This window comes from Spermophilus citellus, assembly GCF_964194105.1.
Source record: "Spermophilus citellus genome assembly, chromosome: 15".
In the NCBI taxonomy this organism is placed as follows: domain Eukaryota; kingdom Metazoa; phylum Chordata; class Mammalia; order Rodentia; family Sciuridae; genus Spermophilus; species Spermophilus citellus.
The window spans coordinates 18,812,803-18,884,339 of record NC_138195.1 but is presented as its reverse complement, the minus strand read 5'-3'; the positions used below and the strand labels follow the sequence as shown (position 1 = coordinate 18,884,339).

General features: G+C 46.9%; 3 protein-coding genes across 3 annotated transcripts; all 3 read left to right on the top strand.

Moving 5' to 3' along the window:
• Positions 1-23,273: 23,273 nt before the first annotated feature.
• Positions 23,274-37,793, top strand: GDF10 (growth differentiation factor 10). Its single transcript, XM_081268198.1, has 3 exons — positions 23,274-23,952; positions 33,884-34,812; positions 36,829-37,793. Exons 1-3 carry the CDS (start codon positions 23,481-23,483, stop codon positions 37,018-37,020), a joined length of 1,593 nt encoding a protein of 530 aa, XP_081124324.1. The 5' UTR covers positions 23,274-23,480; the 3' UTR covers positions 37,021-37,793.
• Positions 37,794-47,237: 9,444 nt separating this feature from the next.
• Positions 47,238-51,414, top strand: GDF2 (growth differentiation factor 2; the record flags this gene model as incomplete). Its single annotated transcript, XM_081267663.1, has 2 exons — positions 47,238-47,583; positions 50,471-51,414. The coding sequence occupies 2 exons, from the start codon at positions 47,238-47,240 to the stop codon at positions 51,412-51,414; spliced, it is 1,290 nt and encodes a 429-aa protein (XP_081123789.1).
• An 8,705-nt stretch (positions 51,415-60,119) lies between these two features.
• Positions 60,120-69,707, top strand: RBP3 (retinol binding protein 3; the record flags this gene model as incomplete). The annotated part of the gene is made up of 4 exons (XM_081267240.1): positions 60,120-63,173; positions 65,255-65,445; positions 67,249-67,391; positions 68,849-69,707. 4 exons carry the CDS (start codon positions 60,120-60,122, stop codon positions 69,169-69,171), a joined length of 3,711 nt encoding a protein of 1,236 aa, XP_081123366.1. The 3' UTR covers positions 69,172-69,707.
• Between the last annotated feature and the right edge of the window lie 1,830 nt (positions 69,708-71,537).

Sequence of the window (71,537 nt, the reverse complement as noted above, 5' to 3'; positions counted from 1 at the left end):
TACTCAACTTGTGTCTCTGTTTAAGTGGGATTTCCCAGGGAAAACCTCTTGAGAAATACATGAGAAATACATGAGAAAAGGAAAATGTATAGGAAAGAAGTTTTACAGAGCAGACCCAATAATACAATTTACTCTTTTTCCTCAGGCACCACTAGTCTCTGCTGAGGATTCTGATTACAGAAACATGAACGGGGATTCCACTAAATGCATAAATCTGAGAGCATTGCTTTGTAGGGATCAACTACCCAACTTGCTTGGGATTTGCTTGTTTTCTGAATTCAGTTGTTATGGAACTAGGGCTTTGAAGAAAAGTGGAGCATTCAGAAGATCGTTAAGGTTAAGTTATACTGATCTACTTCATAGTCTTGTGAGGAGAACCTAAATTGTCTGCAGGGATTTTCATCCATTTCAAGTCCAGGATCTCAGACTCATGCATGAAGGGTCAATGCTTGACCTTGGAGAAACGTGGCCTCATGGCAGCTAGAGCTGCACTGTCCTATTGACTGTTGGTTCCTCCTCTAGATCAGCCTTGCTGCAGCTGACCATAGGCTAGACCAGAAGGGGTTCAGAGATCTTACGAATGCCCAGGAAATTTCTTCCAAGTGTATTTCAGCCATGGTCTTCGCAGTCTATCTTCTTAGGCAGCAGGAAGACTCACTGGTGAGATGGGGAGGCACAAGGACATGTACCAGCCTCTTCCTCTTTGTACTGGTCAACTCTTGTGACTTGTCACTTCTTCCTGCCCCACTGCTACCCATGAGCAGACAGACAAAGGACCCCCACCAACAGTTTCAGTAAGCCTGGGCCTCAGAGGTTTCCTTCTCATGCCAGATTTATGATGGAGGTCAGAAAGCCTTCCTGAAATGGGCATTTCACCATATCATTCCACCTCAAACCTCTGCCACCTTTGAATTCTCAGGCGGTGGGGTTTGTGAAGAACATACATGACTTTTTAAAAAAAGATATAAAATATTAGCTTTATTTGTATTCATTTTGAATAGGAGATAGAATCTGAAATGAAAAAACGTCTGAAATTTATGTAATTTTTCACCAAAACAATATTATTTCTTTTTTCTTTTGTTCGAGTTAGTTATATATGACAGCAGAAGGTATTTCAACTCATTGTACACAAATGGAGAACAATTTCTCATTTCTCTGGCTGTACACGGTGTAGAGTTACACTGTTTGTGCAATCATACATGTACATAGGGTAATAATGCCCATCTCATTTAACCATTCTTTCTACCCCCACACCCCCTCCCTTCCCCTAAGTCCCTCTGCCCAATCCAAAGTTCCTCCATTCTTTCCTAACTTCCCCATTAGCATCCACATATCAGAGAAATCATTTGGCCTTTGTTTTTTGGGGATTGGCTTATTTCTCTTAGCATGATATTCTCAACTTCATCTATGTACTGCAAATGCCATAATTTTGTTCTTCTTCAAAGCTGAGTAATATTCCATTATGTATATATCCCACATGTTCTTTATTCATTCATCTGTTGAAGGGCATCTAGATTGGTTCCATAGTTTAGCTATTGTGAATTGAGCTGCTATAAACATGAATGTGGATGTGTCACTGAGTATGCTGATTTTGAGTCCTTTGGGTATTATCTGAGGAGTGGGAAACCTGAGTCAAATGGTGGTTCATTCCAAGTTTTCTAAGTAATCTCCATATCGCTTTCCAGAGCAGTTGTTTCAATTTGCAGTCCCACTAGCAGTGTATGAGTGTACCTTTTCCTCACATTCTCACCAACATTTGTTGCTTGTATTCTTTTTTTAACATCTCCATTGGCAAGAGCTAGTTGCTTGGCCTTAATCAAAGGCAAGCAAGGCTAGACTGGAGTATTAACGCTTGGGAACGGGAGCATCAACCATAGCCCTCTTCCTTTTTACATGGAAGGCTCTATCATCCTTACCTTGGTTTTCCCAGTTTCCCGTGGATTCCACATGGACACCCAGGCTCCACCCAAACCTATTCAAGATAAACACTTGAATGTTTATCTTGAATGTTTATCTTTACCCTCACTGAGGCCCTCTCATCACTTGCTTGTAGCCATCTTTTCTCTTCATTCCATGGTTCTAATGTAGTTCAAGCCCTTGACACTTCCTGCCTAAGACACTATAATGGCTTCTCTCTCACCCCTGCCTTGGCCAACCCTGCTCTGAATCTTCATAGAAAATCTCTCTTAACATACGCCTGACCATGCCACTCCAAGACCTTGCAATTTCTTGTGATCCTCAACACCAGGCCACAAGTTTAGTCACACCTCCTTGGGCCCCTCCAATCCCCCTCCCCCAGCCACTCCTCCTGCCTCTGTCCTGACAGCCCAGCGGCCATCCCTTCAGAGCTTCCCGCAATTCCTAACACATTCCTGAATTTCCTACTTCCAGGACTTGGTATTCTCTTCGCTGCTGTCTGCTGGGTACACAGGCTATCTGCCCATTTCTGTGATCCCAGAACTATGCAGGCTGCCAGGAGCAGAACTCAGCATCACTCCCTCTGTGCAGGTGTCCCTGATGAAGTTGACCGTATAATTGATCATCCAGACCAGGGCATTTCTGAGAATGACTGAGGTCACTAGGCATGCCTGGGGATGTGCTGGGCACATCTTCTGTCTACCTTCCCAGGATAGCTGATCCCTCTAGACTATGCACCCTGCTGTGGCCCCCTCTTTACCTAACAACTACCTGGCTCAGGTGACCAGGAGCTTCTAAGAGTGGTGCAGCCTCTGCACAACCACACTACCCATCAAAGTGAAATGCACACTCCTCATCAAAGCTAAGGGGACCCCAGCAGGGCCTAACCCTGCTGCTTCATTTGCCTCTTCTCTCCCTCCTTGGGTCTGGCCTGTAGCCTGCACAGCAAATATTCCCAACCCTCTCCTTCATTGCCTTATCATACCTCCTGTCCCCTCAATCCCTTGAAGACAGGCCCCAACTACACTGCCACTCTCATGCTCTCCCAGTTGGCCCTGCCCTCTGCCTTCCCTTGAGCCCAGGCTATTGCCAGAAATCATATGTTACTCTGTCTACCTAAGAGTTTATTGTCACCTCCCCCACTAGAATACAAGCTATGCAGCAGTTTAGGACACTACAGCTGGTACCCTGAGCTTTCAGAACTTCGAGCTGACCCTGGTGGGGATTGGAGGAGAACCCCCAGGGTCCCCCAGACCAGTCTACTCCCTGGGCTTGGAACCAATGGAAACAGGTATCCAGGGAAGCAAGGTTTATCCAGGACAGGCTCTTCCCCCTGTTCTGTGGTTGGCCTTAGAGAATGTCCCCGGGGTGGCCTCACCAGCCTCTGCTCTTGGGCACGCCCAGCCAGGAGCACAGAGGCTGCGCTCCCGCGTGCCTCCTCAGACGCAGATCTGCCTGGCTGCACCATAAAACCTAACTAGGCACATAAAATCTGCCTGCCAGCCTGCCAGGTGCCTCTGCAGGCTCCAGAGAGACGCTGATCAGCCCCCAAGACAGCAAAGGTCTGGGACACGATGGCACCAAGGCTGCCCAGGGTCCTGGATGCCTGGCCTCTTCACATAAAGAGGAGTCGCAGCCAGGCTGTGGGTGGGCAACTTGAAGGATGCCATCTGGCTGTCTTCTCATGCCGAGAAGGAAGAGACCGGGCATCCCTGAGAGTGAGTCCAGGAATGATTTTAACCCTCTCGAGGTTGTGGGAGGCCGTGCTACTTACAGACACCACACTTGAGGAGCCAACCATTGTTCACAGTCACACAGTCAGAGCTATGCTGGTCCTCTACCCCTTACTGTCGGATGGGGACGGCCATTCTGCCAGCTCTCCTCCATAGATCAGTGTCCAGAGAACTTCTCCAGGTCTGTGGGCAACGAGACCCCTTCCCAGTGAGATCAGAAGGCCCCTCTCCCCTGAATCCAAGTTCTGGTTAGGTTGGTGGGTTCCAGGAAAGGGAAGGATGATAAGGCTAGACCCCAGGTTCTGCTCCGTACATCACTTTGTTCAACAACCTGCCTGCAGCTAGGACCCTGGTCCTCAGCCTCTGCCCATGGATAATCTCTTGGCTCCTCTGAGCTGTCCTGCAAAGCTTGTTTCAGTAACCAGCAGACATTATAGCCTCTTTCTTCTACCCTCATTCCTGCAAAAGTCACGGTTATCCCCATTTCTCTGCCATTGTTTCTCTGCATCCTTTGCCTGGAACACTTGTCTTCCCCTTTCCCTGGGCTGCTTCTTTCTAGCTCAGTCACCACCTCCAGGAAGCTCACCTGGACCTTAAACCCAGTGGGAAATGTACTACTGCTCCTTGGCCCACTTCACCCCTCTAGCCTCCTCTTGTGCCCGGCCCTCATCCCTCTGGCTCTCAGTCCCCAGATGCTGCCAGACACTGTGAAATATCTGTGTTCTAACACCTAGTGACAAAAGAGAAATCCAAACTGTGACTTCAGAATGATCTGCTGTGTGACAATAAAACTCACAGAGAAAGGACAGAGAGAATTGAACCTGTAAATGATCAGTTTAGGAGGTACATAAATAGGGTATGTTTTTTTTCCTCTATTTTTTGTGAATTCTTCAGTGAGTTTTAAATATATTTGTAATAAAGAAGAAAATACAATTCTCTTTCAACAAAGCCAAAATGCCTGTGGTTTGACTTGCTATGAGGCTGCTAATATAATATGATGGGTTCCAAGCACCTACAGGCAGCAGAAACTGCATTGTGCACAAGAGTAATGAGCAGTAAACATTACACTGCACGAAGGAATGCATATTCATCATGTTGGATAAATCATGTTTGAAATAGGCCATTGAATACATGCCAGGGTACTAGATTGGGTGACAACAAATGCTTATGAGGAAGACAATCAGTTTCTGGCTCCTAAGAGCATAGCAACTACTTTTCTAGGGCTGGAACCATCCCATGCACAGTGTTTATTTGATTACTTTGAATGTGAGGCAAGGGCATCCCTGGGTGATTTGGCTCTAGAAGAATTGACCATGAGCCTTCCTTTGAGAGCAAGTGGCTTGAACTATGTCAGTCACCTTGGCGCTGGTAGGCAAATGCCAAAATGTATCCTGGGGGGACATGCTGCAATTGCTGGAGGCACTGCAGTCATAGGAAGCCAGAAGGTCTACAGATGGAGTGTGCCAGAGTTTAAAGGTGGAGAGGACCCCCCAAAGGCCTATGTGTTAAAGGCCTGGTCCCCATATGGTGGGAGATGGTGGAATCTTTAGGAGGTGACGCCCAGTGGCAAGTCCTTGGATCATTAGGGACATGCCCTAGAAAGGGATTGAGCTTTTTTCTCCTCCCCTGAGCCATTATTACATGGGCTATTTGCTCTGCCACACATTCCTGCTATAGCTTCCCAGAGCCCTTTCTAAAGGCCCAAAGCAATGGGGACGCCTAATCTTAGACTGGAAACTCTAGAAATATGAAATAAACAACCCTTTTCTCTTTGTAAGTTAAATGCCTCAGGATTTTCATTGTATTCACATGAAGCTGACTAACACAGAGTCCTTCCTAGGGAGAGGGGTGAGTCAGCTCCCATTGCCTCTCTGTTGGGTGTGGGATTCTCCCTGTTGCAGGTTCCAAACCTTCTTGAAGGAGCCTCTCCCTGCTGAAAGCCCCCCAGTCCTTGTCCACAGAGGATGATTACCTGCAACCTGGCATCTTGTTTCTCTCTCTGCCTGTCTCTTGGTTTCAATGAGCACCCTCCATGTCCAACCCCTTGAGCCATTGACTCTTCCCTGGATACAGCTAAATGTCAGGGACAAGCTTAAATGGTGTTGTCATGATAAAAGATAATTAGTAATTAAGACCAAGGCTTTCTAAAGTGCTGTGGGGAGATTGCAAGAGGATTTCTCACACCTGCTAAAGGTCAAACCATAGAATTCTCCCAGAGACTTGATGAACAATTGAAGTCTGTATCTGTTGGCCTTCAACTTGCTCAGCTGGGAATGCCCTAAGTAACCAATCCAAACAGGTTTGCAATTTAGGATTCTGTCCAGCCAATGAACAGCCTCTGAGAACAACTACTCTGAAGTCCCCTGCTATAAAGATCTTTCCCCCACTTTCCTACCTGCCTTCTGGGAATTATCCAAGGCTGCCCTGATTTAGTGCACCTGAATTGCAATCATGAGTCTTTATTTTTCAGATAAATGCTATTTCCTTTGACCTTTGTGTCAGTAGTCATCTTTTTAAAAAATCAATGTCAGGAGGAGTAGCCCCTGACATCCAGAGAAGTAAAGAGGGGTGTGGAAGGATCTTGGATAGGCAGAAGTCAGTGTGTGTGTGTGTGTGTGTGTGTGTGTGTGTGTGTGTGTGTGTCTGGCAGTGCTATAGGAGGGGAAGGGGACAGAAGGACACACAGGCTTGAGTAAATAGCACATAAATCCAGGGGAGCCAGGGCCCAGGTCGGGTCAGCAGCAGGATGTGGTCACAATACTCCCAGCTGGTTCTGTCTTCAACTGAGAGGAACCAGAGAAGGCAGAAGTCAAGACTGGTGTACAGAAGGATGCTTGAGTGTGGGTCTGGCCTCTGGGGTCTTGATGTAGCTGGCTGAGAGCTGCCCTCCATGTGACATCCAGAGAAACCTTGGAGCAAGAAATGGAACTGTGTGAGAATATGGCCTCTGTGAAGGTCCATGGCGGGAGAGGAATGACCAGCCATGATGGTCTGGGGTCACTTATGGTGGTGTCCATGTGTTTCCTTGGGTGTGCATGTTCAGTACTGTCACCAGGAAAGTCCAGGTGGATCAAGATGATTGGTCACCCTGGCCCCTCAATGAGCAAGATGAAGTCTATGCTATCTCAGTTGTGTGCTCTTCACAGCCAGCCTGTGAGTGAGTTCATTATTGTCTGCATTTGATGAAAGAGGAAATGGAGTTTGCCAAGTTCTTGCCCCCAATTCCAGGATAAAGCTGGACCCAGATGGACTGGTCCTGGTGATGAGCTGGACATTAGGCAGCCAGGAAGGAGACAGCACTAAGATAGTGGCTGAGGAGTCCAGAGTCTCTAAAGGAGCAGGGGACTCTGCCACAGCCTGAATCCACAGCCTGCTTAGGCCCACAGAGAATTCTGGGCTTCCTCAGGTGAACTGGGTCCACAGGAGGGGAAGGCGAAGGGGGCTTCCATCAGAGACAGAAGATGAAGATCACAGCCTAGTTTTAGTCCTGATAGGATGTGAGCCGGTCTATGCTTCCCAGAGTCTGGATATTGAGTGCAGGGTGTGAGACTTAGGAGAAGGGTCATGGGATAGGGGAAAATGCTCACAAGAAACCAAGCAGGTCCCGGGGTGGAGGTGCAATATTGTGAGTCCCTCTAGACTGAAGAATATCTGTTAGGAGACTCATGCTGCAGCCTGGAATGTGTTTAGAAAGATGTGGAGTGAGTTTAGTCTTAAATTTGTAGGTAGAAAACAACTAATGATGGAACATCTGAAGGGGAAATATATATATAGAGAGAGAGATAGATAGAGAGAGAGAGAGAGAGAGAGAGAGAGAGAGAGAGAGAGAGATTTGTTTCTAAATCATGCCACAGTAGTAAAGACTGATTTCACAAAATGTATGAAATGTAGAATATAATTGACATTGATTATCTTACCTGATCCAAACAGCTCACCCTTCATCAAATAGCTCATCCCTCCACCACCGTTCATATAACCCCTCTCAACCTCCCTTCGCCAGGCCAGAGTCCTCCAGTATTCTCAAAGGGGACTGACAGGGAACCATACCTTTCTTCATGGATATGACTATGGTGGAGAGAGTCCAGGGCCACAGAACCTGCAATGTCTCCACTCTTAATCTCTCCACTATTCTGTCATAGGGGAGAATGATGCTGATTCTCAAGGCAGAGAGACAACATCAAAGGCAGGGGTTTGTGAACTACAGCTCACAAGTCAAATCCCATCCAACACCTCTTTTGTAAATAAAGTTTAACTGGCACAGAGCCATGCCCACTCGTTTATATATTGTTGGTGGTTGCTTTCACAGGCAGAGATGAAACCACATGGCCCACAAACTCTCGGATATGTACCATCTTGTCCACTAGGAGAAAAAAATGCTGCTCCTTGGTCAAGATAGCAACCTGAACATTGATAAAGTTAGCTTACACAGACAACCTTTAATATCTGCAGTGGATTGGCTCTAGAATCCCTTGAAGATACCAAAATCTGAAGATGCTCCCTCTTATAAAAAAATGGCTTAGTATTTGCAAGTAACCTATACATGTCCTCCTATATTTACATTAACAGATTACTTAAAACACTGAAAGCATTGAAAATGCTATGGAAATAATTGTCACATTATATTGTGTAGAAGATAACAACCAGAAAAAATGTTCTTTACAGGCACAAATTTTTTTTTCAAATTTTTTCAAAACACCATTGTTTGAAGCCATGGTTACAGAACCCATGAGTATGGAGGACTGACTGTACATCTTCCTCATTTTTTATAATAGCCAAGTACTAATTTTATGATCAGTTAACATTCAAGCTATTTTCATTTCAAAGAGAAAGGAAGGGAAGGAGAGGGAAAGAGAAGGAGGGAAGAAGGTAACTCTGGTGTGAAACTCCCCCAGTCATGTGGCCAGTGAATGCTTCATTCTCAATTCTCAACTGTTCTACCTTGACTTTGGTTCTTATCATCACAGATGTCTGCATAAAGCATGGAAGATCAGCAAATTCTTCTAGAATGAGAGAAAACTATCGATGGACTCCAAGCTTAGCATTCCTGGACTCTTACTTTTCCTCTCTGACTCATGATCAGGGTTCAGAGGAGAGGCCAGGGGAAAGAAGGGGACAGAGGAGCCCTAAGTCCTCAAGGAGCATCAGCCCCAGGCACCAGAGTTCCTTCTCTACCCTCACCGTCCTGGAACCCATCCCCTCTACTTCCTGGGCACCTGCCACAGGACAGGTTCTCTGCAGCCACTCTCAGAGCCCTCAGTGTACAGAAACAGGCTACCTGCAGGAGCTGCCCACCCAAAGCCATCTGGGATACGTCTACTCTTAGGATGAAGAAAAGGGCTTTGGAGGTATGAGGGGTTCTGGAAGGCTTCCTGGGTGAGATGGAACTTGACTTTGGGAGTGAAGGTGGGGAAGGTTGATGGGTGGGTGTGTGGGGTAGGAGGACATTTTAGTCTGAGAGAATAGCCTATGAGAGAGGGTGTGGGGGAGGGGGTTGCAGTGGGCAGGGGTAACTTGTGAGGGTCTTATATGAACATTACACCAAGAGCAAAGGGAGCAAGCAATGACTGATAAACAGGAGAGTGGCAGGGCAAACTCTGTCATCAGAACAGCCAGTTGTCCTGATAGGAAAAGGCTCATGGGCAGGATGAGTGTATGGAGGAGATATTTAGGAAACCAGCTTTACAGAACTGGAAGCTCATTGGAAATGTGCTGAAGTGAAAGAGGAGCAATGAACCTCAAGCTTCAAGTCTAAGCCTGGTGGCATCATCAGAAGAGACACAGGTGTGGAGGGAATTGTATAAAGTCAATGGAAGCAGGTTTGACATCCAGGAGCTGATGGGGAATATTGGCCTCTGATCTGGGCCAAGGTCTGGGTACAGAATTGGGGAATAAATGGAGACATCTCAAAAGAATAGTTGAGGAATAAGTGGAGAGACTTGAGTTTAGAAACTAGCAAGAAACAAAGGCTCAAAGAACTGAATCTGCCCACAGTCTGCGCAGGAATTTTGAAGCAGCTGCTGTCTGGATGAAGCCTGAGGTAACTGCCATTCCAGCCAACACCTTGACTCAGCCTTAAGAAAAACCTTGAACTAAATCACAGCTGTACCACTGACCCATAGAACCCAAGATAATAAATGTGTACAGATACTGCTGTACTTACAGTGGGGTTGTATAAGTGACTTATTTCCTAAGTTGGAAATATCATAGTCCAACATGCATTTATTACACCTAAACTACTGAACATCAAATCTTGGTAGTGCAGCACACTGTCATCTGTTTTCCCTTAGAATCACCTGGCTGACTGGGACTATAGCTTTGCTGATGATGCCCAGCATCAAGGAGAGTTTTTAACTGCATGTGGATAGCTCAGGACAATAGTAAAATTCAAATTTGGAAGCATTCTTTCTACTGAACATGTCTCACTTTTACAACATTGTAAAGTTGAAAACTCATAAGTTAGACTGTCATAACTCAGGGGCCATCTATTTTGTGTTAAGCCAACTGTAAGATTTCAGGTGATTTGTTACATAGCAATGCATAAGACACCTCCCCGTCCCACAGCCCTCTCCTTTTCCTTCTGTTCTTTCTGAGAACAGCAAGACAGTAGGAAGGTGAGGGACATCTCTGAGGGATGTGTGGGTGGAGCAGGTAGAGTCCAGGAGGAACGAGCCTATGGTGGTCAGCACACTGACCCAGAGCAGGGGCATCCCAGGGTCAGGACTGCCAGTTGGCCTGGGGGAGATCCTTCCCTGCTGGTTAGAAGTGAGGTGGCATGGTGGAGAGTGAGGGTGACCAGAGACTGGGGAAGAAAGGACAGACAGAGTGCCCAAGTGGGAGGTAAAGAATAAAGGTACCATCCAAAAGCTCATGAGTGAGACATTGCAAGAAAGTTCAGAAGTGAAATGATTGGGTTATGATAGTATTAATGTAATCAGTGAATTAATCCCATTATGGGGATTAACTGAGTGGTAAATATTAGCAGGTAGGGTATGGCTGGAGGAGATGGGTCCCTGGGGGTATGCCTTTGGGGTAGCTATTTTGTCCTTATTGAGCAGTGCCCCCTTTCCTCTCTCCCCCCACCCACCCCATTCCTTTCTCTCTCTCTCTCTCTCTCTCTCTCTCTCTCTCTCTCTCTCTCTCTCTCTCTCTTTCTCTCTCTCTCTCTCCTTCCTGGTACCATGTCCCCAGCTGCATTCCTCTGCCACACACTTCTGCCATAATGTTCTGCCTAATTTCAGGCCCCAAGGAATGGAGTTGGCCATCTACGGACAGAGACCACTGAAGTCATAAGTCTAAAATAAAGTTTTCCTCCTCTGTTTTGTTCTTGTTGGATCTTTTGGTCATAGCAGAGAAAAAGCTGATTAAAACTGGCAGTGAAGAGAGGTGCTGTGTCCTAGAGCAGAAGGTAGAAGAAGTGACAGGTATATTCTAACCGTAGCTCAGACCTTGGGGGCAGATGGCAGAGTGAGCAGGCAGTTGGAGACAGAAAAGAGAGAAGAGACTGTGATGTTGTCATGCTTTGGCTCTTGAACGTCTCCCAAAGACCCATATGTTAAAGGTTTGGCCCCTGGGTGGCGCTATTGGGAGGTGGTGGAACCTTTAAGTGTCTAATAGGTCTCCAGGTCACTGGTGGTGTGTCCTCATAGGGAAAAATGGGACCTCAACTCTTCCTCCTCTCTTTTTCACCTCCTTTTGTTGAGGAGAGCAGTTTTGCTTTACCATGCATTCCCACCAGGATGTGCTACCTCACTGCAGCCCTAACAGCCACAGGCCAAAGGATCCCAAACCCAAACTTCCAAAACTGTGAGCTGAAGCAAAACTTTTGACTTTGTAAGTTGATTATCTCAGATATTTGTCACTGTAACAGAAAGTTTACTAACACAGATGTCTTCCAGGGAATGAAGCCACCAGTGTGGCTAAAAAGGCCGGGCTCAGAGGAACCTCCAGAAATGCTCTGTTCCCCTGTCCCTTAGTGATCAAGGGTAATACTCAGGCATTCCTCGTCTGCACATGTGATGTAAAGGTGCAGTTTAAAGTCTACTGCAGATGCTACCCTCCCCTTTCCTCGCTTCACAGATCCCCTGCTGGAAGATGCCTCATCAATATGAACTCAGCGTGTTCACTAGTCCCACCAGTATCCATCATGCTCTGGGTTAGTATCTCCTGCTGCAGAACAAATTTCCACAAATTTGGCAGCTTTAAAAAACATGGATTATTATCCCACAGGTCCTACAGGACTGCAGCCTGGGGCCTCCAGGCAGCCCACAAGCAGCTGTAGGAGGTGAATGGATGCTCATGGTCCTGGAGCTCAAGGTTCTTCCCCTTCTAAGCTCTGCATGACTTTAGGACAGAGGTTGCTGCTTTCCTTCTGTTTATTGGCCTACTCCACGCCCCTGGGCTCCCTTTGGTTTCCTGCTTTGTAGTCCCTCATGGCCCCCTCACAACACTCTGGCTCACATCTCTAAGGCCAGGGATCAGAGCCTTTCTTCATGCCTACATCTTCTAAGGGCTTTCCTTGAATTAAGTCAGACCATCCAGGATAATCTCCCTTTTGACTGACTCAGAATCAACTGATTTGGGCCTTCATTAAATATGTAAAAGCCTGTCAGCTTTGAATGTGACTTAAGCTACTCACAGGAGTGACATGCATCATATTCAAAGGTCCTGCCCCCACTCAGAAGGTGGGGTTAGAAAGGGTATTCACACTGGGGGCAGAATTATGGGGGTCTATTTTAGAATTCTGCCCACCCTACCTACTCCCCATGCCTTCGTCCACCTGGATGCTGCAGTTAGAACAGGGAGTAAGAAAGACCCAGCAGCCTCAGGCCCTCACTGGCTAGCTGCAGAATCAGACACAAACAGAGATCAACCCACATGGTAGGACACCTTTAATAAGAATAAATAACTGTTACTCTGCTGAATGCAAGGCAGGGGCTTTCACAAGGAAAGGAGTCTTGGGGCTCATTTTTGCAGGTGGCTGAGGCAGAAGGGGGACTTTCCAGGTTGAAGAAATCATTAAGATAGGTATTTCCCACATTACCATCCTTCAGTTAATTACCTTCATGGCACCTGCCATGAAAGTAATATTTAGTTAGTACTTTTCTGTTGTTGTTGTTAAACCAACTCGTTCTGTTTTACTTAAATTTATTTTAAACAGAACTTCTGCATCTCAAGTATAAATCAGAAAACCAGCATTCCTTGTTATAAATAGAAGTTAACCACAAAAATAAATAAAAGAAACACGGGCTCATGAATATCATATGAAACTGCAGCCTGCTCTTTGTTAAAAAGGAGAATTTGTGAGCATGGAAGATTTTAAGGGAATGCCAAGGAAAACTGATATTTTTCATAGAAAGACTGAAAGATAATTAAGAAGTGAGTAGTTGTCATGTAGTGTCATGTAGCAAAGCCACATTAGCCCTGGTTACTGGCTGCTTATGCTGTTGAGCCATTCAGTAGCTCCCACTCCTGCCACCATTGCTCTATGCACATACCCAGAGTGGCTGACAATAGAGATTGGCAGATGTCAACTGACAGAGCCCAGAGGACTATCTCATGGGCAGCCACACAGGGACCAGGCTCAGAGGTGGGAAATTGAGTGAGGCAGGTTTATAGGACAGGCAAACTTGGACAGTGTCTATCGGCATGAGGGAAGCAGTCTAGACAGGAGGGGCATTGAACATGATATGGTTACAATAGGGGCTGGGGCTGCTCCCACAGGGGTGTCTTCAGAGCTGGGATGGCCCCTCAGATCTGTCCCATATTGAGATAAGGGATCCCAGGCCTTTGAACTGACACATGGACCTGCCATGGGACATAAATGGCCCTGGGAAAGAGAGTTATGGCTGTGGGTGGGGTGCCCCCTTCAGGCAGCTGAGGACAATTCCTGGGGAGGGTCCCAGCTGGGAGTTGTCAGCAGGAAGCAGTGGTGTGGAAGGAATGAGGGAATGGGGGCCTCATTAAAGGAGGCAGCTGGGCAGCAGAACACCATGTGGTCCACCTTCTCTGTAGCTCGGATCCACTTGCTTCTTATAATCATCCCAGTCCTTCTGGGAACAGCTCCCCCAGGATTCTGCCTGGTATCTTTTCCTGGAGAAATCGACAAGAGGAAGGTGATAAGGGTAAATACAATCCCCAGAGCTGGGCTTGGGACAATGGATTCTCATCATCTCCCTCTTTTGTCACCATTTTAGAGTCTTCTCTATCTCAGCTAGTGCCTCCACTGATGGGGTGGCTGAGACTCTTACTCCTGGGGGGTCATGGTGTCCTGTTCCAACTGTGTCCCCTGCCCTTGTGTATTAGCCATCAGAATTGGGTGAAGAGATCTGGTGGTGAAGGCTCCCAAGGCAAGAACAGCAAACTTACCCTGAATATATGTAGACTCCAGTCAAGATGAATCCCTGCCCCTTCTGGAGTAGGAAGAACCCATTAAATCATTATTCCAGTAAGTAACTCATGTGCTCAGTCTGAAGTGGGATCAAGTCAGGGGCTCAGTTTTGGTACACCTGGCTAGTTGGCTGAATATGAAGAAGTGGCAAAGCCACATTAGCCCTGGTTACTGGCTGCTTATGCTGTTGAGCCATTCAGTAGCTCCCACTCCTGCCACCATTGCTCTATGCACATACCCAGAGTGGCTGACAATAGAGATTGGCAGATGTCAACTGATAGAGCCCTTCTATCTCCTTGGTTCTTGAGTTCCTTGGTGGTACTTTCTTGTGGATATTGAGATGTAGTATAATGACAGTCTCATTTCCTGCCTGTTCATACATGTCTGTCAGCATTACTTGTTCCCAGGCCTCTCTATCCCAAGTATTTCATTTTTTTTCTTCCAGGCTCCCAATCAATTAACCAACCCATTTGCAACTGCTCACAAATATGTCTATACTTAATTCCTATCATTTTTTTTCAATGCAAAATAGGATGCCCAGGTGTTCACCCTTCCTGATGCTCTGGTCCATAGGAAAGATTTCCCCTGTCTTTCAAGGCCATCCCTGACTGAGGGTGCAGTACAGCAGAGGTCCATTTTTGGTTTGCAACCATAAACTACCCATCCATGATCCAAGTGCATACATTGTCCTTCTCCATCAGTTGACCATAAGGGAACACTGAATGACCTGGGTTTGCAATGGAAGAGTGGTACAGGTGTACAGAGGTGGGTGGCATGGAGGTATGTACTACTTGCTCATGCAGCTTCTTGGCATCCCCTGACCCTGTTCATGCCCAGCCTAGATGAATCACTTATATCTTTAATGAATTATTGCTGGAGCCACTCAAGCATATGATGTGCCGGGTCTAAGAGAACACAGCTCATGACAGGCACATTTGGACCTGATGTCCCATGGTGAGTCTATCTCTAATGTGCTCAGTAGCAAATTAGGAGCTACTTTTCAAGTGGCATGAAGTCTTCGGCTGCAAATGACAGGGTTTTGCTTCTGTTGGGTCTTGCCATAAATTATACATGATACCCTCGTCCACAGATACCACAGGGTCTGACAGTTTCAGGATCCAAGTACCAGGGCTGTTTGTTCTTCATTCTGGACAAGTTAAAAGTCCTTCCCTGTTCTGGATCCCACTCCATGCCAGCAACATTCTATAATACTCTGGGTCAGGATAGTGTCCCCAAGGGTATAATTTGTAGTCTCCAGAAACCAATCAGCCAACTAGGAGTCGTATTTTCTTCTTAGGGATGGTAAGTGCAAGGTAAAATAATGTATCTTCTACATTGGAGGGATGCCTCAATGTGCTCAGAACACTAGTCATCTAGTTGCCTTGATTAATTATTGATTGTACTGATCTGGCACTCTTCAAGACCTTCATGGAATTCCTCTACCACCCTCTGAAGTAAAGTAGCTTACTTACTAAATTCTCCAAAGCTCTTTCCACTTCTTGGTGATTCAGTCTGATTAACCCATACTGATGTAACAGTGGTAAAACCATGTCTATTTTTTTCTACCAGGAGAAAGGTGTTAGTGTTAACATGGCCCAAGGGAAAGAAATTAATTTACCAATAAATACATACTGTTACCTGCTCCATAAGAACAAAAGTTGCTTCTAAGTCCTCCTGAATGGGATGAAAAATAATACATTGATCAAGTCAAAGACTGCATACCATGTGCCTGAGGCCATGTTCATCTGCTAAAGCCAAGATGCCACATCTGGCAGAGTTGCTGCAATTAGGATTATTGACCCTAAGTTTTATTGAATTTGCAGTCATCCACTGTCATTCTCTAGCACCTGTCTGGTTTCTGTAGGATCCAGACTTGTGAATGAGAGTATCATGGGGACCATGGCAACTACACTCTTTATGTTTTGAAGAATGGTATTAAGCCCTTGGGACATAACATTGATTTTGATTTATTAATCAGGCTAGAACAATGGGGAGGAAATCGTTTCAGATGTTTCTTCTTGGTCTTCCATACTATGGTAATTCTTACCCCACAATTTTCAACTTGCTTTCTCTACTTACCCTGCAGGTCAAGGAACCAAAGCAAAGTTCTGGCAGCTACCAGGGATGTTCATTCCAATGGTCCATTTGAGGTTTGGAGAAATGTTTATAGAGAGGTTCATGAGCCCAGCAGGCTGGGGGTCTGAAGCAGAACCCATTTATATAAGACTCTAACAGGGGAGTTATAATGATTTTAAGTGTCAGTACTAATTTGAATCCTGTGCCCCTTTAATCTTGAAATGTCTGAATATTCTCCTTCCCTTGTGTTCAGTTGATCTGATTAAATGGCCACAGTTCTCTTTGGAGAAAGATATAAGATCATTACCTTCTCTCCTTGCTGTCTTGTTACAGGTGCCTATTGCCTGATGACCTTGCTTCTCTTTCACTCATTGTGTCCCAGGTCTAAGACCTGGCTCAGGTCTGAAATTGGGCAAGGTTATGATTTTTATCGTGGTAGTTGTCTTCAGCCCCATTCATTCATCCTTGATTTATTTTTAATTATACAAACCAAGCAACATTCTTATTGGCTATCCATCAACATGTGCCCTAAGAACTCCATGTTTTATTAAGTTCTATAGCTTTATATGAATTTGGAAACATGGCCTTCCCCTAACTGGGCCTCTCATTTAGATAGTGACGTTCACTTTGGTGTGGACAGTTAGTCACTCTGTTGCTTTGGGATCCTTTCATTCCCATTTCTGCTAGGGATCCTAATTCAGTAATAACATCTCTCACCCTAAGCCCCAGGCTACAGAGTATGGTCATCCTTAAGCTTTCTACAATGTTGGGGCCCCTTTCCTCATTTTGCTAGATGGAGAGTACTGTGAGCTTTCTGTGGAATACAGAGCCTGGTAGTTTTCTCACTTTAGGTACCATTTCTAATGTAGCATGACCACTTCTCTGAGCCTTTAATTCATTTTTCTATAATTGGCTGTGCAATTTTGGTGTTGCTGCTTCACTTATTGTAGATCATTGCTTTTTTCAAAGTGTCCAAGAGCCAACTCATAAACATATCAGCCCCAACTGGTAGGATCCTTGTCATAGTGTAAATCCTGCATCAGGAAAAATGCTCTTGTGTTCATAAACTCTCTCCACCCAACTCCATATCCTAGCTTCCTTGATCCTACACCATCAAGACCTAGTCCCAAGCACACACTCTTGTGTCCTACGAGCCCATGTTGACACTCAAAGATCTTCAGTCTACAGTGTCTTACACCTTGCTGGACCCAACTCTTTCCTAGCTAATTGTTGTTTAACCCCAGTTTTTGGGGGGTAGCCAGGGAATGGGTATGTGAAGATCATGAGATGGTCATATGTTATAGTTGCATCTTCTTCAAACAAAGAAGCGGGGGCTCCTCAGGTCCAGAGTGTTCATGGAGATGCAGGGTTTTAAGATTCATTAGCACATCAACTATGGTACTCCTGATTGTCAGGGACCCCTCTTTCCCAACCAGGATTCTACCTTTGTCCCAAAAGACTTGCTGTGGTTAATAATTCAATCATCTCCGAAGCTCTGCTACCTTCCTGTTTAACTCCTTGGCCTGACTCTCAGCTGGATCAGCTACAAGAAATGAGGGTTTCTTTATGTGTTGCTGAGAGGCCCTTTGACATTCACACTTTTCCTTAAGTTAGTGATTCATCTTCAACCTTTCATGATCTATCTTCAACACAACCATGACACTCAGCAAGATACACCCATGGTCTTCTGAGTTATACCTGCTCCTGAACCTCTCTCTGTAAGATCTGAGATCTTGAAGTCTCCAGTTCAGCACAGCAGCGTGCTAGGAACTATCTAGGCACTGGCTACACCAGTCACAGAGTCTTCATTGCTACTGGGAAGCACATGACTGGGGCCTCGGATTCCATCAGCAAGTCCTCTTCCTCAAATCATTCCTGGTACTAATTATGTTAAGCCAGGTCTCAGGAACCAGGCTGAGATGAAAACATGGATGCAGAGCTATATGGGAGGGAGGGGGTTATCTCTGCAGGGGCCAGAAGAGAACAGAATTGGTCAGAGGAAGAAGCCCACAGATTCTTCAGGGACCTGAGCAGAGTCCACAGGGAGTCCTTCAGGGTTATCCTGGTCTACTCAACCTGCATTGCCTAGTCATTGAATTTGGCTGTCCCCAGGGAGGGAGTAAACTTTGGGTGAAATAGCTCCTGTTGGTTTTATTGACAGAAATTCCTGGGGAGTGGTTCAGCTGTGAGCTCTCAGCAGACAACAGTCCTTGTAGCTGGTGGCAGGAGTACCTTGGTGTTGGGGGAAGGAAGATTTAGGTGTTGCATGACAGCATCCACTAAGTCACCTGAAAGCATTCGTGGGGGGCTGGGATGAGGACTAAGGAGATGCAGGGTAGGCTCTTCTGAATTCTGGGCCATGAGAAGATAAGCAGGAAGAAAAACTGAAAAAGACCCAACAAAGACAGATGAGACAGATGGTAAGGGCTTGAATGCCAGGGCGAGGATGGCAGGCTTTGTCCCTCCAGCAAAGGAGAGCAGTGGAAGGTTCTGAAGAAGATTATTTTGGGGTTGTAAGGAGGCTGGGCAGCCCCAAAGGAGTCTTAATTTCCAAAGTGTCCCTTTGGCTGCCTCTGCCTTGGATTCTTCTTAACTGGCTGGCTGTGGCCAAGTCAAACACACACACGCACGCCCCCCCTTCTTTCCCCCAAATCGGCTCCCTTTAAATTGTCACTCCCCACAGTGCTGCATTCATGCATCAGTTCTAAATAGTCCCACTGTTCAGCTTTAACGAGAAGTAATACCAATTCCCATGTTTGCTCAGAGAGCACCATATTTCATCAAACCAGAGCCCATGCCGGCTCAGATTACTGACCGAGACAATGTTCTGTAATCCTGGTTTATTCACATGTCATGGGTATTTTAGCAAAACAGAAATGAATGGCCCGCGCCACCCTAGGAAGTAACGGGAGAGCTGGGTTCCCGCCCAGGGGAAGTCCTGCTCTTGCCTGCTACAGTTCTCAGAGAGCTGACTTTGATTTTCTGAGTTTTCCCAACTTTCAGAAAGAGAATACGAGCTAAGGAGGAGTCACAAACTGGGTAGTTATTTCTCTATAAAATGTGAACTCCACGGATGGATTTTGCCAGAACAAAAATTAAATCTGTCATTGATTATAAAGTCCTTTGTGCTTGTTATTTTGCAGATTTATTACACTCGGGCCCGGCAGCCTGGTGAGGCCCTGGGATTCTTGTCTCTAGCGCCCCACAGCTCCTGCCCCAAATGGGAACTGGGACTTGTTCACATTTCTTTTGTCCTGAAGGGCTAAGAGCTTTGAAAATTTATATGAAGAGCTGTGAATCACCCTCTCTCAGACTCTGATAACAACAGCTCTCGTTAGTAGTTAGTAGAGATCTAAGACTTTCTAATCAACAAAATATTCCTCCAATTTCCTTGCCTTTTCGGCTCTTTGCACTGTGCATTGATAAGTGCATTTCCTCTGCAGAGCAAGGAACAGCCAGGTGAGACTCTCTAACCAAACGTCCAGAGCTGGGGAACACTTCTGATGTGTGAAAAACTCTTTCAAACACACCATAAAAGGAGTAGTAATGGTGACCAATGTAATTCTATACCATCTCACTTTAAAACCTTACCAATATTCTCACGATGTCTGGCTTTGCTCTCCCTGTTAGAGTTGAAGAAACTGAAGTCCAGAGAAGGCAAGTAAGTTAAGGTCATACAGCAAGACAGCAGTGAACTTAATGCTTGACTTCACAAGGTCATTTGTACCTTCTCACTTCCAAGAATGGGTTGACAAGCCTAGTATGGAGCACTGGATATGAAACAGAGCTTGGGGATGAGCCTTCCAGGATTCCCCGAGGACGTGGGGCTGCCTCAGGGTTACAGAGCTAGTTAGAGCTGTGAATGGGCTCAGCCACAAAGTAACTGGACAATATCATGAAACAATTACTTTTGAACATTTCATTTGGTGTTTATTTGGGAAGAGGCCATTTATTTGTTGCTTGTTTTTGTTTTTTATGGTATTATGGAGTGAGCTCACGACTTCATACATGCTAGGCAAGGACTTCATGTATACTACATGCCTGATTCTTTTTTCTAAATGTATGTATATGGTACTGGGGATTGATCCCTGGGGTACTTTACCACTGAGTTGCATCCCCAACTCTTTTCACATTTTATTTTGAGACAGGATCTCTTTAAGTTGCACGGGCTGGCCTCAAACTTGCAGTCTTTCTACTTTGGTCGCCCAAGTAGCTGAAATTATAGTTATGTGCCACTGCACCCTGCTTGGAGAGAGGCTTCTGATGAAAGACATATCCCATTTGTTTTCTTCTTTACTTCAGTGTAGAACTTTCTAACCAAGGTCCCTCTTCGACTCCTTCCTATCTTCAAAGTGTGTGGCATAGAGGCCTGGATGACTGAGAGAACCCAAACAACATCTCCCCTCTGTGGAGACAACACTCCTCATCTCAACCATGAGTTTGAGACCTCAGCATCTCTGGTAAATACAGCTAGGATACCCCCAGAAGCAAGAAACTTGTGTAGAAGGCTGTCAGAAACCATAGATTGGAGAACTTGTATTCACAGTCTGCCATCTCAACTCTTATTCTGAGTTGCGGCTTGAGCTATTAAAATCAAAATATGCTCATTGGCAAGATCCAAATTAGCCTCATTTCCATGCTAGAAACACCGTTCAGCATGAGCTGCAATTACACAGATTGTTTCTTGTCTGAGCTGTACCATTTTGAGGGCTGTGCTGAGAGCCAGCGAGGATGTGACCCAGTGGTAATCTGAATTGCTTCACCAAACACATTTTTATCCCATCATCTCGGCCACATGAAAGGGGGCCACAGTGCTCCAGTGTTCAAAACTTTACAGTCCCGCTGCTCAACAATAAAATGAAGCAAGAAATATTAGCCGTCTTTGGCTGATGCCTTAATTCTTTCTCAACAATGTCAGAGAATCTGTACCCTACAGGTTTTAGTGCCAGCTAAAGCCTGACCCTCAGGCTGGCTTGAATGGAGCCAGAATGAGTTAAGGAGGGCTAGAAGGCTTTAATGGAGGCAGATCCCGAATAGCCCAGCTTGTGCCGGCCTCCTGCGGACTCACCCTCCTTTTCACAGGCCTCGATTGTGTATGGCCCCAGCAGAGACAAAACTACCCCTGAGCAGAGGTTACCCCCAGCTGGTGCAGGTCAGAGGCATTCTGGGGGAGAAGGGGAAGGGGGGGCAGAGGGGAAGTGAGGGACACATGGAGAAGGAACGAGGTGGGTGGGGGAGGGGACAGTAAAAGATGAGGAAGATCATTTATAAGAAGAGATTCAAGCCTGCAACTGAGATTTCCTCATCTCACCTCCAGGCAAACCATTTTGGGAAATGGGTTCACAGAACACATGGGAACTATACTAACAGGAAGTGGAACACAATGTGAACTAATTTTCAAAATAAATAAAATGCTTCGATACAGTTTCCAAAAGCTAAAGGACTGAGGTTCAGGGGCTTTCAATAAGATCACCTCTAATTGGACAGTATAAGATTTTTTAAAAATTACCAATGTTTTACCCACTGACAGAAGCTTTTCTCAGTAAATTTTTTAATTTTTTTTTTAGTTGTAGATGGACACAATACGTTTATTTATCTTTATGTGGTGCTGAGTATTGAACCCAGGGTTCACACATGCTAGGTGTGTGTTTTATCACTGAGCCACAACCCTAGCCCCTCAACAATTTTTTAATTATTGCATTGTAAGCCCTCCAAGAACTAGTTTGACTCACAAAGCCCAAAAGTCACCATGTGAAAGAAACAGTGGTTCACAAGTTTGCAGATAGTCCTTTAAAATGTAGTCCAGATGGTGTCCAGGAGCATTCTGAAAGAATATGGGTTTGAAAAGGATCTTTTCCTTCTCTTGGATTCTTAAATTTTTAGGACCCTGGACCCCCTTTTCAGTCTGGTGAAGCCTATGGAATCCTTCTCCAAAGATGTTTTTAAATGCATAAAATAAAATAAAATGTGCAGGGTTACAAAAGAAAGTAATTATATTAAATGTACTATTTAATGTACTATTGATTAAATGCAGTAGTATTGAAAACAACTTGGCAACATAGTAACATGTCATTTTTTCATTAATTCCTTAAATAGCAGCTGGCATAATAATTACTGTAATTTCAAAGCAATGAGGAACAAAAATGCACTTTGAGAGATTTGAAACAACTTTCCTGCAATATGAAAATTCTGTGGATGGTGCCTATTGGTGAAAAAGTCACAGGTATAGCTACTGTGACTGGTTGGTTGGATTTAGAGTATCAAGAAATACTAAACCCAGAGACAGTGAACATAAAGATCTAATTTTTCCCCATTAAGTTCACAGATTCCTGAATTCTATCCACGGGAAGTAACACTGAGCCAGTGAGAGTAGAAACAAAGTTGAGGACACTCTGTTACAGGGTAAGATAAGAGGCAGCAACCAGGGACTCAACTAGACCCAGCCTTCACTGGGGACCTTCTTGGGAAAGCCACGGATTTCTCTTCCCTCCTCTGATCTTTTGGGGGATTATTATTATTATTTTAAAGCAAATTGAAAGCATGTCCTTTTTCACGCAGTCTTGACCAAAGATTAATAAACACTTTTGATGTATTTTTCAACAACTGAATTCATTGTTGCCAAATAAAGCTTCAGTCAGTTAATCAGCTAACTGAATTTTAATCAGGATCTTGCTGTCATTGCCTTGAGTTGGTAGAGCTTTGGAGTGAGGGCTTCTTTTTCATTCCAGAGCCTCCCCAGGAAGGGTCCGTGTTCCCAGCCTGCACTCTTGCATTTTGGACACACACTGGCTCAGAGACAACAACTGGGCACACACACATCCCTTTTCGGGTCCTCATGGGGGAGCTGTCATCTTGCAACCGCACAACCATCGCATGCCATTGCAGGGGCAACCCGGCAGGCGGGCCCCCCTCCAAAAGCCTCCCAGCCCCCTTGCAGCCCTGGCCAGGCTGCGGGCGCCAATACACCGGAGCCGGCAGCTAGGTTTGGTCTCGGACTCTCTTCAGGGGAGCGGGGAGCGCGCTCGCCCACGCCCACGCCCCCCACAGTCGCGGGCGCACACTCAGGCGCATACCCCAGCGCGCGCACGCCGCACACAAGTGCGCACGCACATCGCAGCCTGGCAAGGAAGGGCCCTGTCCGCGGCCGCCTGGAGAGATACTGGACGCTTAGCTAGGTCCCCCGGAGGGCGACGCCTGCCGCCCCGCCCCGCCCCGCCCCGCCCCTCGAACCCGCCAGCCGGGGCGCGCTGTGAGCTGCAAAGTTTCGCAGTCCTAGTCAGCCGAGGCAGCGCGCGGGCTTGGGCTCTGCGGTGTTCCGCGCGGCTTCAGACGACTGCGACGGCTGGCCCGGAACTCGGGCCGTGTGGATGCACCGCGCACACGGCTGCCCGCCTCACGCAGATCTAGCTGTCCACATCCCTGCGCCCCCTGTTCCCCGGACTCCGTGTACACCTTCCTGCCGCGGGATCGGTTCGCAGCCTCCGCTGCGCCCGCGTTCACAATCCTCCTGGGCTCCGGCTCTTCGCCATCCTCACCCCGCCATGGCTCCTGGCTCCGCCTGGACCAACTTGGGGCCCCAATTGCTGCCTCTGCTTCTGCTGCTCCGGTTTGCGGGCTGCAGCCACACGGCCCCCTCCTGGTCCGCACTGCCCGCGGTAGCCCACGGCCTGCAGGGGGATAAAGACCCCCAGCAGTCTCTGGGAGATGCTGCCGCAGCTCTGGGCCCCGGTGCCCAGGACATGGTCGCTGTCCACATGCTCAGGCTTTATGAAAAGTACAGCCGGCGGGGCACGCAGCCGGGAGGAGGCAACACTGTGCGCAGCTTCCGTGCCCGGCTGGGTAAGTACAGGACGTCCCGGGGGGAACCCCCTCTCATTATTTCCTTTCCTCACTTGTCCACTCTTCTCACTTCTGCACCCCTGCTTTTCCTCTTCCTGCTCTTCATGGACTCATTCATTCGTTCATTCATTCACGGGCAATTCACTGAGCACTTTGTGCCAAGAGGCAGCCTCCAGGGGGACACCAAAGGGCATTGCCTAGCACAGAGTTCTTGCTTCTGGGGGCCTCCCAAACCTTATAGACACATACTACCGCATACACAAGGCTTGAGGCAAAGGGTGGAGGTTGGCATGAGGAGTATCCATGTCATAAGGGCCAGTTTTGTGGGCACTTGCTGGATGAGGAGGGCAGGGTCCAGTGGACCTAAGGAACCCTGATGGAAATATCAAGCCCTGGGTTAGGTAGGAAACTTCCAGCTGGAGAGAGTCAGTGGTTTTGGTGGAGAGGAAGCAAAGTGCACTGAGAAGGACCTTGGTGCCAAGGACTGTAGATTTGTGGGCATTATCATGAAGTGTTCAGACTACCAAGGTGTGAGTAAGCCTCCAGAAGCTTGGTCAGTAGCAGCATCCCATTCCATTTCTGTCCTTACCCCACTTTTTGATTTCTTCATACTTTGGATGGAGTGGGGCAGAGGCCACTGGCAGAAGCCTTCCCTGCCCAGGGTGCTTCTGGATTCCGGCCTTAGCAGTCTATGGACAGGGCTGGGGAGAGCCACACCGCTTCTGGAAGCCCTGGGGCAAACAGAGGAGGTGCAGCCTGGGCAGCAAGGGTAATGGGAAGACCCTGGTTGTCATGGTGACTACTCATAGCTGCAGAATGCTGTTCCAGCAAATGTGGGTGGGGGTCTTCTGCAGCCCTGTGGGGGAGGAGGCCATTCATCAGGAGAAACTCTTCAGTCTGTGTGCTTCCCTCCTGAGATGGAGGGGAACATGCTCAGCCAGCTTTGGGGCCAGACAGCAGGTCAGATCTATCAGCCACTGCTCAATGCACTCTAATTTTACTAATAAGGTGACTCTATGCAACACCGGTGGCCACAGAACCAGACTTGGGAAGGTTGGCCTCCTGTATTCAAGGACAGGGGAGCCCTTGTCACAAAGAAATGCATCCCCTTATCCATCAGAGAAAACTCCCCATGTCAGCGTTCTAGGGCTCCAGGCCAATTGGATTGAACTCCATCCTTTCTGATAACTTTAATTCATCATTTGGGGTCCATTTGTGGAGCAACATTATTAAATTAAGCCATTTAAGAATCATCTGGCATCAATGAACCTGGATGAATCAGTAAAGCTATGTAGATTTGATCATACTCATCTATAAAATGGGAAGGCATGCCAATATTTCCTCTGGGGGATTAGAGCCAAGATGAAATGAGATAATATTCATAGGCTCCAAGCCCATCATTTGCCAGATTAAGTATTGGTGCACATTATTCCCCTAAGAGTACAAAGCATTGTGCTGAGCATTCTGTGCCCATATGGGTTTAAGACCTTGCTTACCGATTACCTCAGTCAGCAAGACCACTTCTGCAATAAAATGTGAGCGTGCCCATTGTGCCCAACCACCTGCTGCAGCTGGGCATGGAGTTGAATGGTTTGTCCTTCTGCTTTCATGCAATGGAGATAGTACAAGCAGCAGTGGAACATAGGATTTTAACCCCATAAAGGGGCTGAGACAGAACCTCAGATACAGCACTCGCATTTTACAAATATGGAAACTGAGATGGGGGAGGCAATACATAGTGGCTGTAGTTGCTAAGTAAGTCCCATCTACCAGGCCGTTACCATTCTCACTGCTGCCTATCACCACCACCACCCATCTATATCAGAACTAAGCCCAGAGTCTGGGAGGCAAATAATGGAACTGATGAGTATGAGAAATCATAATTCTGGCACAGTCCTGAACCATTTAACAGATCCCTCTTTGAAACCCCGAGGCAAACTTCTGCATAAATCCCAGCCTTGCCAGCTACTGGCTATGTGCTGTAGCACGTTACTTTCCCTTTCTGAGCATTAGTTGCCTTGTGTGTATGGAGAGGAGATGAGGATTTGATGTGATAAGCTAGGTTTTATGCCTGGCATAGAGTGAGGTGTTGGCTTCTCATCCCCTCCATTGAGTCCTCTAAGGTTTTTTATACCCAGCCCTGTGCCAGTCTTCAGATGTGCCTGCTTCCTGATTCAGGCATTCATTTGTGAGGAGGTGTGAGCCTGAGCTTATAACAGTTCCTGGCACATGTGTCAACAATTTATTAGCTCATAACTATTATCACAACAACCTTCCCTCTTTCCCCTCCACTGCTCCCTAAAGTGAATTCTGTTCCCTTTTAAGTCTTTATCAATAAGGAGACCATTTGAACCTGACCCCATGTGTTATGATTAGGCCACCTGCTCCCCTTATTCTCCCTGAATGACCTGTAGTTAAATCTAAGTTTCAACACCTACAACTGGGACACTCAGCTTGTTTCCTTCATCTCCAATATGAGAGTAATAATACCCATTTGTCAAAACTGCCAAAGTTCAAGTTCATTTCAGCTTCCCAAGTTTTCTGTTGCTATAACAAAATACCTAAGGCTAAGTAAGTTACAGTGGGGGGAGGGAGGCTGAAAGTCCAAAGAACATTGTGTAAGGCTACCCCTTAGCTATGTCACAGCATGGCAGATGGCAAAGTAAGAGATCACATGGCAGGGCAGGAGGTCAGAGAGCAGGGAGGGACCAGTGAGACCTTCCCATCAAATCCTCATCTCCTCTCCATACACATAAGGCAACTAATGCTTACAAAGAGAAAGTAGTAGCTGGTGAGGCTGGGATTTATGCAGAAGTTTCCCTCGGGGTTTCAAAGAGGGATTTGTTAAATGGTTCCGGACTGTGCCAGAATTATGATTTCTCATACTCATCAGTTCCATTATATGCCTCCCAGACTCTGGGCTTAGTTCTGATATAGATGGGTGGTGGTGGTGATAGGCAGCAGTGAGAATGGTAACGGCCTGGTAGATGGGACTTACTTAGCAACTACAGCCACTATGTATTGCCTCCCCCATCTCAGTTTCCTTATTTGTAAAATGCGAGTGCTGTATCTGAGGTTCTGTCTCAGCCCCTTTATGGGGTTAAAATCCTATGTTCCACTGCTGCTTGTACTATCTCCATTGCATGAAAGCAGAAGGACAGAACCATTCAACTCCATGCCCAGCTGCAACAGGTGGTTGGGCACAATGGGCACGCTCACATTTTATTGCAGAAGTGACCTTGCTGGCCATGCTTTCTCAACTAAAGTCTTCAAGGACTGAGTTAATTGGTAAGCAAGGTTTCAAACCCATATGGGCACTGAGCCCTATGTGGGTGGGTGGGGAACAGTAGACTTTGACAGTCTGGTGGGGGTTAAAGAGGCATAACAATTTCTCCCTCAGGAACTAACTGAGGTCTCATGAGAACTGTCTTCTTAGGCAACACTCCCAATAACCTTATTCCTCATTACATCCCACTACTCTTAACAGTACCACACTGGGGATCAAGCTCCCAACAATGAAACTTGGAATGACAAACCACATCCAAAACATAATTCCAGGTATTTCTTAAGCATTTTATTTGGTGGAAGGTACTGTAAATTCAGAGAATACAAAGATGCCTAAAATATTGGCCCTCCTGAGAAAAGCTCATGCGCTGTCAGGACAGGTTGAAGTCAGTAGAGGAACAGGGTTGCAGGAAACTGGAATGTGCAAGGTAGCAGTGAAAGGCTAAAGGAGCTCTGCAGGAGGACCAAGAGCAGCACTGACCTGGCAGGGAGAGGCCAGTGAAGTCTTTTAGAGCAGGGAAGGCCACAACAGAGTGTGATAGGCAGGTGCCCTGTAGCCAGGTATGGAGGTGAAGCAGTCACTGTGTGCTGAGTATTGCAAAGTGTTTGGTTTATAATGTATGTATATATATATATATATATATATATATATATATATATATATATATGAGAGAGAGAGAGAGAGAGAGAGAGAGGGCAGGTAGACAAGTAGATTGCCGCCAGGCCACAGAAAGCCTTAAGTTTGCTTGTATCCAGTGGGGCAGTAACAGTGTGCATGACTGGGGAGAGGGAGGGAGGGGAAGGAGGGGGGGATAGGAGGAGAGAGAGAAGGCTCTTAAATGCATGTTTAATGGAAAAACAATCTAGAAATCATAGAAAATCACAGTTTTGAAAAAAAAGATAATCACAGATGCAGATTTAACCAGAGTAAATATAATAGTTTAATAAAATTTCAGGCATATATATATTCTTGAACTAGATCAAAGGAAAACACTTTTGCTGAGTTAGCTGGGTCAGGACCCAGATACCATATCTATCAGATTTACATATACATGGATATTTATATATGTATACACCCTGTTTTTACCTTAATGGGATCATATTTTCAACATAGAAGTATTCTTGTTTGAAATTACTTTTTATTTTCCATTCCGGATCATCCTGAACTGTTTCACATGCCTGTTGCCCAATTATAGTTTTTCCTGTGAAAATTGCTCTCTCCTATGGGGTTTTGTCTTTTTCTTATTGATCTGCCAAGGTTCTTTGCATAGTATTAGCCTGTCAGCTCTCATAGATGATTTGCTCTTGAAATATGAGTGTGAGGCCAGGGGTGACAGTTTCTTGATGACCAGTCCTGGGTGAAGGCTACGGCAGAAAGGATGAAGCATCCACAGTCATTATACAAACTGGGTACAAAGAAAACAGGAACTGGGGGTTGGTAAGAAAGAAGAGGGGAAGAGACAAGCTCCTGCTTAGGGGTTGTTGGATAGGTATTGAGGCCTCCTCCTTGGCAGGAGGTCAGGGAGCAAGGACAGGGCCTCTGAGGGTTATGACAGTCCCTGCAGCCACTTGACTATGTATTCTGAGCATGTCCTGGGTACCAGGCACTGAGATTCAAGCAAGCCCTGCAGAGCCAATTTCACAACTTGAGGAGATGCATACAAACACTCTACCCAGTTTACAGATGAGAAAACTGAGGCAAAGAGAAGTTTCATGACTCGCCTAAGATCCACAGCTAGTAAATGATTCAAGGAGGAGTTAAACACTGCTCCTGGAACCTGCATGGAACTAGACACCAGGCACTCAATACCTGCCAGTTCCCCTCTTTTCTCTGCAGCCCATGAGCTGGCCCACTGTATCCGCTTCCCTCTTGTGTTGAAGCTTATACCCTTAGGTTCAGTGTTCTTACTCTCGATGTCTGTTCAGAGGCAGTGCAGGGACAGATTTCCAGGTGGCTTGGATTCTGTTTTTTTGGTAGAGCCATCCAAGGGGCTGCTTTTGGCTTGAGTGTTGCCAGGAAGGAATCTGTTCCAATTTCATTGACCTCAGGAAGGAGTCTGAGTGGTCAGGGTCCTGAGAATTTCAGAGATCTACAGAAAGATCGGCTTGTGCAAGTAAGGTCAGTCCTTTCCTTCTTAGAGAATCAAAACTCAAAAACAGCCAGATAATGGCTTGTGTTTGCAAAACACAGTGCTTTTCACAGCATGTGATCTTTTGTCCCTCTGCTCCTAGGCACACCATTGGGATTATAGCCAGAGCATACAGGGGATCAAAGGGGAGTAAAGGGGGTGGGTTTGGGGTCAGACAGACCTGGGTCCATGCCCTGGCTCTGCTCTTTACCAGCTACAATGCTTTAGGCTAGTTATCTACCCTTTCTGAAGGTCCAGCTCTTTGTGCACAGAATAAATGTCCCATCCTTTCTCCTCTCAAAGTGAAAATGAGGAATACTTAGTATAGGGCCATGCACTTACGGTTGGAGCTCAGAATTCCATAATTAACAAACAGTGTTACAAGTTGAACGTCCCATATCTTAAAATCCTAAATCCCCATTTCTCTAAACTACAAAATGTTTTGAGCACTGACATGATGCCACAAGTAGTAAATTTCACATCCAACCTCATATGACATGTCCCAGTCCAAACAGATGCAAACTGGGTGCAGCGGCTCTCGCCTGTAATCCTAGCGGCTTGGGAGGCTGAAGCAAGAGGATTGTTGAGTTCAAAGCCAGCCTCAGCAATTTTAGCAGGGCTCTAACCAACTCAGTGAGACCTTGTCTCTAAATAAAATACAAAAATGGACTGGGATGTGGCTCACTGGTTAAGTGCCTCTGAGTTCAGTCCCGGGTTCAAAAAAAGCAGATACACTAAAAATATTGTACAAAATTAACATTAGACTATGTAAAAATATAAGGGATATGTGAAACACAAATGAATTTTGTGTTCAGACTTGGGTTCCACCCCTAAGGTATCTCATGTATATGTATATATTCCAAAATCCTAAATATTTCTGATCCCAAGCATTTTGGATAAGGGATATTCAACCTGCATTTGCTGTTTAAAAATGAGAAAAATGAGTCTCAAGAGGAAGTCCCTGGCTAAAGACCCCACTACGCAGTGTTGCCAGTTATATTTGCATCATCAGCTGTATCTTTCTGAAGAATGAGGCTTTCTGGACTTCTTAAGGGTGTGTTTACTATACTCCAGGGCAGCAGGCCAGGAGTGCCCCTCCCCACTTCCTCAAGTGTTAAATGAAGTGTCAGATCCTACTCTCCTCCTTTCTCTTCCTGCCCTCCTACAATGCAGAGGCCACTTGGTCAGGATATGTACAAGAATTTGATCATTCAACACACATTCTCGAGTACCAACTGTCACCAGGCCTTGTGATAGGATGTCAGGATATAGCAAAGAACAAAACCGGCAAAGTTCCTGCCCTCATGGAGTATCAGATGTCAGGAAGTGCTCTAACAAATGAAGTGGAGAGTAGACAGAGTGATGGTGGCTCATTAGCCAAGGAGCCAAGGGTATCCTTTGTTGGGGATACCATAGGGTGGACACCCAGAGGAGGAGCACAAAAGCAGAAGGAATAGTTGAGACAGAGCCTTGTAGGAAGGAAGATGTGGAAGATGGTCAGGGATGGGGTAAGGGAGGTGATGAAGGTGGAGAGCTCCACAAGTCAGATCAAACAGGGCCTTGGTAAGAAGTAGAGTTCTGTTTGGGGGCAATACAGGGCTCTGATAGGGGTCATCTGTGATTGATGCTCCCAGCACATAGGGCCTCACTTGGGACAGTGCTCTGTAAAGCTGTGACATGACGAAGTGTTGTAGTTGTGTATTGTCACCATAATCAATCCGTTTCCTCACCAAGCTGAACTCATCCAGGACAGCTTTGACCACCTTTTCCAGGACCCCAGAAAGCCTGACACTTAGTCATACACAGAATTTTGCAAATGCTTATTAAGAAACAGGATGGGGGCTGGGGTTGTGGCTTAATGGTAGAGCGCTCTGCTCGTCTCGCACGTGTGCAGCCCTGGGTTCGATCCTCAGCATCACATAAAAATAAATAAATGAATAAAATGAAGGTATTGTGTACAACTACAACTAAAAAATAAAAATTAAAAAAAAAGAAGCAGGATGGAAGAAATAATAAAAGAGGGAGAGGGAAACAGGAAGGATCTCTTCTCCTTGGCTGTGAGACGTGAGCCACAGGGTACCAGCAAAGTTATTAAGACATGGAAACTTCTTTCTGGGCTTCTTGTTTGTAGCCTGGGCACCTCTTAGCAAGAAGCTTCAGGTAGGTGTCCCTCCTCTCAGCAACAGTCTGGAGCTCCTGCATGGTATGCAAATAGGCACATACAGAGAAAAGGTCAGCCACACTGTGGTTCCTCATGCTCTGCAGTTGAGCAGACCTGTTTGGAATCAACAGTTCCCAGCAGGGAGGGTCTTCACAGAGTGGATGTACAGTAAGGCATGAGCTCCCTCTGGCCAAATTCATTCAAGCTGGAATGAAGTAGGAATTCTACTTTCTTATATGACCTCTGAGGTTCCTCCCCACTCTTGATCAGTTAGTGAATAATTAGTGCGACAAGACTAGAACTAGATCAAAGGAAAACACTTTTGCTATGTTAGCTGGGTCAGAACCCAGCTCACTGGGTGAGTGAGAGTGCTCGAGTTGGTATAGGAGGGGCTGGCTCTGCCATTCTCTGTCCTTTCAATGAAAGTGGCAGGGATGCTTCCTGGACACCTCCCTTGTATCCAGCATATGACACACATGGTGTTTGCTTGAAATTCTGTTGTTTTTTTTGAGGCAGATGAGGAAAGTAAGATAGAGAGCATGATGGGGTTCCATGGGGCTTGGGGTTTGTTTCCCAGGATGTTTCCTAGCTGCTGCATTGGTAGTAAACTTCACCTACCCACGGCCAATGGGCTTGAGGCACAAGGAACCACAGACTGGCTCTCTGGATGCATCTGCATGCATGCAATTCAGGGGCCCTAGGCTGTGGCTGAGAGCAGGGACAACTACCTAAAGTTTCCAGCTAACGAATACTATAGATCACACATCCTGCTACCTGGGGTGCTCTCCAAACTTCCTCATAGTCAGAACCTCAGGGGTTCTGGTTAGAATGTGGGACTCAAGACCATGATACTCCAGGCTACAGTGTTTGGAGAAGCCAAATTTAAATGTGCAGCAAACCCCACCATTGCTTCTTATGAATGATGCATGTGGAGGGGCTGTGACACCTCCCGTGTGGATGTGTTGTTAGGGTTAAGGTGAGATGACATTTCTAGTCTCGACTGGTACTTATTGAGCCCTCCATATATGTTTCTCCCTTCCTTTCTTCCTCTCACAGTCCATTAAGAGTCTGTGAAAGTTCCCAATAGAATTATGCTTCCTTCCCAATAGAAACAGAGAATATTAAACTGAAGGTTGTGGTTTTAAAAAATCCCAGCTAATTTTCTGGATACAGGTGTCAAATAATTGTAGTCTCTGCATGTCCCTTGGGGAACCCAGTGCCTTCTCCCCCACATACTTCCTGGGTTTAGAAACTCCGGTCTTTTACTGGCTATACCCATCAAACAGACACTGGTGGTAGGGACGCGGAGGAAGCCCAGGGAGGAAGCCCACCCTGGCCTCTCTGATCTCCAGCATCAGAAGGAAGCATCAAGAAAGCCTGTCTTCCTCACCTTTGAGTCCTAAAGAGGACTTGGTTATTGAAGAGAGCTTATATTGCTGCCAAGGCTGAGGCAGCTTCCTGGAACTGCAGCTGATCTTGGCAAACACTTGGTGGAAAGGGTGGTCAGCCACCCCAAGGAAACAGGCTGGAACATTCTTGGGCCACACTAGATGCTGAATGATGATGGTCCTTACAGTGACATGCACCTCCAGAGAGCAACCTCATTGAGTGACCTGTGCACTCCTATATTGCTCCTTCGTTGTAAAACAATCTTAAAAGTCATAAGGCAGATGGTCAAATAACTGCTTTTAACCTTTATTTCCTGTAAAAGGTTCTCAGAATGCAATGAAAAATGTGAAGGTCTCCTTGTTTCACCTCATTTTGAAGAATGATCACATTTTATATAAATTACATTCAGTGGTTACATTTAAAATCTGATTGCATAGAATAGAGGACTGTGCAAAAACTGAAGGGGATGCTTGAGGCTGGGCCCAAGCCATTTTGAGCACTTAATGAAGGTGTCAGTGACACTTGCTTATTTTTTCTTTAAGAAGCAGTACAGGTGAGGAAACAGGAACTTTAAGATCAAGCCGACCTAGATGCCCATCTTTGTCTACTTTTTCTTTTAAAACATCTTCTTTCTTTTCCTTCCTCTTTCTCTCTCTCCCCCCACTCCCTCTTTCACTCTCTCTCCCCCCTCTCCCTCCTTCCCCCTCCTCCCTGTCTTTTGCAAGGAGAAAGTGACAATCTTCTTCTGCTGATCTCAATTGCACTTGTTCATTGAGGATACCAAAGGGCGCCCCCATCAGTTTAGTAGGAAGATTGCAGAGGATGAGTAAAGCAAAGCGTGGTCCCCTGCCTGGAAGTGCTGGGTCTGCGGACTTTGTTCCACCACCCCAGCCCTGGGCGAGCGACCTAGTGAGCAAGGTGCTCCTGGAGAGAACCTAACATGCTGTGGTCTGTCTTTTCCGCGCAGAAGTGGTCAATCAGAAGGCCGTGTATTTCTTCAACCTGACCTCCATGCAAGAGTCAGAAATAATACTCACCTCCACTTTCCACTTCTACTTGGAGCCGCCGCGGTGGCCCCGCGCGCGCGAGATGCTCTGCAAGCCACGGGCCAAGAATTCCTCTTGTCGCCTCCTGCCACCAGGCCCGCCAGTTCGCCAGCACCTATTTTTCCGCAGCCTGTCACAGAATACAGCCACGCAGGGGCTACTTCGTGGGGCCATGGCCCTGGCTTCCCCCCCACGCGGTCTGTGGCAGGCCAAGGACATCTCCTCCATAGTCAAAGCGGCCCGTCAGGATGGCGAGCTGCTCCTCTCTGCCCAGCTGGATTCTGGGGAGAAGGACCGTGGGGTTCCCAGGCCCAGTCCCTACATTCCCTACATCCTTGTATACGCCAATGACCTGGCCATCTCTGAGCCCAACAGCGTGGCAGTGACACTGCAGAGATACGACCCCTTTCCAGCGGGAGACTCAGAGCCCCGCGCAGCCCCCAACAGCTCGGCGGACCCCCGTGTGCGCCGGGCCGCGCAAGCCTCCGGGCCCCTCCAGGACAATGAGCTGCCGGGACTGGATGAGAGGCCAGGACACATCCCCCACGCTCAGTACTACCACAAGCACGAGCTATGGCCCAGCCCCTTCCGGGCGCTGAAGCCCCGGCCTGGGCGCAGGGACCGCAGAAAGAAGGGGCAGGATGAGTTCACGGCCTCCTCGCAGGTGCTGGACTTCGATGAAAAGACTATGCAGAAAGCCCGGAAAAGGCAGTGGGACGAACCGCGAGTCTGTAGCCGGAGGTATCTGAAGGTGGATTTCGCAGACATTGGGTGGAACGAATGGATCATTTCGCCCAAATCCTTTGATGCCTACTACTGCGCAGGAGCCTGTGAGTTCCCAATGCCCAAGGTAGGATGGGTTTGAGTACCTCCTCTGTGTTCTTCTTTTTTTTTTTTTCCCCCGGTTACACATCCACTTTTTTACCTACTGCCATACTAGTGTATGTTGTATTCTGCTGCCTTTCCTAACCTCTACTATCCCCCCTCCCATCCCCTCCCTTCCCGTCTTCTCTCCCTACCCTATCTACTGTAATTCATTTATCTCTCTTGTTTTTTCCCCCCTTTCCCCTCACTTCCTCTTATATGTAATTTTGTGTAACAGTGTTCTTCCTATTGCCTAATCCTAACTCTCAGCTAGGCTCCCTCTGCCGGGCAATTCTCTGGCAAGTCCCTCTGCCTGGGTGACCTTTGTTTCATCATCTGCAAAATGAGTATAATAACACATCCCATCTACAAGACAAAGAATAGATAAACAGAGAGAGCCAAGTGGGAATCTGCTGGGTGGAGTCTGTCCACAGATATTTAATTTGTCTGTTTTTTTTTAAGGTGTTCTCTTGTTTGCATTGGAATTTTAAAATCTGAACCTCTCTCCTGAAAAGCAGGAAAATCCTTCTCTTCAGAAGGGCACCTACAGAGCAGCCACCTACAGAGGTTGAGTCCAAGCTGTACCCTGTGGACAAGACAGGTCCTAGAAGCTTCTTTCCTGGCAGAAGTTTTCCTACTGTTCCTGGCTTGGATCCCCAGGCAGTGCTGTCTGTGACCAGCTGGCTGCTAGTCTCAGTGGCCCTCCCAGTGTGGGCTTCTGTCTCCCTCAGGGCACACACAGGGTAGTCTGCAAGACAAACACTGGATCTTTTCATTGCGATGTTCCTGAAGTTTCAGATTCTCCTCTCCCTATCTCAGCCAGGTTTAACTCTGTCCATCATCCCCCAGTAGCCTTTACTGCAATGGATTGGCCATGTACTCTGGCACGTAGCACAGTTTCCTCCTCTTACTCTGCAGAATCCTCATGGCTAGCCCTATTAAAAAGGAAGTCAGTGCATAAATCCAATTTGAACCTCAATAAATCAGCCAGGTAGAAGAGCCCAAACCGGATGTGGGGCCACATTAATCTATTTTGGAATTAAGGGGTTTCTCCTCAAAGCCATGAATGTGTGAGAGAGAGGAAGGGAAGTGCCCTGTGGGGAGAGGGGATCTGCTAAAAGGGCTTACCAGCGGGGACAGGTGCAAGACCAGAATCTAAGGCTTGCAGCTGGCTGACCTCATGCTTACCTTATCTACCTAACTGGCTGCCTCCCCACCTTCTGGGATACCAGCCAGCACACTAACCATAACCCTATACACATTACGGTGTCCTGCTCTTGCTGCCTCTCCTCCTCCTCATCTAAGAAGGCCTACTTGTCATTAATGAGCTGAATTGAGTGACTCAGCTATATTCATAGATGGAGGTAGGCCACATTCTATCCGAGGGGTCATGTCTAATTTAGTCATTTTAAGTCTCAGTGTCTTCACTGGTAAAATGAAAGTCATATTCACCCCATAAAATTGTTAAAATGGCAGAATGGGATGATATGGTAAAACTATACCTGCCACCCCAATTTAGGCATGTCTGGGAAGTGTAAGTTTCAAGCCCCAGTACACAACCCAGCCTTCTCCTTCAGAACAGATTCCATGAGAGGCATGTCTATATTCCTCAGACTGTGAAGTCTGGGCAGCTGGCCCTCCAAGCAATGCTGGCTGAGCCATACCCTCAGCTTTCACCCTGGACAGTTTCTGTCAGCTCCAGGTGCCTTTCAGGGATATGTGACCCTCTCGCGCCCCCAAGTGGCCAGGGGGGTCTACAACATCACTTCAGCTGCAGGAATAAGCTGACAGGCCTGGGGGCTCTTGCAGACCTCAGCCTAGAACTGTTTATACCTGATTTCAGAGGAAATATGTGTTCATCCCTGGGAACTTATGTTTGCTTCTAGGTCAGTGTTTCCAGAGTCTGGGTTAATGGTCTGTCACTGTGAGGACTGCTCTGGTGGGAAGATGGATGGGAGAGGGTAGAACACTGAGGTAACCCTGCTTCTTTCTCACCCTGCAGATTGTTCGCCCATCCAACCATGCCACCATCCAGAGCATTGTCAGGGCTGTGGGCATCGTCCCTGGCATCCCAGAGCCCTGCTGTGTTCCAGATAAGATGAACTCTCTTGGGGTCCTCTTCCTAGATGAGAACCGGAACGTGGTGTTGAAGGTGTACCCCAACATGTCCGTGGAGACGTGTGCTTGCCGGTAAAACTGCCCCAGGGTTGAAGGCAGTCTCAGCACCAACCCCTCAGCCAGCAGAGCGGCATTCTCAGAGCCTTTTGGAGCCAGGACTTGACTAAGTCTGTGACTACAGATGCAGGGCGGAGCTTACAGACAGCCCACTGGGGTCCAGAAAGGTCTGACCATCTGGTCATCATTCTGGAGTCTTTTGTTGCTAATGACTTAGCCACCTAAATGCTTCTTGAGTTCCTGGAAAAAAAAAAAACAGAATTATCCTTGGCCTGAAGGTTGCCCATCGACTCTACCTGCCGCTTTCAAGACCCAAAAATGGACAGGTCCTCAGTGTTGGCTGTATGTGTTTATCATCTCATAACCTGAGAAGACTATGCAAATCTTAGGGTGCTTGCTCCCTTCACATGGAAAGAATCTCTGTTTAAATGTTCAGTTTAAAAACTTTCAGGCCACATAGGGAAACAAGGCCTGAATGAGTGTTTTGTTTCACACTCTACTATAAAAGCTTTTATACATACATATGCACATATAACCAATTTTGGGTTTGTTCTCTTAATATATATTTTATTTTAAAACAAAGAGGGGTGTTTGACACCATTCCCCACAGAGATAATCATGCTGGTTAGGTGTGGGTTCTTTAAACATGCATATGAAAATAACATATACAGTAATATGTTGAAATACTAAAAAATAACCAAGATTTTATATTTTTGTAAATTATACTTTGTATACTGTAGATTGTGTGTGTTGTGTGTTTTTATGGAAAGCTAATAAATTAAAGTTACAGTGGTATTTCAAAAACCTAAGTGTCACCTATTTCTAACTATAGATTGATCCCCACCTTTGAGACATCTGGTGGCTGCTATAGACACAGCATCTTCTAAGATAGGTGGAGGCCATCTCTGTACTTCCTCCATGTCTGGTCCCAAGCTCCAGAAACCCCACTGCTCCTGGGCCTTCCAAGATCCTGCCCTAATCCCTCTGTTATGCAAATTCCCAGCCTGAGCTGGCATTAAAATGGGGCATGACTCTCTCAGAAGGCACATTGGCTTCCGGAGTTTTCTCATATCCCTATCTCAGAGCGACCTTCATTGATTGGGAAATATTGACAGGAAGTTCTGCGATTGTCTTACTCTTCAATGGGAACAGATCTTACTTAGGGTAGTTTACATGGGAGGTGATTCAACATAAGCAGTCAGGGGGTTCTCAGGTGGTCCAGGGATTTGGGAGTAACTGGAAGGATCAAATGATTTCCTTGTGTATATTCACAGAATGGCCACCACTCGGTAGCCTTGTCCCCAGATGGCCCCCTTTTGCCTGGCATTGACATTGCCGTACTTATAGCCATAGTGACCAAAGCCTATTAACTGGCATTTCTGAAAGAGATTCTGGGTTCAATTTTAAGCAGGCGCATCGTAGGGCCATCAGCCAGAATCTAAGAAAACGACATGGCCCTGAGTTTTACCTACATAGACTGTAGATCTGCCAGAGCTTGTCTAAGAGGAGATTCAGCAGAGAAGCAGCCTAAGGTGTCATCATAGGCTCCCAAGGCCAGGCCTCCTGTGTAAGGGATGGATAAGAAAGTGCTCCAGGAGACACAGGCAAGTCTAGAAGGAAGAGAAGGAGCTGAACATCCCAGCCACATGTATCAGGCTTCTCTGGGGGAACTCTGGAGCTTGCATCAGGCTTCAGAGTTAGTCCAGCCTTAAGGCTAGGGAACTGGATGTGTGGCACTCCCTGGCTTCAGGCTGCCCCTGGGAGGGGAGATGTCAGATTCCAGCCTTTTATTCAGGTAGCCACAGGGTCTTGGAAGCCCCAGCAGTGTTTGAAGAAGGCTACACTCAGAGCCACTGGATGTAGAATAACTGAGATTGGAAAGCAAGCTTGCAGACTGGTAGGTAAGGGGAATCCAAAGGCACCTTGGTGGGGCCTGGCCCCATTTGTGGAGCCCTGTCTCCGAGGTATGCCAAGTGACCCTGGGATAGATGGGTGGACAGCTGCCCTGGGAGCCCTGGTCCTACCTGCTGACAGATCATGTGAGGCAGAGAGGTGGCGCTCTGCACAAAGTCTGCCTCACCCCTTGATCCCACAGGAGCTGTATATAGGATGAAATGGTTCTTTTCAGGTTGCTGTGGATGGCTGGATGTCTCAAACTGCCTGCAAATTTAGTGCCTGGTTAGCCATGTCTCATCCTTGGCGGAACATGGCAGGATATAAGTGAAGAGCAAAATTAGTAAAGATATTAGGGTGTGAAAAGACTTCAAATCTCTTTCTTCCAAATGTTAGGTCCCTTGTGTGCCTCCTCCACTCATTTTTTGTCCCCCATCAGACTGCTCCTTTTCTCTCTTTGATAAAGATGGGGTGACCTATGATAGCTTCACTTTATTCTTTCAGTTAGTTTTATTTTCTGAGAGATCTTTGGGATTCTCCAAATGCCTGCGACCCCTCTCATTCTTTGTCTCTGGATTTCTGGAATGGGGCAGGGTAGGCTGTGAGACACTCCCAAGGATCTGGCCAAGGGCAGGAGTTCATCCTGTGCCTGAATGGACAGTATTCAGTGGGTGACATCTTTCTTGGAAATGCCACGATAACTTTTAGATGTGGAGAATGGGACATAGAGATGACATACATCCGTACTCTGTAGTGGAAGGAGCTGGTGTTATCAGTGACCCTAATAAATTTAGCTGTGACATCCCATTTAGCCCTACAGAAGCCTTCCAACTTACTGTCCAACTGAGCACAGAAAAACAGACTCAGGGAGGATAGTAACACATCCATTAATGTCTTACTAAGGCCACAGTTTTGATGCCCAAGGCTGCCTGAGTCAAGGCCTATGAGACTGTCACTGCTCTGAATTTCCTGGTAAGTTATCCCTTCTTTGGGTCTATTAAAGTTGTCCCAGTGGCCTTGAGCACCATCACAGTAAGGTTTAAGAATAAATGTATGTATAAAGTAACTTCTTTCCCTTTAAAACCAAAATATCAACACTACATTTTTACAAAAATCAGAATATCCCAGCAATACCACTTAGATAGATACACACAGGTCCCTGAGACCACTCAATTAGGCCTGCATCATTTTGGAGAGAAAAGACCTAGTGATGTGGTGCTAGACCACATCCCTGAAGGTACAGCATCTTAGAGATCAGTTCATGTCACCAAAATCAAACAGAACAACTGAGATCCAGAAACTTTAAGGCTTGAATAAACTCTAAGAATCTTCTGATATAACACTTCCTTGAGAAATCCTAGTACTAACAGATGTTTTGTCTGAGGCACCAGAGTAGCAGCCTTTCTGTGTCTGAGTCACTCATTAAATGTCATGAGATTCATCAAATGGCTAGAAACAATGCTGCTTCTGTGGCCAGGATGAAGACAGTACTGTGATGGGAGAACTGACAGTTGTCTGGAGTAGGGGTGGGAGGGTATGAAGAGGGAGGAAAGGAGAAAACCCCACAGAGATGCTGACTCTGATTCAACCAGGAAGGAAGGGCTGTACTTGGCTGTTGAAGTAAGAATGTCACACGTGTCAGCGTGTGCATAGAGTGTTTGATGGCAGCACATCTAAGGTAGGAGGTGGCTTGATCAGCCCTCCTGGTGGACACACTAGGAGGGTGGACCATCTTGCCAGTCCTGGCTTAGTTCACTAGAGCACTGAAATTATCACGTGCCAAATAGAAGCAGGCTCTGGGGACTAGGGGCTGGGAAGGAATTTACCAGCTCTTCCCGACCCAGGCTCTCCATGCAGTCTCAGGATGAATCTACTTTTTATTCCTTTGAGCAATATGTGGGGTGTTGAGAAGCTTGGAGAAGGGACAAATGTCCTCACAATGATGTCTCCTGAAACAGAAGGGGATCCTGGCACCCTGTGGGCAGCCATTTCCAAGAAACTCAAGCAGGTCCTTTCTTACCTCCATGAATAAAGGTTGAAGTCAATGTCACTGCGTTGGAAGAAAAAGCTTCAGTGAAACCTGAAATAAATGGATGAGCCACATCTGCTTCTACTGTTCAATAAACTGTGCTTCTCTCACAGCAACTGCGTGGGATTTCTATAAATCACAAGTCCTGGGAGGGATGATGCTATGAAAGCTTTGTTTAAAAGTCACCACACACAGGAATGTCACAAATAGACATGGGGCCAAGGCCAAGCTGGCAACAGCCAGGTCAAACCCAGTCAGGCCAGTACGCCCCACAGAACACTCCTCCTCCAAGGATAGAACAGCTCAAACCAGGAGACCAGCAGTGCTAGGGCCCTTTGTTTTCTCAGACATATCCAGCAAAGTGCAGCTGCTCAAAACCCAGAGGTTGTGTGTGAAGGAGTCCTAGGTTGGCATCTAAGGACAGTCAGGAATTGTCCAGGTAGAGGACGGCAGGGAGGATGTGAGGCCTGGGAAGGATAATCTGGCCCATGGGTAGGGAACGAGACAGTATAGGAAGCCTAAGCACTATATTGACAATAGCAATAATAATGATTATTTATTGAATGCTCGCCATGTTCTGGGTTCTATGCTAAGGGTGTGTTCCTAAGAGCTCCCAGGCATCTGGGGAGTCCTCTGGCTTCTCTCTGGACAGTGACAAATGTGATTCCTGAGCCTGGCCTTGGACCAGGTGAGAACTCTCCAGAGTTTTATTTCTTGGGAGGCTGAAGTCCATATTCTGTGGCATGGCTCAGCAAAGTATAATATCGGGGCTGGGAAGGAATTTACCAGCTCTTCCTGACCCAGGCTGTCTATGAATATAAGGAAGAATGCAGTCCAGCCCAGTTAGCAATGCACATTAGCTTTTGTTGTGAGTCTTCATTAACTTACTATTAAAAGACAAAATTGCAACAAATTTAGTTTAAGGATTTTTGTTGACTTTTCTGATTCCAAGTGTAAATTGTTGGAGGTGCCCTGGATACAGAGGCCTTTAAGTCCTGATGCATGGGGTTCTGAACAATTATTGCCTTCAGTCTGGCATGGTAGTACCAGGTCACAGTAACTTGGGTGTTACCCCAGCTTGGGTAAAAGGTATGGCTCCAGGAGTAGGCATCACCCATTGGGGTTGAGTTATACTCACCTGTCCCTTTGTAATTCTACCCCTTTGGTCTTTTTGGGATAGAATGTTCCATGGAAACTCCCCTTGTGTGTCCCTTATATAAGAATAAAGAATTCAGTGGCTCTCAATTTCCATGGACCCCTAAGGTTTTAGAGAGGTCCCCAGATTATTGAAAAGTTATTTCTGTGTGTTTACGTGCTTTCTTCACCGTCTTCTTAAGTTATTGGAATCGTCAGATTTTGTGAACCCAGCATTAGGTCGCCAGCTAGGATAGATGGCAATAGTAAATTATAAAATATATAATTATAAAAAATAAATATTATTATATATTTTATAAATTATATTACTTTAAATATAATTATAATTTTATATATTTATGATTTTATTCTTTTAAATAATATATAAATTATATTTATAATTACACATGGATGGTTATGTGTAAATAAATATATGTGTGTGTATATTATTTATATATAATTATAATTGCTTACATATAATTATATAATTCTCATGTAATTGATATAAAATTATAAAATTGAATGTTCCAATGAGCTGAAAAGAGGAGGTGCTTTTATAGGTAGAAAAGGGCAAAGAAATGCATCAAAAGAGAACAAAAAGCAGATTGGTGATTTCAAAATTACTTTCCTTATAGGGTTAGAACAAACGGACTTCCTTACCATGCTGGCTCAGGTTAACTGGGCCCTTTTTATTGTTTGCTATAAAATTCTTATGGTTTTGTTTCTTTTCTTTTCCTTTCTTTTTGACTGGCCTCTTTCAGAACTCAGTTGGATCTCATGGCACTGAGCCTGAGTGACTCCATTCTGGCTTCTTTCCGTCTGCATGGTGCAGGAGGCTACCTAGCGCAGGAGGCTAGTCCACAACAATGGCTTCCAGTAAATTTTACTTCACATTACCAATTCTGGTGAGGGAATGGTGAGACAGGTTTATTAGTCTTTGTTCATGGAAGTGAATATTAAGAACATTTCTGGAAACCAGCTAAGCAATGAGCTTACCAAGAGCTTTATACACGTTTACATATACTTTGTCTCAGTTATCCACTTGATGAACTATCTAAGAAAATACATAAAATGTTGACTATAATGACATGCAATAATGTGCTCTTCCATATTGGCCTAAGTAGTCTAACTGTCCTACAGTTGGAGGTTTACATCAGGATGTTCATATGATTGGATAGTATTTGGTTATTAAAAATGAAATTTATGGAAAGTTTTATCATTTGGGAGGCTGAAGTCCCAAGAAGGGACTACATTTTGCCTTACATTTTGTTGAGCCATGTTCAATCTCACTTCCTGAGACCTCCGAAATAAAAAGCTAGTGACAGGAGAGGGAAAGGGTCCTTTTGAATGAGAATAATGGTATCTTCTGAGAAAGATAAAACAAGACCCAAACCTGTCCCCTAAGACTCAGAGTTAGGGGTATTTGTTCAGATATGCAAGGCTAATATTTGGATATGAGGTGTCCCCCCCAAAGCTCCTATGTTAATGTTCAGAAGTGAAATGTTTAGATTATGAGAGTTGTAACCTGATCAGTGGATCCATCTATTTGTTTTATTAATACATTGAAAGGACCACTGTACTGTGTAGTAACTATAGGCAGATGGATGTGGCTGGAAGAAATAAGTCTCTGGGGGTGTACCCTTGAGTATTATATCTTGAACCCCTGGATCCTTTCTCTCTCTCTCCCTGCTTATGAGCTGCCATGAGCTTAGCAGTTTCTCTCCTCCACACCTTGCCATCATGACGTTCTGTCTCACCTTCAGCCAGAGGGGTGAAGTTGGGCGATCATGGACTGAAATCCTAGAAAACTTGAGCCTAAAATAAACTTTTCCTCCTCTAAGTTGTTTGTGGGAGGCCATCCTCGCACGTGATTTGAGTTACCTCCCTGGCTGGGCGAGAGGCGCTTAGACACATCTTTGTGTCCAGAGCTTTCCCCACCCTTCTCAAGTCCGAGGGCCTGTCTGTGTGGAGTCGTGCCTGGCCACAACCCCTGAATACCCAGTTGTCCCACCTGACCTTGGGACACTACCCCCCTTAATCTTCATTGGATGGGATTTTCCCCAGAATTTTTTGTTCCCCAATAAAAGTCCACTCCCTGGCGTGTTCTCTCTCTCTCTCTCTCACTGGCCTCTTCAGTAAACCTCCTACTCTAACGGGTAGCTTGAGGCTGGAGGAAGGAGAAGCCATCCTGGAGCTGGTTTAAAGGTAATTAGGGCCTGTCTCTTTAATTCAAACTCCCTTTTGGATTTGTCACGTAGGCCAACCTTCATTTATGAAGCCTGTGCTGGCTGCGGGCTAAAGTTATTCTTTTGAGTATTTTGATCACGAAAGGCTAATTAATAAAGCCAACAGAAAGGATTGAAGTTTGCTGAAATCACCACCTAAAGGAAGTGAGAGTCTGGGCTGGTAATCCAGGATTCCCATAAGAACCTAGAGATTTGTGACAAAGGGTGCATTAAGATTTGCATGTGACCATGGCTGACCTCTTCTCTTGACCCAGGCACCTGCCACAGAGGCATGCCATCCAGAGAACAGGTAAGCATAGGAGTGTGCCTGAGAAAGCTGTTACCTTATGCCTAATGGAGGACACTGTAGAAACCTGGAGAGAAACCTGGACCAGCCAGGCCATCCAGACAAGTAGGTTTTAGGTTTGCAGGACCATCCCGAAAGCAAAGCCAGTACTGTTGGGAAGCAGCAGCAGGTGGGTCCTCCTAGGATCCCTTTCTCCCTCCCTCTTTCCAACATTAAGAGATTGACATCATTTCACCCCAATTCCCTCTGGACTAAATAATCCCATAGGGTACTTGAACAATTCAAGAAAGAGTAAACTAGACTTCCTAATAGTATGGATCAGGCAGGTTTAAGACAATAATTAAAAACAATAAAGGAGATGCAAGCATATATGGATCCTCTGAGTTTGTGTGGAAGAAAGTTTCAGAAATGCACAGGCATATTACATTGCACAGCTCTAAGAAGAGCCACTCACATCAGAGTGGATGTGACTAGTGCCACCAGGCCGTGTGCACATGCAGCTTCCATAGCCAGATATGATGACCTCTTACATAAACAGGTCCACGGTCTTTTCATCTGAGATTCCCAAATTCAAACCCATCTAAAGTACTAAAATTTATTTTTTTTTACTTCTATAGCAAAACTTGATCTGAATGGATATTTGTGTTTATGTATTTACTTCACAGCAGAAATACTGGTATGTTTTGATTCTTAGGCATCACCTTGATTCCTTTGGGATATTATGCACCATAATATATTTCTCAAATCTGAAAATTTTAGGCTACCAGAGTTTCAGATAGTGATTACAGAACTCAAAATGTTAACTCTGGCATTAATAAAAGATGGTAAAAAAAATCTCTCACATTTTAAAAATAGCACTCTGTATCAGCCCCTTGTGGTTCCCTGAGCATATCCAGACCACGCTCTATTGTGTCTTTACTCGGCCTCTTGAGTGTGGATGGGTCCTGGGCAGCCCCAGGGCTACAGCATGTTGGGTGCTGCCACCATGTTCTCTACCCCTTCCCAGCCTGCACCGTGTTCTGCAGCTGAAGCTCTGACCTGGTCTTGGCATTCATTCATCTTTTCCCTGCCCCACAGAATTCTTGAACTAAGCTGGACCAAGGCCCAAGCATGCTTCCTGCCCCACCCCAAAGCAGCATTTCTGAAACTATGCATTTCCCTTCTTCCTCTGGTTGTGTCCTCAAAGGATGGGGACAGCAAGTTCTGTTCAGGCTGGCCACCTGGGGTTCCTAGTTTTACCTTTCCTATCTCAGATCTCTGACCACAGCCTGCCTTGGCCCCCTGCATCACCTTGAACCTTCTTAGCTCTTGCACCCTTTCTCTGGGAGTCCCCCCAACATGAAATAGAATTAGGTCCATGCTCCTCAGAACAGACCAGCATACACGCTCTCCAAATATTTTTTGACCTTACTCATTTAATGCCACACATGATAGAGATGGACAGAGACTGTGTAGGCATACTCCTTTCAAAATAACAGTCCCTGGGATCTTGCAAGCTTCTACCTGGGCTGCATTAAATGAACCTCCAGTCCAGGGGCCCATTTCTGGGCATGTACAAGTCAGAACTTTCTGTCTCTTTTCTGTGGCCTCCCAGCTGATAAGCCAAGACCCATACTCCCCCACCCTCACACAGACCAGTGACAGTATCAGAGCTGGGACCAGAGCTGGGGTTCTGGTCCAGTAGGACCCATGGGTTTGTGGTGCTGCTGCAGAGCAGTTGGTGATGTGGGTATGAGGCTTCCTGCTTTAGCTTCATATCAGTCAGACCCAGGGGTGAAGAGGTGGCAGCCTGCAGGCAGACACCTAACTGGCTGGGGACGGTGGTGATTGCTGCCACATGGGAGCACATAATCTTATTAATCCTAACAGCTGTCTTCTGAAGAGGAGGCTCAAAGAGCTAAAGTGACTTGCTCCAGGTCATACTTACAGGAAATATGTGAGGGAGCTGGGATTCAAACCATCATCTTCTCTGGCTCCAAAGTCCTCCCCCAACACTAAGTTACATTTGCACATTCATGTTCCACCTCTGACTCTCAGGAGCTCATCTGGCAGATGGAACAGTTGCACCATGCGTGTAGGTCTTGATTCTTCAAGGACTAGGCCTCTGACTAACCCTGTATGTGGTCCGCACCCCACATCCATCCCTCCTGGACCCCATAGTTTGTATCATTTTCTGGGTTCTTTGTGTTGTTTCTATATCTGGAAGGATTTTCAGTCTCATTTCCTGGATTCTTTGTTGCTTTGGCCCAGGAGATGGGGCATATGTCATCCTGCCTTGAGATTCCTCTGAACATAGCTGGCAAGGAAATGAGAAAAGATCCTAATTAGGGGGCAATAACCCCCCGGAAAAACGCAGACCCTTTACAGTAGACTGTGTCCTTCCCACAAGCTCTGTGTATTTGTCAGATGTTTATAGAGCCTTCATTAAAAGAGAGTTGTCTTAGATAAGAGATGGGGAGTGCTGCATTGAGAGCCAGATAAGAACCAGTGGAGGACTGCCTGGGGAGGGCAGGGGAGAGCCTCGTGCTGGCCCCGGGGGCACTCTGCAAAGCCTTCAGCAGGAGGATGCGGGCTGTCTCCTCCAGGGCCCCTCCTCGCACCCGCTAACACACCTCGGCAGCCCTGCAGTCTCCTCTACAGGGCCCAAGATGTACCCTGGGGCATTGTGGGTGGCCCTGCCCACACTGTCCCTGCTGGCCTGCTCCCTGCAGGGGAAGCCGTTACAGAGCTGGGCAAGGGTGTCTACGCAGGGAAACACCCGCAACTTTCTGGAAGATCCTGGAGGAGGGTGGCAGGAGGGCACTTTTGATCTGAAGGTGTTCCTGGAGAACATGAAGGTGGATTTCTTACGCAGCCTCAACCTGAGTGGGGTCCCCTCCCAGGATAAAACCAGACTGGAGCCGCCACAGTACATGATCGACCTGTACAACAGGTACACCGCCGACAAGTCTTCCACCCCAGCCTCCAACATCGTGCGGAGCTTCAGCGTGGAAGGTAGAGTCAGCTTGCTCCCATCTGCCCTGGGGTGGGACTCACCAGCCCACAGTGTGGACCCGCTCTGCCCAGTGGGGTGGCCACTGGCCACATACAGCTCTTCAAGTGTGCTTTGAAATGGATGACAGTGATATAAAATGAAAACTTAGTTCTCTAGTTTCACCAGCTGTGTTTCCAGGGCTCAGTGGTTGTATGTGGCTAATGGCTTTCCTGTGGGGCAGTGCAAATCATAGGGCCTTCCACCATCACAGAAGGTTCTAGTGGACAGCTCTGCTCTGGCGGATTCTCCTTCCCTGGGCCACGTGCCACCTGTAATACGGTAGGTCCTCAGGGATGCTATCTTCCTTCCCCTCCCTATCCCTCCCTCTACCCTTCCCTCTTCCTGACTCTCCCTTCTGGAATTTTTTTCTCTTTCCATCTGCCCCCACCCCAACATTTCTGTTCCTTTCCTACTTAGAAACAGACAACTGATTTAGCCCTTAATTGCTATATTTTAAAACTTTGGTGGAACTCATAATTCTTTCATAAAAGGGCTTTTAAAACCCAGATAGAATCTTTTGACAGAGAAGTGTGAGAAGAGAATCTCATTATCTTCTAAATATAAATTTCCCTGACTAAGAAGGCTAGAAGATGAACATTGACTTAAAGCCTAAGTCTGCTAACTCATTCAACATCCCAGGATTAGGGGAATGGATTTCTGGACAGGGAGGCCAAAGCTCACATGGCTGAACTTGTCCAGGTCGGGCCACAGTAAAGGTTAAGCAGCTGGTTTCTGGCCTAGGCCCTGCAGCCTGTATAGCGCTGGCTTGTTTATCTGCTGCTTCTTTTTCTAAAGGGCTTTGAGCACTGAGTCTGAGACCTGCAAATGCCCAAGAGGCCCAGCTCAGTGCCACAGACAGGCCAGGCCAGAACTGCCCAGTCTGCAGAGCATGTGCCTGTGTAAAAACAGTACAATTTGAAACATGATGACTCAGTGCTATTGGATTTTCTTTTTACTCCAAAGCATAAGAAAAATCTGAATTTTATGTGAACTTCCTGATTTTAAAACCATGGCTTCATTTTAGTTTTTGTTTGTGTTTTTTGAAGTTGAAATATGCAGGCCACCAGGTCCACAGGACACAACTGTGACCTCCACCTTATGGGGGTAATGGGCTTCTTTGCTTGGGGCCTAACCCACCATATTCCGCAGACCAGGGAGTCGAGCACATGAAACCCTGTCAGTGATCCCCTCACACGCCCATACTCACAACCTGGGAAGCAATCCATTTTCATCTCTTCTATCTGATACGACTTAGGGAAGGCAGGAATCTGTTTGCTGGGTGTCTGATCCTGGCCCCACATTCATTGTCTAGCCATGCCACATTTAGAGCACATTAGGTTGTGAATGCCTGGTTCACACTGTTCAATGTGCCATGGCAGCTCAGCACATCCCACAGGGGCTGAAATGGAGTAGCTATGTTGGGTGAGGAGACCAGGGAGAGCTGAAGGGAAGAAGACCCTGTGATACGTTGCATGCAGGAAGTGTGTATGAGTTGGTAAAAGGGGAGGGACATAGAAGAACTCATTAAGTATCTGCTGTGAGCCAGGGACTGTGTCTGATAAGTTCTATATGTCACCTTGACAAAGCCTCACACCATTGGGAGGGAAGGCTTGATGAACCCCATTCTACAGAAAGGAAAACTGAGGCTCAGGGAGATTCAGAACTTTCCCAGGTAAGCCTAATGAGGAGCAGAGAGGGTTGGTTATTTCATTTCATCAGATAGCAACACTTGCCTGCAGTGTTTTTACAGCACAAGGTCTTCACCATGTTAGAACATACAGTTGTCCTCCCTTATCTACAGTGCAGAAAATTCCAGAAACAATTTATAAGTTCCAAATAGTTTGTATTATAGTATATTGTTCTAGTTGTTATATTTTAACTTTAATATTAACCATGGTTGTTAATTTCTTACCTTGTCTAAGTTATGAATTATACACACACACACACACACACACAGTTGTATACTATTCCATACTTTCAAATATCTTTTGATTCATTGTATATCTTGGAACATATTCCTGGAGAATAAGAGGGGATGACTATAGAAGATAGTCTAAAAGTGCAACTTTTAAAAGTGCAACTTTTCTTCTTCTTTGTGTGTGTGTGGAGGGGGGTGGGTTAGCCATGGGATAGTGTAATGGCCAAGTGTCAACTTAGAAGAAATGGGAAATAGAGGTAATTATTTTACTAAAAGGCAAGCCTCATTTCTGACTGGACATACCTGCCTGGCTAATATTTGTCTTTCTTCTAATAAACACTGTCCATTTTCGCTTTGCTAGGACGATACAATTCCAAATAATTTCTACACTGCTTGGATGCTGATATTTCTTACCTTGTCTTAATTTAATTAGACTTTCACCATCCCCAACCAGATCTAATGTGGAAAAGGCATTTTGTATTTTTTTTTGTTATGTTAAGATAAATGACAAATAATAATTAAAAAAAGATACTCACTGTGTGCACTTTGGCAATTAAATGTCTTAAGTCCCAGTCTGTATATCTGTAAAAGTGGAATAATAATTAGATCTTCCCTAAGTAAGGTGATAGGATTAAAGTAAGGTACAATATGTCAAGTTCCTAGCATATTGCTAGGTATGTAGTAAGTATTCAATAAATAGTAGGGACTGTTGACCTAACTGCAGGCATCTGCCTCTGCTTTTTCTTGGAAGATCCTAAATCAGTGTTTAAAAAACACTCTTCTACTAAGGACTGAAGTGAAACAGAATAGGGATAATAGAGATAAAATCTGTCGTCCTAGATGTTGTTTCGTTCAAGTGATGAGATGTGATTTGGTGTCATGAGAACAGACTGCAGACAGACATCTACCCTGGTGTGTTTGCATTTCAGATGTTGTCTCTACAACTGCCACAGAGGACTTGCCATTCCAGAAACACATTCTTCTCTTCAACATCTCCATCCCCAGGCATGAGCAAATCACCAGGGCTGAGCTCCGTCTCTACGTCTCCTGTCAAAACCACGTGGACTCATCTCATGGGCTAGAAGGAAACATGGTCATCTATGATGTGCTGGATGGAGAAGGTGCCTCAGGGACCAAGACCTTTCTGGTGTCCCAGGACATTCAGGATGAGGGCTGGGAGACCTTGGAAGTATCCAGTGCTGTGAAGCGATGGGTCAGGGCAGATTCCACAAAGAGCAAAAATAAGCTCGAGGTAACTGTGGAAAGCCGTAGGAAGGGCTGTGATACATTGGACATCAGTGTCCCTCCAGGTTCCAGAAACCTTCCCTTCTTTGTCGTCTTCTCCAATGACCGCAGCAACGGGACCAAGGAGACCAGGCTGGAGCTTAGGGAGATGATTGGCCATGAGCAGGAGAGCATCCTTAGGAAGACACCTAAGAAAAACTACAGGGAGGCAGGTGAGAACCAGGAGGATGAGGAGGAAGAGGAGGATGTGGACGGCCACATGGTCACGGGTTTGTCTTTAGCCAGACGGAAGAGGAGCATAGGGGCCAGCAGCCACTGTCAGAAGACCTCGCTAAGGGTGAACTTTGAAGACATTGGCTGGGACAGCTGGATCATCGCACCCAAGGAGTATGATGCCTATGAGTGTAAAGGTGGCTGCTTCTTTCCCCTGGCCGATGATGTGACACCGACAAAGCATGCCATTGTGCAAACCCTGGTGCATCTCAAGTTCCCCACAAAGGTGGGCAAGGCCTGCTGTGTGCCCACTAAACTGAGTCCCATCTCCATCCTCTACAAGGATGACATGGGGGTGCCCACCCTCAAGTACCACTACGAGGGGATGAGTGTGGCAGAGTGTGGGTGCAGGTAGTGGTTGCCCTCCGGACTAGGGGAGGCAGGGTGGGAATAGGGATTCTGAGAAGAGCTCCTATGTCCCCTGGGTATGACAGGGAATAAGTTGATCTGCATGCTACCTGGAGAAAGAAAGGGAGCCTGCTGTCCCTCTCACTCCCCATGCAAAGTACGCACCACTGGCTCCTACTGGTGGGGAGGGTGACGGCTGGACAGTCTGGATGGCTGCTGGGATGGAAGGGAAATGATGTCAGGGGAACATAAGAAAATACGGAGCAGAAATCTGAGCAGAAACTAGTCAGAGGAGTCTAGACAGGTGACATGCAAACATTTATAGAAATTACAGAGGTCACGGAGGATGGGGCTTATTCCAATAAACTTTGGGAGAGAAGAGAAAAGGAACAAGCTTCGACCAGTCAATTTGTGTAATTTCCCACACCCAAATGAGTTGATCATTATGACTTCTGATTTATAGATGTAGAAACCAAAACCTAGGCAGGTGAGTTAGTACTGATCAAAGGTGGGATCCCAACCCAAGTTTGTGTGACAACAAAGCCTGGGACCTTCCCATTCAGGTTAGCATGTCACTCTGTACTGAAAGTGCTATTAGACATTGTGAAGCTGGAGTATTGAGGACAAGCCGAGCTGAGCTCCAGTGGGTACTCACCGGTATGACTGGGCTGCTCATTCCATCTGGTACACCACCTTTCTGTGTGATGCCTGTGCTCATTCTGTGGCTAAATGCTTTATAATACCACCATCGAGTCACTGAGAAACCACACCCAAACCAACTGCAGAATAGAGAAAGACAGTTTAAGACAGTAGCACCTCTGACATGCATCAAGGCTACTTTGACTCTCTGTTGCAGAGCTCATACAATCACTCTGTGATAGTCTGGGAGGGACAGCTGATGGCCTCAGTCTCTGCAGTTCCCTACTGAGTAGAAGGCACCCGCAAGTGTCCCCTGCCAAATGATTCCACAGGGGATAGGACTAGAATTTGAATTTGTTGAAATTAAATATGCTTTTGAGTTAGTATGTAAAACATCCCTATTTTTAAATCCTCGGTGACATGCACTCAAGTGATAAGATGTCCAGCCTTCCTGGGTGAGGACTCCCTAGCCTCTAAAGATGTCTGGTACTTATTGGCTGCCACTGGCTCGGACTGTTCTTGCCAGCTTTCTTGAGTAATGTGTGTTCTGCCTCCACTGGCTCCAGGGGAGGAACGAATTTCCATTTCCTATGTGTTTCATCCTCTGCTCTGACTCTCCTTGATGTATATAGACCTGGATGGCATGAGGAAGAATTTGAGTCACAAAGATCCCAACCCATGGCCTGTTGACCCCTGACCAGAGCAGGGCCTGAAGGAGCCTTAGAAAGACCTGGGCACCCCCATTGACTGCAACTCCCTCATATTTAAAAAATAAAAGAAATGCTTTGTGTTAAATGTTTACATGGAGTCAGTGAATGACTTTAACACAAAAATACTATGCAACATTATTGTTTGATTGCTGGAGTTGGAGAAAATAGGAATTCGTGTTATGTGCTAGACAGTGTGGTATGGCAATGCTGTTTACAGTTGGGTGACAATTTCTTCAAGTCCTGGTGGTGTGTTTCTGTGCCTGGGTGTAAGTTTCACTTGGAAATAAAGTCAAGTGTCTGATCTGTGACCTTTTCTAAATGTGACACAGGATCCTCCAGCTCCACACTCCTCCTGGCCTTGATATGTGTCAGCAATTTCCCCAGGTGGGGGTTGGAGAGGAGGACCATGGAGCTGCCAAGAGTGCTGTGACCATGGATGGTAGGCCAAGAGTGGCTGTGTCTGTCCATTGGAGTGAGTGGGTGTGTTTAGACATGGGCCTGTGTGTACATGTGAAGGTGTGAGCTACTGTCTGTGTAGAAGTTCTCAAGTGCATGATGATAGTTGCCTCACCTTCCTTTATGTTCCCATATTTCAAAATAGGATGAACATGGCTTTAAGAAACCTGAATAATCTCACTTCATCTCCACCCAGTGTCCAGAGGCCTATATAACTCCTCCGATATCTGTCTACCACACCCTTGCTCATATGCCCAGCTCCAGTCAAACTCCACCCAAGTTCTCTGCCCTTGGTATACCATCCTGCCCTTCCCCTCAGTACCAGAAAAACAACCCAAGTCCCAGTGTCTGTGAGTGAGGCCCCAGCTCCAGTGTCATCTACCCTGGCCCCCAGTGAGGCTCCAGTTCCACCTTTCTACTCTTAGTAGGGCTACAGTGCTTCTGTTACACAGTTGCAACAGGCCTACCCTGGGGAGCTGCTGACCTCCTATCCTGTGCCACTTGTTACCTTGACTCTTCTGGAGAGGAATCCATGAGTCTCTCACCTTGGTCATTCCCATAGGGCCAATGTGCCTATAGCTCAGGACAAACTGATATGGTCAGATGTGCAAAAACACAGAATGCGATGATTAAACTAAGATGTGTTCTCTAGCTTCCATTTCTCTGGGTCATTCTTTGCATAGGATTCTTCAAAGATTGTTCACACACAGACATAGAACACAATGGAGCATCACCATCCTATAGTTACTTATGTGGCCCCAAAGCCCCCTGCCTATTGACCTCCACTTTCAATGCTGCATTGGAAACAGTTCGCAAAGCTTTTTCCTTTTATTATAACAGGGTGGAAATCTTGTCACTGAAATTCAGTTTGATAGGACATGCCCACAATCTTTGGGCAGCAGTTCTATTGCCTGAGCCTTCCTCAAGATCAAGTTCCTACTAACAGCAAAAATCAAAGCTAGAGCATGAACAAGACAAACCAGACAGAACCTGTCATTTTATATGTAAAGCTGCCTTCCCCTGGGTACTGTCCACTCCAGACTCTGTCATCCTTAGGCTTTGTCCTCCATGGGCACTGCCCCTTTTGCCTCACTGTGCAAGATCCCATGGGCATCCAGACACTTATGGGCACCACTCATTGCAGAAGAAGTTTTGTTAACAGGGACACTAAACACTGTGGTTTTATCATTCCAAGAAGCTTACCAGATTTGCAAGAGGGGCAAAATCCCTGTTCATTATCAGCTTGCAAACATCTTCTTTCCAAGGCTGGCTTTACTTCGATGTGGGCCAAACCAACACATGTGGAAGTGGAAGGCCCTGCCACATTCAGCTCAGAGGCTCTTTTTCACTTAGTGCGAAGGGTTTGGTTCTATATTCAGTTTGTCTAACCAGATCTACTTGTTCTGGACATCAGATTCTTCCTTTATCTGCTGCACATATAACTTGAACACATATGACTTGTGCTTGAGATGGGTCTTCTTGGACTCAGGAAGCTCCCATACCATCATTTGAGCTGGTTCTCATAGCAGCCCCAAAAGAGTTTTTGCTTGCTCCTCTTTAGATGAGGTCAGCATGTTGGAGGTGGTAGCTCAGGACATGCAGCAGCAAAACCTGGGGCCTGTCCACCTCTGTGGGTTTTTTCTCTGCCTGGCCAGCCTCTGAAGCAGGCCCAGATGCAATCTGTAATGGCACAGAGAGTCTCAAGGTTAGGTCCTCAGGGTTGTGCTCTCCTTTTACTCACAAGAGGCCTAACCTCAGAGGGCTTTGGAATGGATAGGAGCATAGGTGTGTGGCTCGGGCAGCTGCATAGACCTTGAGATGATTTGAATGTTTTGGGGCCATCTTGAAATTTGTAAGAATTATTGTAAAAGGAGCCCCCATTTTCATTCCTCAGTCAGTCCTGCAAATAATGTTGCTGATTCTGGATACAAGAGTGTGTTTGGCATCTTGGTTTTCCAAGTCCCGGGGCACCCTGGAGGCTGATTCAGGGAATGATTCAGTCCCCAGGGGACCTGTTTCATTAACACACACACACGATGTTGCCCATCAGAAAGATGCTTCCCAGCCTAGGTCAACATCTGCCTTTCTGCAGCACCATCTGTTTGGTGAACCCTGACATAGGAGCCATCTTGATGGAGGCTGTGGGGAGTCCTCTGTTGTGGCAGACATGACTAACATACTGACCCACAAGGGGCTGGAGAGATTTTCCAAAAGTTTCTTTCTGGATAAAGTGAGTAAGATGAGGGCAGAAAAGTTGTTCATTAAAGTAACATGTGGTTTTGGGTGTGCTTATCTATCTCTTCTGCTTTTATGAAATGATAGAGACTGTAGGTAATAAGTTTTTGTTTTTTATAATGTCCATAACCTTGCACTGATGCTCATAATGAATTCTGAACTATAGATCTATGAAATCCCACAGGGTGTTTTCTTTTAGCATCAGTTCCCACCCACAACTCTAGGAACTCTACAGTCAGGTGTGCCGATGGGTACCACTACACCGTGAAGAAAGCAGCCTCACCCAACCCTGGACCTGTCAACCTCTGGGCCAGCTGCAGACCCTGGTGTTCATGGTCTGGACAGACTACCTGTCCTCTTCCCTTGTCCTTCTGAGAACTCAACAACCCAAAAGAGCTTTATAATGTGTGAAAGAAGATAGACAAACAAGAATCATCAACTCAGCATAATTCCATTTATGTAAATTCTAGAAACTTTCTGATGACAGAAAACTAAGGAGTAAATTGCCTGGAGATGGGGATGTGGGGTGGATTGGTTAATAGAGTATGGGGAAAAATGGTGGTAAAAGTAATATACATTATCACATAATTTCATGGGTCTATATACAGGTCAATACTCACCAGATTATATAATTCATGTATGGGCAGTTTTTCATTTGTTAGTTATATATCAATTCAGTTGTGAAAAACAAAATGTACACATTTATTATACAACTTAGAATTTACTGGAAAAGTATGTTGCAGGAAACAAACAAGTATATATACCCTGAATTCAGGAAGCCCTTTTTTGAGGATTTATATACAGAAACAGAAAACAATTGGCCCTTAAAAATATGTCCATGAGAATATTTCTTGCAATGTCATTAAAGAAGGAAAACGAATGACTTAAAGTATCTCATTAGGTGATTTTTCTGTTGCTATAACTGAATGCCACAGACCAGATAATTTTTAAAGAACAGTTTATTTGGCTTATGGTTCTGAAGGTATGAGGTCCAGAGTATAGCAGCGTTTGTTCAGCATCTAGTGAGGCCTTCTGCTGCTACATAGCATGGTGGAGGGCATCGCATGACAAGACAGAGCAAGTGTGCTAGCTCTCATCCCTCTTCCTCTACTCATAAAGCCACCAATGCCATCCCAGGCTCCCCCTCTATTTCACCCCCTGCCATGGCCTCATCTAATCTTAATTACCTTCCAAAGGCCCCACTTCCAAATATCACTAACACCTAACTTTGAGGATGAATTTTCAACACATGAATTCCAGGGGTGATACCCAAACCATAGCACCAGGGGAACAGATCAGCATATCATCAAGAACTCTTCTAGAGCCATTAAAATGATGAATTTAATGGATAGACTTCGAGTGGGAGGGATGTTTATGCTGTATGTTTTAAGTGAGTAAAACAAAATGCAGCTTACTCTCTACACTACCCTGGGCTGGGCAGATTTGGCGGGGAGGGGGCGGGGTACACCCACAAGTGTGTCTCTCCTTCAGGTGTGTCTCTGTCTATGATACAGAGACAAGTGAGAACAGAAAGCTATTTAGTGGGTATACAGATGACCAGAAAAAAGACTCCTTTGGGGGAAGGCCTTCATAAACCACTTGGTAAACATCCTGAGATAATAATTTCCAGAGAGCAGATTGTGGCTCCCCACTGTGCAGAGAAAGACCCCCCCCCCCATCTCCAGGATCATGTTCTCAGATGGTCAGAAATAAGGCTCCTTTTGGTTATTACTGGTTAGTAAAGAAATTTGAATCAGAAGAAAGTCTTTGGGAAGAGATTATTTACACATTTTTGTGAAAATGAGTACCTTTCACTCTTTTGATTCTAAAAAAGTAAACACAAAAAGGCAAAATAAAGTAAAGATAAAGTTCAACTTAAATGACTAAAAAATATACTGCTTGTGTGTTGTGGGGTCAGAGAGGCAGAGGTGAACTAAGGAAAGGGTAAGAAATGTCTAGAATCTAGGTAGGTAGTATTAAAATAACTAAATTAGAGGTCCTTAGACCTGGTGGCTCTAATGCCCTGTGCTTCTTACATGAACAAATAAAGACCTAACTCAGTCCCATTTCCTATACACGGCTAATTTAAAAGAAAATAAAATTAAAGCTCCACCAATCACAGTGGCCAACTGAACATCAGGTTTAGTGTCTTGAGCTACCCACTGGGATACTCCAAAGACAAGAGCTCAAACTTTAACCAATCAAATAATTTCCTTTTTCTGCTTGGGCATTCACCCTATAAAAGCCCTCCCTGGGGTTCCTTTGGGTTGAAGCTGTCCAATTAGTGTATTGTTGTCTGTTCAAATAAATAAACTCAAAATTTTTATTATGCCAAAGTTTATCTTTTAACAATAAGTATATGGATATTTACTTTACCACTTGCAAACTTTCACCACGAAAGCTCCTACTCTGGAGACTTGCCCAGAACATTACACCCAGGGTGGGCTAAGGAGGCTGGCTGCCTTCTGCTTACAGCTCCCCTCACTTGCAGGCCAGGCACCTCCGGCTCCTGGAGAGTTTCCAGAACTCTGGGAACAAAACATGCCCTCTAACCTGCTGTGGGCTGTACCCCAGATGGAAGCACTGCCGGTCTTCCCAGCCTCTGCCCAACTCAGGCACCCCAGAGACTTGTAACAAACTTTGATTCTTTTTCTCACCTCCTCCTGAGGCTCTGGGCCACTCACACAAATCAAGGCCCAGCCACAGTTCTAGGCATTCTATTTGGAGAGCTCATCTCTATCCTACATGTTCTCCCAAAAGAGACTTATTTCTGTATCCCTAGGCTTTTCTATCCAGAGCGTGGCCCAGTCTCCATCGATGACAGAGCAATGCCCTTGGAGGGGTTCTGGGCCACGTGCTCCAAGGTAGGGTTTCCTAGGTGGAGTCAGAGTAGAAGGTCTAGTCTTCCCTGTAGGACCTGAGAAAATGAACAAAATGCATTTATAGGGCAATGTCGATGGTACCACACCTCTGGCCTTATTCTTCCAGCAAATCAGGCTCATTTCCATGGGTTGCAAATGGTGAAGAGATGTGACCATATGTTGTTTGGGCATTAAACAAATCCTAATGAGCTAAAAATATGTTTGTTTTAGCTAATTGACCTCTTTGGCCTTCATAAACCACTTGGTAAACATCCTGAGATAATAATTTCCAGAGAGCAGATTGTGGCTCCCCACTGGGCAGAGAAAGACCCCCATCCCCAGGACCATGTTCTCAGGCTGCCTGCTGAGGTGCACATGGGATCCTATCTACTCCCCACTCAGCCCAAGAAGTGTTTCCTGGAGAAAACTGAGGGGACCCAGGAAGGGCAGAGCCACAGGCGACTCTCCCAACTGCTGCTCCCAGGCTATACCACTGAAGTCTGAACCATCGTCGTCTTTAAATGAGAGAAATGCTCCTTGCCCAGAGGGATGCCTCAAAGCAGGGGTTCTAGGTTTTGCTATATGTTACTGGCAAGTCATTTTCAAGCAAGATTCATGTTATTTCTAGGAGAAGATCTAGGAGCAGGGAGCCCAAGAAATGCAGCTAAGACTGGTTCCCAGGTGTGCTCCATGCAGGTGGGTAGAATGATCTGGATTCTGTGTGAGGTCTGGCACCACAGAGACCCAAGTCCTCCAATAACTCTGTTCTTCCTGTAGTTGGCAGGCTGTGGCTGAGCCCTGAACTAATTAACGGGGGTCTCCTTCAACCAGGAGAATAATGCTGATTAGATCTCAGGGCTAACTTCATCTGATCTGGAATGACTGGTCCTATGAAGCCCAGAAGGTGGGTGGGCTGCCATACTCCATGCTGATGTCCAGAGATGTCATTCCTCTCTTTGGAAAGCTGTGGGAGGACATACCTGGTTGCCAGAGGCATTAGGAAGAGGTAGGAATAAAGTTCAAGACTTGAGGCTGGTGGTATACTCAGACTTAACCTTTGCACTATCTGAGCCAACCTTGGCCTCATTGGCTTCTATTTGCTGCCCCCCCCCCCCCCGGCCCTGCATCCCCATGAAATGTTAGACTTAATTAGCCACTGAACTCTCTGGCCTGTTTCTCTGGCTATAAAATTGGGATAATATCTAATTTAGCAGGTTTTCCAATAATTGGGAGCTTTCTATTTGCTGGTTACTGCAAAATACTTCATACAGAAGCACTTATGTGCTCTATATCATAAATAAGATACTTCCCTAAGTTCTCAGAATAGACTGCAAAGAGATCTACCCAATCCCAGAGTCCTGGGTCACCCAGAGCAGTGGGAGAATGATATTTATTTGTAGGTTCATAACTTCCTTTGCAAGGCTCTGGGGGAAAATGTTGGTTCATAAAACACACAGCACAGTGCCTGGCATGTACAAGGAACTCAAAATAAACAGCAGTTATTTGTGTTATTCTATGCAGGGATTGCTCAGCAAGATGAGATACAGTGTTCCTTCCGGGTCAAACCACCCCAGCAGCTTTTCTCCAGTCCCTGGGGCCGATGCGCTTGAATTAGACAGGATTAAAGGCTTACTGGAGCTGGAAGCCTCACCCCAGCTCCCAAGTTGAGCCCCAGACCTTCTGTCTGCCTACTGAGAAGGACGAAGGAGGAAGGCAGAAGCACAGAGCAGAGCTTTGGCCTTGCACAGTCAAGGGGGCTTTTGTTCAGGAGTCCTGGGTCACCAGGACTAGGCCTCCTGGGGATCCCCACCATGAGAGAATGGCTCTTGGTCCTGTCCATGCTGTTCTATGGACTGGCTGGCCCCACGCTCCTGTTCCAGCCGAGCCTCGTGCTGGATATGGCCAAGATCCTCTTGGATAACTACTGCTTCCCAGAGAACTTGATGGGGATGCAGGCAGCCATCGAGCAGGCCATGAAGAGTGATGAGATTCTGAGCATCTCAGACCCTCAGACGCTGGCCCATGTGCTGACAGTTGGTATGCAGAGCTCCTTGAATGACCCACGTCTGATCATCTCCTATGAGCCCAGCATTCCAGAGGCTCCCCAGCAAGCCCCAGCTCTCACCAACCTCACACTAGAGGAACTACTTTCTGGGTTGCAGACAAACATCCACTATGAGATTCTGGAAGGCAATGTGGGCTACCTGCAGGTGAATGACATCCCGGGCCAGGAAGTGCTGAGCAAGCTTGGGGGATTCTTGGTGGAACACATGTGGAGTAAGCTTATGGGCACCTCTGCGTTGGTGCTGGATCTCCGACACTGCACTGGGGGCCACATCTCTGGTATCCCCTATATCATCTCCTACCTGAATCCTGGGAACACTGTCTTGCATGTGGATACCATCTATGACCGCCCCTCCAATACTACCACAGAGATCTGGACCCTGCCAGAGGTTCTAGGAGAGAGGTACGGTGCCGACAAAGATGTGGTGGTCCTCACCAGTGGACGCACTGGGGGTGTGGCTGAGGACATCGCGTACATCCTCAAGCAGATGCGCAGGGCCATTGTGGTGGGTGAGCGGACTGAGGGGGGTGCCCTGGACCTCCAGAAGCTGAGGGTAGGCCAGTCCAATTTCTTCCTCACTGTACCCGTGTCCAGGTCCCTGGGACCCCTGGGTGGAGGCAGCCAAACGTGGGAAGGCAGTGGAGTGCTGCCCTGTGTGGGGACACCAGCTGAGCAAGCCTTGGAGAAAGCCCTGGCCATCCTCACCCTGCGCCGTGCCCTGCCTGGTATTGTCCGCCATCTGCAAGAGGCCCTGCAGGAGTACTATACCTTGGTGGACCGTGTGCCAGCCCTGGTGCACCACCTGGCCAGCATGGACTACTCTGCAGTGGTCTCAGAAGAGGATCTGGTCACTAAGCTCAATGCCGGTCTGCAGGCTGTGTCTGAGGACCCCAGGCTCGTGGTGCGGGCTGTTGGGCCCAAAGAAACCTCTTCTGGGCCTGAGACTGAAGTTGATGATACCCTAGTTGCAGCCCCTGAGGTGCCTGAGTTGCCCCAGGATGATGCTGCGCGGCAAGCCGTGGTGAACTCTGTGTTTCAGGTGTCAGTGCTGCCAGGTAACGTGGGTTACATGCGCTTTGATGGATTTCCAGATGCCTCTGTGCTGGGGGCACTAGCCCCCTATGTGCTACGCCAAGTGTGGGAACCCCTGCAGGACACAGAGCACCTCATCATGGACTTGCGCCATAATCCCGGGGGACCATCCTCTGCGGTGCCTCTTCTGCTGTCCTACTTCCAGGGGCCAGAGGAAGGCTCTGTGCGCCTCTTCACCACCTATGACCGCAGGACCAATGTCACACAGGAGCACTTCAGCAGCAGCGAGCTGCTGGGCCCGCGCTATGGAAACCAGCGTGGGGTGTACTTGCTCACCAGCCACCGTACTGCCACTGCAGCTGAGGAGTTCGCCTTCCTCATGCAGTCCCTGGGCTGGGCCACTCTGGTGGGCGAGATCACTGCGGGCAGCCTGCTGCACACCTGCACTGTGCCACTGCTGGATACGCCTGAAGGAGGTCTGGTGCTCACTGTGCCAGTGCTAACTTTCATTGACAACCATGGTGAGGGCTGGCTGGGTGGCGGAGTGGTGCCTGATGCCATCGTATTGGCTGAGGAGGCCCTGGACAGAGCCCAGGAAGTGCTGGAGTTCCATCGCAGCTTGGGAGCCTTGGTGGAGGGCACAGGGCACCTGCTGGAGGCCCATTATGCACGGCCAGAGGTTGTGGAGCAGATGGTGTCTCTGCTGCGAGCCAAGCTGGCTCACGGGGCCTACCGCACGGCTGTGGACTTGGAATCGCTGGCCTCGCAGCTCACTGCTGACCTGCAGGAAGTGTCTGAGGACCACCGCCTGCTGGTGTTCCACAGTCCTGGTGAGCTGGTGGCTGAGGAGGTGCCCTTGCCACCCCCTGTTGTCCCCTCTCCAGAGGAGCTCTCCTACCTCATCGAGGCCCTGTTCAAGTCAGAGGTGCTACCTGGCCGGTTGGGCTACCTACGATTCGATGCCATGGCTGAGCTGGAGACGGTAAGGGCCATCGGGCCACAGCTGGTTAGGCTGGTGTGGCAGCCGGTGGTAGACACAGCCGCGCTAGTTATTGACCTGCGCTACAACACTGGCAGCTACTCCTCAGCTCTGCCACTGCTGTGCTCCTACTTCTTTGAGGCAGAGCCCCGCCAGCACCTCTACTCCATCTTTGATAGGGCCACCTCCAAGGTCATGGAGATGTGGACGGTGTCCCAGGTTACTGGGCAGCGTTACGACTCCCACAAGGACCTCTACATCCTGATGAGCCACACCAGTGGGTCTGCGGCAGAGGCCTTTGCTCACACCATGCAGGACCTGCAGCGGGCCACAGTCATTGGGGAGCCCACAGCTGGAGGGGCACTCTCAGTGGGCATCTACCAGGTGGGCAGCAGCCCCTTATATGCCTCCATGCCCACCCAGATGGCCCTGAGTGCCACCACTGGTGAGGCCTGGGACCTGGCTGGTGTGGAACCTGACATCATTGTGCCCGCCAGCGAGGCCCTCTCCACAGCCCAGGATATAGTGGCTCTGCGTGCCAAGGTGCCCACAGTGCTGCAGACAGCTGGGAAGCTTGTAGCTGATAACTATGCCTCCCCTGAGCTGGGGGCCAAGATGGCTGCCAAGCTGAGTGGTCTCCAGAGTCGCTATGCAAGGGTGACCTCAGAAGGGTCCCTAGCTGAGATGCTAGGGGCTGATCTGCAGCTGCTTTCTGGGGACCCACACCTGAAGACAGCCCATATCCCTGAGGATGCAAAGGACCGCATTCCTGGAATTGTACCTATGCAGGTGAGATACAAGAGAGATTTGGCCCAATCCAATCCTGGAAGTGAGCTCACCAGTAGTCTCCAAGTACAGGGCTTTGTGTGCAGCGCAAGGCAATTTTTTTTTTTCTGGGCTTGTTTTCATGGTTAAATCTTCAGTCATGTCTTCCCCCCCCCCCCCCCGCCACCCCCCTCCATCATTCCATCCACCTTCTAAGTTCAGAAATCCCAAAACCCTTCTATAGAACATTACTGCTCACCAGAACCCTGTTTTTGAAATCCCCTGGGATAGAAGAAGGAGATATTTGCAGGGGTTATCATTGTCAGTGTTGGGGAAAGAGGTCCCCAAGCTCTGATTTCTCCTCTGGAAATGTGGAAGTTTGTAATCCCTACCCACTGCCTGCTTCTGCGCTTTGCAATTTGTGTGAATGAGTTGGGGTAGAGCTGGAGAAGTGGGGGTAGGGACAGGGAAGGAGACAATGGCCCCAGCCTCACAGTAGCCTCAGAGCTAAAACACGGAGCCTGGACACAGGCCGTGGAGGGGCCAGGAGTGCCAGACACAGTTCAGAAGCCCCTCTGCATTAGGAGCCTACTGCTCATCTCTTCCCTTCCCACAGTGCAGTGTGCAGCCTCCTGAAGGAGCAGTGCTGGGTGGACATGCAGCCTGATCTAAGGGCCTGCTGGATGGAAAACTCAGAGCAAGACCCCCGTGATTGAAATATTTAAAACCAGCACTGAGGCTTTCGGGGAACATGAAAACAGGTGGAGGGAGTGTGGCTGCTGGGTCCAGTGGCCAGGGTGGCCACGGGATTCACCAAGCGCCCCACCACTAGCTGAGCACTGCATCAAAGGGCAGATCTTATAACGTCTCTCTTCACTGTTTTCTTACTGGGGTTTTTCTGCTTGGTCACTATGAGCAGGCAGGACATTTGCTTTAGTTCTCTTGGAAGGAAGGCCTGAAGTTAGGATGTGGGTGCAGGCAGCTTATTTGGGAGGTGTCACTGAGCAGGAGTGAGAGAGCAGGGAGTGAGATGGGGCAGGAGGAGAGCAGATAGCTGGGCTCATTGTTTAGACTGCTGCTGCGGAGGACAGCAGGACCCTGAGAAGTACAGGATCCTCCTTAGGTGGAAAGGACCCAGCAGCTCCTATTCCTCCATTTGCTGAGAATACCCTGGGAACATCGACTATTGTACACTGGGGCAGGGAAGGCTTATGTCACTTGAAGAAGGCCTGGGAGAGTGCAGAAAGGCATGAGGGTATGCAGGAAGGGCAGAAATAACTAGAATCAGAGAGAGACTGAGGGGAGGGCAGGGCTGGAGACCAGTGTCCCCATGCACACAGATCTCCCTGCTGGCTCCATGCCCTCAGCCTGCCTCACTGAGTGCTGTTACCTTCCAGCAGCCTTGGAGAGAGAAGGAGAGAAGTACAGCCATGTTGGGGGATCCTGGGATGGGCTTGCAGAACTACAAATTTCTAAATTGCCTGCTTGTTGTTTTCCAGCATAGCCAGGGTTCACAGTTTGGAGTGAGATGTGGATTCAGAGTGTGGCTTCATCCCTTACTGGCTATGTAACCTTGAGCAATTTACTTAATCTCTCCGTGATTCAGTTTTTTTTTTTTTTTTTTTTTTTTTTTTTATGGGAAAGATGACAGTAATGGTATGACCCTTAAGGAATGGCTGTAAGGGTGATGATAAAGCTGCAGAATGCTGAGCTCAAGGCCAGGCCCCTGAGAAAGGTAATAATGTCTCCCCTCCCCGCCACAGTGGAGGAGAGGAAGATGAGCCCAGGGACACTGAGAAGTGTTGGGGGAGACTATGCCTGGACCTTCAGCTCTGGATACCAGGGAGTGGGGTTGGCAGACATGAGTATTCTCTGGAAGGAGGCTGTCAATCAATCAATCAATCGATTCATTTATATGAGTTCACATCCTGGGCCTGAGTTCACCAATCTCCCAGATGTGCCACAGCAATTCCCTAGTATCTACTAACTCCTTCAGAAATGTTTGTTCCCTTCCTATCCCCTTAATATTTCTCGTGACATAAAGGGAACCTGTAGCACCCATTTTCTGGAGGCTCTACCATGTGCTGCTCTCCTGACTCTTCCAGATCCCTTCTCCAGAAGTCTTTGCAGACTTGATCAAGTTTTCTTTCCATACTAATGTGCTGGAGGACAACATTGGCTACCTGAGGTTTGACATGTTTGGGGACTGTGAGCTTCTCACCCAGGTCTCTGAGTTGTTGGTGGAACACATCTGGAAGAAGATTGTGCACACAGATGCCATGATTATCGACATGAGGTCAGTAGCTCAAGGACCAGTGGTCTGGCCAGGCAGTAGCCAGAAGACACCAGAGCTATGGGCTGTAGCAAGGAAGAAAAAGACCCTATGATGCAGCAAAAGAGAAGACAGGGACCAGGCCACCTTGCAACTGGGCCTCCTGCCAACCAGCCCTGGGGTCCTGTTTTAATTGCACGGTGGGGCCCCAGCACTGGTAAATTCTTTTAAGCTCCTCCAGTAATCCCAATGTGTATTTCAGGTTAAGAATTACCCAAGACTTGTTGCCTGGTTATAAGAATCCAATAGGGGTGGGAAGAGCAGGGGACATTAAACATACTGATTCCTGGGCCCTACTCCAGACTTCCTGAGTTAGTAGTTCTAGGGTGCATGCATAATTGGTATATTTAACAAGCATTTAAGGTAGTTCTGATGATTAGTCCTATTAGGGACAGTTGAATCCTATACCTGTGGTTGTACTTCAGAACATACAAAATCAACCCTGGTCATGAGAATCAGAAAGCCAGTGATGCCGAGAGAATTTGTAAATGAACACTATCATTGCAAAAAAGAATTCTTTGCATCACAAATGGTTGTTGGAAGGATGTTTTCAGCTAGCCTTCTCCCTTCTGCATAGCAAAAACTCACCTTACATGCAGTGAGTTCCCATCACAGAATAGAAACCGGGAAGCAGAAAAGTACTCAGGCAATGGCTAGGACCAGGCTTCCTTGACTCCCGAGTCCATTGGTAGATATGTCCTGGACACTCTCCATGGGCCTGGGAGGAGCAGCCTGCTCCCATCTGACAGGGACACTTCCTATTCTCCCAGATCCCTGATAGAAGGGGCAGGATTAGCAGACAGGGAGCTTCTAGACCAGCTACTGGTTGCTAGCTGACAACACTCACATGGCTCTTAGTTGCCACTAGGTGGCACTGAATCCCAGCGAGGCTGGTTCTCCCTTGAAGGTAAATCATTTCCCAACACCGTGCATTTGTGCATGCCCAGCACAGGAACTTGGAGTTCCTGTGGTTCCTCTGACCTTTTTATTCTTCATACCCTTTAGTGAACAACGGAACCACCTTTAGTGCTAAATCTCTTTCTGATTAAATGAGTCATCAACAATTTTAAAGAGGAGGAAGTCTCAGCCTATAGTTAGAACTGACTTAAAAACCCTTTGGTCCCTGAGGTTTGGAAGTTCAGATGCTGGGGTCATGGGCCATGAACAAAGCTAGGCCATCCTAAGCCATTGACCAGAAAAGGTTTCTAACATATCACCAGACTCCCAGATGGGGATGCAGGGGTACAGCAAGATCATACAGTGGGACAAATTCAAATGCCCTTAGATGGACTCAGGTGCCCTCATTTCTGATGCAATTCCACAACCCTGCAACACTAAGAGCCATGTTAGGACGCCTGAGATACCTGGGGAGTTTTGTAAAATTATCATAGAATGCAGAGGGGGATAATGATGTTTTTCAAAATATGCTCCATTGGTAGGCACTGTGGGTATGGGGGAGCAGTCCCTGGTCAATACCTGGAGGAAACTTGCTAACAAATTTCTAACTGCAGGACATATCGGAGCCTTTAATGAATTAATATGTGATTAGAAGGGGAGGGCATGGTATTCAGTATTTTCTGGATGTATTTGGCACAAAGTCTCTTGGTCTTAAGAGACTGGTACTCTTGGAAATGCTCTGGGTAATACCTACCCATGGAACTCTGAAGGACCAAGGCTGCTTGGGATCAGAACCCTCCATAGGACTAAGGTTCCAGGCCCGAGAGGAGCCTGAGGACCTACCTGTGAGATCCACTTCCCTTCCCTCAGGTTCAACATTGGTGGCCCCACCTCCTCCATTGCTGCCCTGTGCTCCTACTTCTTTGATGAAGACCCTCCAGTTCTGCTTGACAAGATCTACAGCAGGCCCAATGACTCTGTCAGTGAATTCTGGACCCACACTCGTCTTGCAGGTGCGTGAAGACCTCCCCTTCCTGTTCTCATTCTAGAAGCTTCTGGAAAATCAGGGAAGGACCACTTGACAGTAGGTAAAATTCACAGTAACTGGAAGAACATAAAGCTGCTGTCCTGATTTCATGCACTTGGTGCTATGACCTTGAATCTCAGCAAAACACATACTGTTTTCTCTAGAGGAGAAAATGAGGTCAACTAGATTGAAGATCTTGTCAGAGTTCACTCAGTTAAAAGTGAAAGAGCCAAAATGAGAATGTTCAGGCAGTCCCTGAGCATTATAGAACAATAATTCTCAAAGGCCCCTTCCTGAATAGATAGCTTCCTCCCTCTCCCCTACCTAGCATTCAGAACTAGGAAACTGTTCCCCCATCTCGCAAGAGGACATTCGAGGCCAATGGGGCTAGGTCTATGACCAGAAAAGCAGCCTACCATTTTCTTCCTGCACTTCCTTATTATACATGCATTTCACCATAGCTTCTGGAATATATATCTAATAATATTTCAAGTTGTAAATCAATATCAGAACCCGATAAATTCTAAATTCAAACAGACATTCAAGACCAGGAGTTAAAACAGACTCAGATCTGAAGATTGTAAGATCCTAGAACTTCAAAGTCCATTAGGAGAGCCAAGAGCTGAACACTTTCTTTTTTATTTTTTAAAGAGAGAGTGAGAGAGGAGAGAGAGAGAGAGAGAGAGAGAATTTTTAATATTTATTTTTTAGTTCTCGGCGGACACAACATCTTTGTTGGTATGTGGTGCTGAGGATGAACCCGGGCCGCACGCATGCCAGGCGAGCGCGCTACCGCTTGAGCCACATCCCCAGCCCCAAGAGCTGAACACTTTCAATGTGGCTCATCACCAGATTTAGAAGACCTATTAGGGGAGGCTCGGGGGGGGGGGGGCTTGGAGGATGAAAGAAAGTGAAAAACTCCATTGATATATTTGATTGCATTTGAAATGAACATGTTATGGAGATATTAGATAAAACAAATCATAATTTAAATTGACTTTATCTAATTTCTTTTTTTTTCTTATTTACCAGGGCAACTAGAAAACTTAAAATAACATCAGTAGCTTGTGTTCAGAGTTGTGTGACCTATCTATTGGACAGCATTGTCCTGGAAGGGCATCCTTGTTCATCCACAAATTTGGCTCTTCTCAGGGTCCAACACAAAAAAGAAGTCAGGTCAGCCTCAGGGAGAAAAAGCACCAGGTCCTCAGGAGGTTAAGGCTTTCCCATCATCACCTGCCTGGGGGGTTCACAGGCACTTATATACTTGTGATTGGGTACACACACTCTTGTCTCCTCAGAGAGGTTAGTGGCTTGCTTGGAGACGCAGGGCACAGGACTCAATCCTAGGCCCTCCTCACTGCTGGCTCAGGGAGGACAGAAAAGGCAGGTGCCCAACAGCCTGACTTGAGTCCCCATCCTGAAGGGCTTTCTGTCTTCCAGGTGAACGCTATGGCTCCAAAAAAAATGTGATCATCCTGACCAGTGGTTTAACAGCTGGTGCTGCGGAGGAATTTACCTACATAATGAAGAGGCTGGGCCGGGCCCTGGTCATTGGGGAAGTGACCAGTGGGGGTTGCCAGCCACCACAGACCTACCACGTGGACGACACCCACCTCTACATCACCATCCCCACAGCCCGCTCTGTGGGAGCTGCAGATGGCAGCTCCTGGGAGGGTGTAGGCGTGACACCCCATGTGCTGGTGCCTGCAGACCTGGCCCTAACCAGAGCCAAGGAGAGGCTCCAGCACATTCTGAAAGGGTGAGGTGGAGCTGGGGTCTGTGGGAGGGCCCCATGGGCAGAGCTCTGGGTGGGCAAGAACTCTGGGTCTGCCTGAGGCTCCAGGGGCAGCTCAGTAACCTGCTGAGTTCTGGTTAGTCTTAGAGTTGGAGGAACCTTTAGGGCTCATCTATCTGACCTCCTCATTACTGCACCAATCCTCTCTGCTTAGATTCTGCCCCCGACCTCCTGAGCTGTTACCCATGGAAAGCTTACCCATGGAAAGCTTGCCCTTTACAGGCAAGTCCAGATCCATTCTCTCACCCAGCTTCCCAATCCCTGTACCTTGGTCTTCATGCTGTCACCAAGAGCAGACTCACCAGTAGAATACACGAATCACACATGAAAGATATACACATTCCCTGGTAGCCACATTTTTAAAAAGTAAAAAGAAACAGGTGATTAATTGTAACTGTATTCTAATACTGCAGGCTCTCCTCCCTGTACGGTGGTTTATATCACGACAAGCAAAATGTGAGTTGAAAATATTGCAAGTTAAAATGCACCTAATGTCCAGATAAACCTATTACACAAAGACACAAAACACAAGTGGAACCGTAGTAATTCAGAGACCATCTACATATTTTACTTAACCCACTATATCCAGGGTGGTATGGATTCACCACATAATTAATATAGAAATGATACTGAATCTGATGTTTTTGTACAAGGTCTTTGAAATGTGGTAGGTCGTTTGTACTTATAGGACATCTCCTGGTTTCTAGTGCTCAGCTTGTGACTCCCTTGCGGGATGACTCCGATGGTTTATTTAAGGGGGTACATCAAAGGCCGGATCAGGTTTCAAGGGTGGAGTCTTGATGTCTTGCAGTCAGCAGGTTGATTGGCATCTTGGCAGGTCACACCCATCTCAGGTGTGGGATAGGAATTCACAATGTCCCTGGGTAATTGACCAGAGGAAATATCACTGGTCATTCCCAGACACCAGATGCTTCTATCCAAGAGGCTTCGATGCATGATGACCCCCACACAACCCATGGATGGCTCGTGACATTAGAGTACCTCCCACACTGCTCAGAGGTCATGTTCTACTATGTAGCCCTCAGACTCAGGCAATGTCCTACTCAATCTTCGTCTCCTGATGCCTGGCAGCCAGCAGGGCATCTGGCAGAAGTGTCGGATAAACGACGATTACACGTGAATGTCAGGGTGCACGGAGAGCAAGACTGCATTGCCCTCCACATGCATCCCTCAGACTCTTAGACCCAGTGAGCCCAGGGAGGGAGGGAGGGAGCTCAGGGGTGACCTGGGAAGATGAGACCCTTGGTGGTGTCTTAGGAGCTAGACCACCCTGCCCTACTGGAGTGAGGAGGGACTCAGAAGTGAGAACTCTCCCAGGCCCTGCCCACATTCTGGTGGAGGTGAAGAAGAGGGTGGTGAGGAAAGTTCCAGCCCCCAGTCAATGCCTTGGGAGCCCAGGGCCCCGGACTGCTCAGCGAGGGTAATGCACAGGTGTCATCAGGCCTTGACCTCAGATCAGGTCAGACTCCAGCAGCGCAGGCTCTGCTAGACCAACAAACCTCCCCCTAGACAGTTTCTCCCAGTGCACCAGGAACAACCCTGCTTCCCTAACTCCTTCCAGAGACCCCCAAGGGATATGGAATCTGGGCAAATCACCAAGCCAAGCCCCTTACTAATACTTCAGGGATTTCCATAGGGCAACTATAAAACTCACCCTCTTTATACTCTGTCCATTCTAAGACAAGATTTCATGGCAGTTCCTTGTTCTACATTCAGATAAGATTAAGTGTAACAGTTGATTCTTAGTAGTAACGTGTATAATATGATCTCAGTTTCTTCCTCACTAAACCTATGACTCTCCAGGTGAATGAGTGACTGCTCTACAGTATTTATGTACATAAATTCTAGGGCTTCTCTCTCCTTCCTCCCCTTTCTGTTTTTCATATGTATAAGTGGCTCTCTGAAAATTAACTGAATTTCAGCAATGGCTCCTTCTAGAATTTGGGATGGTATTTTTGCCTATCTTCGTAATACTTTGCTCCATTTCTTGAATCCTCATAATGAGCACATGTCATTATTTTCAGATGCAGCAGTCATTATTCCAAAGACAGTAAAATCGATGGTAAAACTGAGCCCCTGCTTGTAACATAGTGACCTCTAGTGGTGGTTACACGTATTCTTTTTGTGGATTTTCCTTTTGCATTGCTGAATTTCTTTGATTCACACTGCTGGTACTTATGGATAGCTGCTTGGGTTTAAAAAGTGATGTCAAATGCTGTAGGGTTGGCAGAAGGCAAAGATCTCACGGATCTCAGTAGCGGGGGGGGGGCATGGAGCAGCTCTTCTCTGGGAATGTTCTCTCTTGGAGCTTCA

Coding starts and splice junctions, on each gene's coding strand:
- GDF10 (XM_081268198.1), top strand. CDS start 23,481: ATGCACCGCGCACACGGCTGCCCGCCTCACGCAGATCTAGCTGTCCAC. Junction 23,953..33,883: donor CAGCTTCCGTGCCCGGCTGG/GTAAGTACAGGA, acceptor TTTTCCGCGCAG/AAGTGGTCAATCAGAAGGCC. Junction 34,813..36,828: donor GTGAGTTCCCAATGCCCAAG/GTAGGATGGGTT, acceptor CTCACCCTGCAG/ATTGTTCGCCCATCCAACCA.